Source organism: Cnephaeus nilssonii, assembly GCF_951640355.1.
Source record: "Cnephaeus nilssonii genome assembly, chromosome: 3".
Lineage (NCBI taxonomy): Eukaryota > Metazoa > Chordata > Mammalia > Chiroptera > Vespertilionidae > Cnephaeus > Cnephaeus nilssonii.
Window position 1 is genome coordinate 43,416,737 of NC_137074.1, and position 61,426 is coordinate 43,478,162.

Sequence of the window (61,426 nt, forward strand, 5' to 3'; positions counted from 1 at the left end):
CTATTGCACTTTATAAGATCACAGTATACTGTAAACATGACTTTTGTTATGCACTGGGAAAATAAAATTAATTCAACTGTGATGTTCTAGAAGTGGTCGGCAAACTGCGGCTCGCGAGCCACATGCAGCTCTCTGGCCCATTCAGTGTGGCTCTTCCACAAAATACTTGCGGGCGCACACGTACAGTGCAATTGAAACTTTGTGGCACACATGCGGAAGTCTGCTTTCGGCTCTCAAATTTCAATCGTCGTACTGTTGATATTTGGCTCTGTTGACCGAGTTTGCCGACCACTGTTCTAGAACCAAACCTCTGATATGCCTGTACTGTATAAAGATCAGCAGGCTGCCCAGCAGTGGTTGAGTGTTGACCCATAAACCAAAAGGTCAGGTCATTGGTTTAATTCCGGATCAGGGCACATGCCCAGGTTGTGGACTCATTCCCTGATTGGGGGTGTGCAGGAGGCAGCTGATCGATGTTTTCCCTCTCCATATCCATTTCCCTTCCCCTCTCTCAAATCAATTAAAAGAAAAGATCAGCAGGCCAACAAAAGAGCGTACCTATAGCAATTTCCACAGAATTGGCCACGATTTACATGTAATTCGGAAGAAACAATACTGAGAACATGCATTTCAGGCACCCTCGGGATAAGGGTGAAGACTAGTTATTTAATACAATGCCAACCCCCAAGTAGAGAGGATCATTCTGGTTAAGTACTCCTTAGGTTAAAGTAAAATCTTTGTAAACTGAACTGTACCAGCATTTTACTTTTCATTTGCATTTATTTAACACAGTTCTCAAAACATTTGAGTGAAATTGGGCCTCCTCTGGTATGCAAAGGACCTGAAATAATATTTAAAAAATGAACAGGCAGTCTTCAGTTCATCCACAACACATTAGTGTTTCTTTCACCAAATTCTGAAGCACACAGTTTCTTTCATGTAGTCTAAAAGCTAGAACAAGAGTACATTTGTGGTGGAATGTATTGTCACTTGCTGATAACCAGTTGAAATACCATCATTGAGAAATAACCTTTTAAAGCCATACACTGTGCCACTCTTTCCCTGCTATATAATACAGATTACATAAAGGCTGACAAATTCACATTAATATAAGCATTAAGCATTTGCTGTATTGAAAGATCATTAGTTCTAATACTAGCAGTACTGAGTTACAGAGCATAATTTTTAATATTTAGTTGCAGGTATATTAAGTATGGTAGGTTCCATGGACTAAAGGAAAATGAACATTTTTGTCTTCAAATTTACTGACAACCTAGTCTGAACAATTCTGCTAAGCACTGATGTTAGAAAGAAAAGTAAAAATCAAACTTTATTGTTGCTTTTTGCCATTTGGTAGCATTTTACACAGGCTTCGATCTTCAGAATACACCCTGGATTCAGTAGAAAAACCCTTTAAATGAAGTTTTGTACAATAAAAACTTCTCAGCAGTCAAAATTTAGACTGTAAAAAAATACATGCAAAACATACTTTTCTGAAAACACTTAACTTGGAACAAAGCACCGAACTACACAAATGCAGAATGAGAACAGCATTTCAACTCCACCAAAAGTAGTCATCATAAAAGGTGTAAAAGTCACCTAACTTCACTAGGCACTGTTCACTTTTTAAACAGGAGACAATAAAAAATATTGTCCACAAACAATATCCAAACTCTAAGGTAGATTTCAGAAAGCCTTCCATTTCATGCTTTAATAGCGACCTGGAATTGAAGAGAAAGAGAGAGAAAAAAAAGGGCATTAATACTGAGAACTGATTAGCAAGTATATTTTACTGAGAATTTTAGAATTATCTGTCATTCAGAAATTCCTATGTACCAGATTCTCTTCTGTGAAAATACAGGAAGACTTTCACACAAGAGTCACTGTAGAAATGAGAGAACCAATGTGAAACAATAGAAACAATTGGGAAGTAATTACCAACCTGAGCTAAGGTTAAGTCACAAAGATGTTCCCTAGCTGTGCAAAAATTACAAGCACTCGTGCTAAAAATGGTGACACTACCTACCTACCTACACACACACCGTTATTTAAGAGGAAGGGAAAGGGAGAAATAGGCACATCAATGATGAGTCATTGATTGGCTACCTCCTGCATGCCCCCTACTAGGGACTGAGACTGCAACCCGTGCATGTGCCCTTAACCGGAATTGAGCCCAGGACCCTTCAGCCCACAGGCCGATGCTCTATCCACCAAGGCAAACAAGCTAAAGCTATATTTACTCTTTTAATTAGAAACTAGGTTCCAAGGGTTGTTTTCATACCATCTGGAACCCTATACATAAAGTTTGCGGGACTATCTATACGAATAAAAGAGCAATATGCTAATTAGACCAGACATCTTGCAGCCAAGCCACAGTGGCAGGGGACGAGGTAGAGGCGGTTAGGGGTGACCAGGCCAGCAGGGGAGGGCAGTTAGAGGTGATCAGGCCGGCAGGCAAGTAGTTAGGAGCCAGCAGTCCCAGATTGCGAGAGGGATGTCTGACTGCCAGTTTAGGCCTGATCCCTCCCAGATTAAAGAGGGTGAAGGCCGGGATGAGGAACCCCTCCCCTCACCCCTTTGCATGATTTTTGTGCACTGGGGCTCTAGTCTATAATAAAAGTGTAATGTGCTAATTAGACTGGACGTCCTTCCAGACGAAGCCAGGGCTGCAAGTGAAGCCCGGGTCCTGGGTACCAGAGGAAAGCCAGTGCCAGAAGCCAGGGGAAGGAAGGCCTAGTCTTGCACAAATTTTTTGTTGGGCCTCTAGTATATAATAAAACTACTTGAACGACCCTAAACGGTTTGGCTCAGTGAATAGTGTTGGCCTGCGGATTGAAAGGTCACAGGTTCAATTCCAGTCAAGGGCATGTACTTTGGTTGCAGGCACATCCCCAGTAGGGAATGTGCAGGAGGCAGCTGAATCAATGTTTCTCTCTCATCGATATTTCTAAATCTTGATCCCTCTCCCTTCCTCTCTGTAAAAAAAGAAAAATCAATAAAAATATATTAAAAAAACACTACTTGAATGAACCCCTTTTCTGCAAAAAGAAAGTTACTCTGCTAAGGCACGCCATACTATTACAATATATAAACTAAATAATATCAAGTCAAAAACTTACGAGGTGAATATGATCGAGATCTGGAACGTGATCTATATCCTCCACGACTATAGTAAGGAGAAGGTGACCGCCTTCTGTAAACAAATGTCAAGACCATTTAAGATTCCAGAGATCACAATTAGATGAAAAGACATAATTATGCACAGTCCCTCTATCAGTTTCTAAAACTAGAAGGCTACCATCAACCTTCAAAAACTTTGAATTAGTCATGGGATTTCAAGGTCTGATCACCCACTACCACCAGAAGTCAAATACTCCTTGCTGTTTCATCCATTGATAATGTACTAACCCATTTTAAATTCTACTAAGTAAAATATGAGAAAAAAAGTCTTTCCCACTAATTCCAAGCACGCCCTCATGAACTACGCCCAAAATAAATTTCACTAGTGTATCCAAGTGATTTCAATTTGTTAAGACTGACTTAAACCTACCAGACCTGAGGCCCTGAACCTAACTGTCCCCTATACCTGGGCTCCTGAGCATTAAAGAGAAAAAATCAACATGATATAGAAAAATGTTAGTTACATGCAAACAAGTGGTTAGAATAAGATGGAACTTGGAGACATTGTAGAAAATAGGTCTAGGCAAAGTACCAAAAATTAGGTACAATGGTATAGCGGCAGATTCGGAAATTACCGAAAAATCGGTACAGTGGTCTGGTAGGGTTAAGTGTTCAATAGCCAACAAAGAAAATGTAGCACAAGAGAATAGCTATCAGGAATAGATACTAAAAATATTATGGGTCCTAATCAATGACCTTATACCATAATCTTATTCAAGTACAAAAATGATACCACTGAGTAAAAGCTTAACCAATTTCTGCAAACGCACAAAGCTATGGCCACATCACTTGGGGTCAGTTACAACATTTTATGAACTTCATGCAATCCAATCTTGTGCGATGCCACATAATTTACCAAAAGACTAGTAATGGAATCTTCATGTGAGCCGTTTCTACTCTTGTACAGATTTATAACCCTCTCCTGGCATACCTGTAAATCTGATCCCTGTCTTGAGCAGCTCTCCATCCTCCTCCACCTCCACCACCTCCTCTGTAAAGGCAGAAATTCATTAATTTTTATGAGTTTTTGAAAGAATTTTCAATTCATGAAGTAAAACATGTAAGATCTGAAAGTTAGATTCTTGTAAGTAAAATGATAAAGAGCTACTTTTGCCACTCTTTTTATAAAATGGCACAGAGTTCTGGTGGCTAAAACAAGTATCATTACAACAAAGAATGTAAGTAAATGCTCAAATTAATGAAAATAAAGATCAAATCTACCACTTTAATATCCTCATCCATAAAGCAATCCCTCAAGTGCCATTTAATGCAAAAATACTCTAAATAAAATGTTGTCCAAAATAAGATGCTGGACAATGTCAGAAGCACCCTATGGCCTCACTTCCATAGATATTTAGACACCAATAACTGTCAATTTCATAAAACATTACCAAATAGTTTTTACCAACACAACACCAAGATAAGGTATCACAGATTACTACTGTGACATTACACAATTTACATTCTGACAAGTAAGGCAGGGTTCTCTATTATTTCTGCTGCTAAAATAAAGGGAACTTTACTTTGATCTTTGGAAGTATTCTCGAAAAGATCTCTTGTTTCAAGTATGATAGGCATAACCCTACCAACCCCATAAAAATTTGAAGTTTGGTAATGAACAAATTAATACTATTTTTCTTATATACTTATATGGACTCTTTCAAGAATCAGCTTTACCTGCCTTTTAGTGCGTTGATACATTAGATGTACAAACCCCCGCCCCCCACAACCCTGCTTTATAAAGCGTTAACTTTCAAAGCACAGCTTATTTTGCTTTAAAACAATACTAAAACAAAAAACAGGAAAAACTGAAGTATAGTCTGTAATTGTTTCCGCCATGCTCAAAGTATACAGATTAATTTAAAGAGACAAAACCTAAAAGTCTGGTTTAAAAACTAGCTCTCGATATCTTGGCATAAAAAGTAATGCTTTTATTAAAGGCGACAAAAGACATAATACTGCTTTAAGTTACGTTGCAACTGAGGAGCACTCTCCCTTCTAGGGAACCTACACCCCCACCTTTCCTGTTCCCCCCGCCCCCCCGCATGTTACCTCTGCTTTTTTTCTCTCCTAAGCCCCAAGGGCCCTTCTACTACCTCTGTAACTTTTTACATAAACTTTCTCTTAAAATTAGGAGGGTTGCAACTGAGATTCAGAAGTTGTTGCTTCCTTCATGTCTTTGGCATCTTGAAACTCACATTATGGTTAACTTACCTGTATGATCTGCTATAGTAGTCCCGATCATCATAGCCTCGATCGTATCCTCTGTCATAGTAATCACGACGGCGTGAGCTGCCACTGTGAAGAGTATTAAATCTTTATAAAATATCAAGTAGCCTTCACTATCTTTCTAGACATGACTTTTTGCTGTTAAAAACTGTTTAGATATTTATTAACAGCAGCAGAGGAATGCCATGCTCATTTGGTTCTTAAGATTTACAACCTACACAGCCAAAGTATAGGACATGACTGGGAAATTGCTTCAAGTATAATCTCTATCCTCTTCTAGGCAAAAATTCATAGACCTGTTAATGAATTAACTGGGAAATGAGTATTACTCTCATTTAAATTCTCACGTAGTGGATAAACAATGCCCCCTTTTAACAACGTACATAAATATATATTTTAAAATATATTTTTTATTGATTTTAGAGAGAAAGGGAGAGGGAGATAGAAATATCAATGATGAGAGAACCATTGATGTTTCTATCTTTCCCTCTTCCTTCCTCTGAAATAAGTAATTGAAAAAAAGAAATGTGTTCTTAAAAAAAAGGGGGGGGCACATATATTCTAACATGCTTTCAACTTCAGCCAATTTGTCAATTCCACATTTTCACTCAAGAAAAAATAAAATCATATGGAGAACGCAGTTTTGAGACTGGGAGTTAAGCCTATTAGAATATGGCAATTATGGCACAATTCTCTGCCTTACATAAGAGCTTTGTATTTAAGTTTTTAATAAAATGACTCCAAATTAGAGCTTCGGTTAGTTAATACACACACAGATAAGAAAGATGACAAATGAGAACTATCTTATTAGTTCAGCCCATGTTTTCCACTCTGCTTAAGGAAACAAAAAAACTAAAGAAGGCACTTCAGTATGATTTACACAAACGATTTTAAGTATAATGGTTAAGTTTCCATTCTGGGGAAAATAATCCAAATCAGAAACATTTAATTACCCAAGCAAAGCCGAATATATGGCATTTCTTTATGATAAAGTGGGATGGGATCTATGTAATGGTGTCAGATTTTGTGTCACAATCAGAATGTTTCCACAGAATATATATTACCAAATACAGTTTTAGCTAGTTAAGAAACAAAGGGATTTATACCATGGCAAGATTAGATGAAATGCCAAAGATTTCCCTGTAGCACATGGAGGAAGTGAACAAATTAAATCAATAAAATTTCTATCTTGAAAATAAACTTACTAGGTAGGTCTCCCCATATAAATTCCTGGTGTTGGGGTATGTGGTCTTTTGGTTATAGAGAAATCAACTCTGATTCTACGTCCATCAAGTTCCATTCCATTGGCACGCTCTTTTGCCTAAAATAAATACATACATACATACATACATACATGAAGTTTTTATATACATCCTGGACAGTCACAAACTATCCAGTAGTTAAAAAATAAAGTCTGATGGGATGTTTCAGCTAGATGCATTAATTTATTTCAATGTTGGTAAACATCATGGCCCACAACTTTAGGTTATTTCTCCTATTGAATTTTTAAAAGGTAGTCATAAAACTCAAGAGAAAAGTTTATCAAAAAAAGCCACAAAGGTCAATTTAAATGAGGTAATTGAATTGTTCTATTTAACAACAAACTTAACAGTGCTTCTAGCTCTAAAGCAATACATATTCGACAAACCATTAGGTATGATTTGAAATGGCTGGGAATAAGATTTCGTAAGTGTATACGAAATTCCAATTTGAATGGCCACAAATGTTTTAAATCCCAGCCATTAATTTACAGAGTGTCTATTTGCTGCTTTTGCATTACAATGACAGCACTGAAAAGTTGTGACTGGTATTCCCCTAAATGGCTCACAAGGCCTCAAGTATTTAGTTGTTTTTAGCAGAAAAGTTGATGGATTCCTGCTATGGAAGCAAAAAGCTGAATGAAAACAGCTACATATAGCTCCTTCATCTAGAATATACAGCAATGAAACTTTAAAGCAAAAAATACAAAAAAACCCTAGTCCAAATACTTAGCTCTTTGTTCACCATTTAAAGAACACCCTTTCCATAAGTAGATTTTAATGTCCAATTCCAATTATGCTACTTTTTTGTTCGAAAGTTTAAGCCCTCAGAAGATAGTTTCGGGCACTACTGATTCAGATACAAAATATTAGTATGCTATTCTTCAGAAAGCTGTGGTACTGTAGTAGCAAATTAGGGAAATAAGGCCTATGCTACTAGTAACCATGGGAAAAACCCTATTTATATCTTTGGTCATGAATGACTAAAATGAAGCAGAATTGACATCTTAAGAAGTCCCTTTAAATATCTTAAATTGTAGTCTATCCTAATTACTTGCATTTAGGTTCCCATTCTTCCTTTAGCAGAATGGTTTTTCAAAAATAAATCTAGTTTTCATAAATAACTATATAATTTTACCTAGAGCTGAATTCCCAATCTCAATATTGACCTCAGATTGTTCATCACTGTTTCCCCAGCTTTTCTATACCTTATACCAATCCCTTGGAGATGACTCCAGCTATTATCCGTATCAAATAAAGTCCAAATTCTTAAAATATGGCCCATATTCACGATGTAAATGTTCACTTTTAGTCAACATAGTAATTTTTTTTACTTCCACCATTCTGCCTGAAAGTCAATTAACATTTAAATATGAAACCAGTTCCTTTTTCTTGAGTCACAGCTATCCATTTTAAATGTTCTTCATTGTAGAAAATGGCTCAATGTAAACACTGATGAAATATTCTAAGGAGTATTAACCTTCTTATATTTTAGATAACTATACTTAGTATATATATCATTATCTGGAACCAGTCATGTATGAAGTGCTGCTGGGTGACTGAGTTGGAGGTATAGCAGGCCAGAAGCTAAGTATACTGAAGTGGGGCATAATATAACCAATTGCCCTGTCAAATTTTTTATTATTCTGTATGTATTTGAATTTTTCCATAATAAAAAGTTGAAAAAGTTCAAAGTATTACTGACTTCAATCTATTCCCAGAAGATTGCATTTCCTGTAACTCAAGCTACATTTACACATCCTATTTACAATATTAAAACAAAAGTTGTCCTTCCTCAAATACTTGGGAGTTTACAATAGGGCTGCTAGTAAGTACAGGCAGGCTTTTACTTACTTCCTTGGCATCATCTACATTTTCAAAGTATACAAAGGCAAATCCTCTTGAACGTCTAGATTGTTGGTCATATACGATAGACACATCAGCAATGGGGCCATATTTAGAGAATACTTCTCTTAGATCTCTTTCTGTAGTGTACAAGCTCAATCCAAATACTCCAAGACAACAGTTGGGATCAGGATTTGCCTAAAAATAGAAAAGTAGATTTTAAACTTTTTAAAAACTTTGCCATAAATCAAATAAAAAGGGAACACCATACACAAATTAGCCAAAAGTGTCACTACGAATAAAAGTAGATAAACAGACTAAACAAACACTTTAAAAATGAATGTGTTACAGCAAGTGCTGCAAGCATGTTTAAGAATGGGCAGAAAGGCACTGGCCAGTTTGGCTCAGTGGTAAGAGCATCGACCCACAGACCGTTAAGATTCCGGTCAAGGGCACGTACCTCCGTTGCAGGCTTGATCACCGGCACCGGTCGAGGCGTGTGCGGGAGGCAACCAGTGGATGTGTCTCTCTCACATCGATGTTTTTCTCCCTCTGTCTCTCCCCCTCCCTTCCACCCTCTCTATAAAACAAAGAAACAAAACAAAAATCAATGGAAAAGATATCCCCAGATGAGGATTAGCTAAAACAAACAAACAAATGGTCAGAAAGGATTACAACAGAAGCAATTTTAATCTTAGAATTAAGTAGAGGGTCACATACTATTAAAAAAACAACAAACTAACTCTTTGGGGGGGGGGGATATTGGAGGGCAATTTTGAGTGATTCACTTTCTAGGAATTTATTTTAAGAAATGTTCACATAGCCTGGCTTGTGTGGCTCAGTGGTTGAGTGTCGACCCAGGAACCAAGAGGTCACCAGTCAGGGTACATGCCTAGGTTACAGGCTCAATCCCCAGTAGGGGGCATGCAGGAGGCAGCCAATCGATGCCCCCTCTCATCAATGTTTCTATCTCTATTCTTCTCCCTTCCTCTCTAAAAAGTAGTAAGTTCACACATTCATAATATGTACACACAATCAGAACAGCATTGTCTCTACCAGTCAGAGAAATAAATGATAAACTAAAAATGCCGAATTAAAATATATGGCATGCTAGTCTTGATCCTATTTTTAGAAACATATAAACTATTCACACACACACACACACACACAAATGAAGTCAAAGATGTGCACTAAACTGTTAACAGATATTATACAGCTTGCTTGCAACCATTATAATAAAGAAAAGTGAACCACATCTTAATGACATTCCAGTTGCCATAATGAATTTACCCAGTTTTCACTTATTTACTCTAAATTCCATTCCACTCTCAAAACAAACACACAAGAGGAGAAACCAAGATGGCGGCATAGGTAAACACCTCAACAGCTGTCTCGCACAACAATTTCAAAACTACAACTAAAAGACAAAACGCCTATCACCCAGAACCACAGGAAAGCTGGCTGAGTGGAAGTTCTACAACTACAAGCAAAGAGAAAAGAGCACTGAGACGTGTCTCCAGCACAGCAATTCTTCCATTATAGACACAGTGGGTCCTCACAGCCAATTGGCCTGGAGGTCAATTCCTCCCAGTGACACCAACAACAATCAAGACTTAACTACAACAAGGCTGTGCACACAGTCTACAAGGGGGTGCACCAAGAGTGTCCACCTCAGGTAACTGGGAGGCCGACCCATTGGACACCTAGCACACAAAGCCACCCTACCAACTCAGGGAAGCAGCGAAAATGAGGAGACAAGGAAACAGATCACAAACAAAAGAAATGGAGGAAAACAAACGACTGGATACAGAGTTCAAAACCATGGTTATAAGGTTTTTCAAGAATTTCCTAGAAAAGGCCGATAAATTTAACAAGACCCTCAAGGATATGAAAAAGGACCAACTAGAAATTAAACATACACTGACTGAAATAAAGAATATTACACAGAGACCCAACAGCAGACTAGAGGAACGCAAGAATCAAATCAAAGATTCGAAATACAAAGAAACAACAAACCCTCAGCCGGAAAAGAAAAAAGAATCCAAAAAGTTGAAGATGGTGTAAGAAGCTTCTGGGACAACTTCAAGTGTACCAACACCAGAATTATGGGGGGTGCCAGAAGAGAGAGAGCATGATACTGAAAACCTATTTGAAGAAATAATGACCAAAAACTTCCCCCACCTGGTGAAAGAAATAGACTTACAGGTTCAGGAAGCGCACAGAACTCCAAACAAAAGGAATCCAAAGAGAACCACACCAAGACACATAATTAAAATGCCAAGGGCAAAAGACAAAGAGAGAATCTTACAAGCAGCAAGAGAAAAACAGTTAGTTACCTACAAGGGAGCACCCATACGACTGTCAGCTGATTTCTCAACAGAAACTATGCAGGCCAGATGGGAAAGGCAAGAAATATTCAAAGTGATGAATAGCAAGAACCTACAACCAAGATTACTCTACCCAGCAAAGCTATTATTCAGAATTGAAGGACAGATAAAGAGCTTCACAGGTAAGACAAAGCTAAAGGAGTTCATCACCACCAAACCAGTATTATATGAAATGCTGAAAGGTATTCTTTAAGAAGAGGAAGAAGAAGAAAAAGGTAAAGATAAAAATTATGAACAACAAATACGTATCTATCAACAAGTGAATCTAAAAATCAAGTGAATTAAAAATCTGAGGAACAGAATAAACTGGTGAATATAATAGAATCAAGCGCATAGAATGGGAGGGGATTAATAATTCTCAGGGGGAAAGGGGTGTGGGGAGTAGAAACAATTGTAATAATCTGAACAATAAAGATTAAATTAAAAAAAAAAACCACACACACCAAAGAAACAAACACACACTCTACAAAACCATTTGGTTTATATAATGAAATCACACTATAAATACATTAAATGCCATCTCATTTGGAACCTCTCATGAAAGACAAGAAAAAGCCTTACTACCTGAAAGAAACTTGCTTACAATTCAATGGGAAAGCATTGTATAAAAGGTATTAATAACCAACCCAGAAAACTTAAGTAACATTAAGTATGGAACAGATACATAGATGCTATATGATCTAATGTACTAATATTATAACAGTAATGCACATGGAGATTTTATTTGATGGGCTGAATTACAAATGTGACAATGCTCTAACTTAAATATGAATGATAGTCCAAATGTAGACCTTACATGGGAGACACCTTTTATTTAATTTTTAAAAGGGGGCAGCAGAGGAGGAGGGGAACAGATTTGATCCACTTTATGTATGCACTCGTTAGTTGATTCTTATTATTTGTCCTGATTGGGGATTGAACTCACTACCTTGGCATATTGGTAAGACACTCAAACCCAACTAAATTACCAGGCTGGGAGATATCTTTTAAAAAGAGATTATGTCAAAACACTAGAAAGCCTCAAAAAGCAACTCTCTGCTAATGCTCCAATGTCAAAATCAGTTCTAATTTCAAAGAGATAGGACTATTAAATGGTTTTAGACAGTCTACTGCTTCAAAAACACAGAATATTTTTCATCATACCCGATTCCCGACATGACGTCTGCGAGTAGACATGGGAGAATGACTGTGGCTATGACGCCTCCGATAATCTCGACTGTAAGACCTGCTACGGGATCGTCTATGGGAGCGAGACCGAGATCGTGATCTTGTATAATGCCTTCGAGAACTTCTTCTGGATCTAGACCTGCAAAATAAAGGCTTAAAGGTCATGACTAAATAGCTGACAAAATATGGCTTTCATTTTTTTAATACTCTAGAGTTAAACTCCAGAAGACAGAACATCCAGACATATACATACTAGCATGATACCAAATGGGTGGGATTGATACTTTTTTTTCTGTACCAATAGTCAATGCAACTGTTAGAAAGAGTTCCAAAACCACTAGTTCTCTTCCAACCTTTCTTATTAAAAAAAAAATAAAAGTGAACACATTATCTTTTGAAAATCAGGAAACATGCATTCATACTAGCTTAATCTGTCTCCCTCTCAGAATACCACCCTATTTTTCTGCTTCACCCATTATGCCCACCATTCACTTAAGATAAAATCACCATCATAGTAGCTTCCTCTGCTGTGTTTTAAAAGCAACCAGTTGCTCTTAACTACATAGAGTGATGATATGAATAGTCATCTAAATCAGGATGGACACATTGTAAGAGAGAAAAGGTATGGGGTTAATGATGCTTCATAACAGGCATATAATGGGGCTGTCCTGGTCAAACCAGGATGTATGGCATACTTTTGACCAACATTAAAAGAAAAGTACATGTGGTATTACTTTTGCTTTATACATACATTCAATATACTACTACCCTACACCTATTAATCAAAAATTGCAGTTATTGAAAACCAATGTTCTGCAGTATATTTGCAGTAAGTAGTTTACTTAAACTCAATTCTGAAGAACTGGTACTATTACTAACTTGCCTTTATATAAGGAAGCTAAGGTGGAAAAAGGTTAATCTGCCCAAACCAGAAAAAAAATGAACAGGTAAGATTTGAGGCCTAACTCTAAAGCCCAGGCTTTTAAGGATTAAACAGTCTTCGGTATTCTAGAACTTATGATTAACTTAATTTCTACTAACTATTATACAAGCCAACAAATAATCTAATCCTATCAAAGTTCACACCAATTTCAAAGCTAAGAGCAACAGTCTTTCTTACCTAGATTCAGATCTGGACCTGGACTTTGATCTGGAACGTCTGGAATCTTCCTTGGAGCGAGACCTTGCAGGGGTATGCCTTGCAGATTTCCCAGATCCATGAGCACTTCCACTTCTGGAAGCAGAACGGGATTCCTACACGTAGATGTCAAAAGTTTAATTTGTATACTTTCTGGGCAACTTTAAAAACAAATAAGCTGTTGTGAAATAAATGGTGAGGGAAAGCAATCCCCTTCCAAGGTAAGAAAATATAAGTAAGGGCAGGAACTGAATATACCCAGTATAACAGTTGCATTGCTCCAATTGACATTAAGTTGATTAACTTGAACTTCCACCTTTTTGGAGCAGGGATAAGTTAACTGACCCACTTTCTTCAGAAAGGGAGGGTCAAAGCCAAGCAGCTGAGGGATTGTCCAAGGACTGTGTTTAGGGAATGTTACTCCATAAAGATTAGGGTGAGAAACAACCTTATTAATAATAACTATGACTTCTATCCATTATACCTATTTCAATCAAGTTACCATCAATAAAAACAAAACCCTATGAAATTCATAAAACTTACTTTTAAAATGCTTTTGATTTTTTATTAAGACCTTAACTTTTCAAATTGTTATTCAGTGGGAAAAGAGAGAAGGACAACCTTTTTCAAGTCCTAGAGAAATGTAGAAGCCTAGTGGAAAGCAAGGACCAGCTTGAAGGACACCGGACAGTTAAGACCCTGTTCCATCTAATCATGGTAGGCGGCCTTGGAGGACCCAGAAACAAAGAAACCCGATGGAGCTACAGCAGAAAGGTAGTGAATTGTGCAAAGGTAAGAGTAGAGAGGGTGCCAGAGAACTACTGCTTCCTCAGTTAAATGGAGATGAGCCAGGGCAAACGGAAAGTTAGGAAAGCTATCTAACGTACCTATTAAAACCAGATTAAATTAGGAGCTTCTAACCAAGGCTTAGAAAGGGAATCTAGGAATTATATGTAAAACCAAAGTCTACATACCCATAGCTTTCCCAATCAAAACTGGGACTAGCCAGTAGGTAAATGGCACAAAAAGGAAGATCTCTCTCAGAACAAAACTAACAATAGAATGAATAGGATAACCAGCAGTTTACCAATGGCCAACCAATCAGCAGAAAAGGCATACATACGTAAGTAATAATGGAACCAGAGAAACATTCTGCCCGATGAAGAAACAGAAAACTGGATAAAGAGAACATCCACTCTTACATTACTGATAGCTAAGGCATCATCAAACAAGACAACCTTTATTTCAGGTTACCAAATGTTAGGCAAATTAAAAGGCATTAAGTAAAGTTCAGTGAGTTTTTCCACCCAAGATAGAATAAAAATGGCCTGATTCAAAAGGAACCAACATTACTGTGGAGGGAAGAATGGATGTTGAAGCTGCTGGATAAAAGTTAGGGACCTCCCTGTGTGGTAGACCTTTAGAATAGCCTGGCTATTCTTGAAAAAAAATAAAATAAAAAAATAGAACAGGACTATTTTTAAATTACAGCCTCAAACATTTTAGACTATGTTCTAGATTTACAGCACAATAGAGAAAATTTGGAGGATCCTTCCTATGACACCCAGAGAAAAAAAATTTATATACAATGACGAGACAAATTAAAAATTGAAGATTAGAATAGGGAAGAAAAGAGTTAACTCAGCCTGTAAAATCAGTTCTGGTTTCTAGGCCATAACAACTTTAGAAACTTTCCCAACAACATTTCGAAGTCAACGTAAAACATGGTGTGATGTGACACGAAATGCGAAACTTTCCACTCCTTCCCTCCAGGAGTGATAATAGAGTCAAAGAAATAGATGGTACTTTTGGACAAAGTAATTTTCAAAAAATGGGGGTTTAGTTTCTACCACAGGCAAAATCTAATCTAGAAGAGAAGATAGCAATAAAGACTCAAAAGTTACTAAACGCATTTGTTTACTTCACTACCAGAAAGATTATATCATGGAACAATTATAACCTTTAATGGAAACCAAAGAAGAAAACTTGCTCTGGAAGGGATCAGAATATGGGTGCTTCACAGTAAGAGTTAAAAAAGATTACCAACGAAATTATGCAGTTAATTGAAACCAGTCAGCACAGGGACATGAGCAGAGAGGGTCAAGATTCCCCTTCTTTAAAAAAAGCCTCTTGCTTTATTAAATAGAACAGCCTTCTAAGCCATATTGAGACCTCCCCCATTAAATTCTAACAGATGAAGAATTTTAAGAATTCACGCAGCCTCTGAAACTACCTGGCATATATATTTTGTGGGCAATTATTTCTTTAACCAGGAAAGGGGGAAACACCAGAATGCAAAAATTTCCCTTTCTATACTGATAATTGGTTAAACATCTAAACAATGCCTGCACCAACTGTTCTCACCAGGAATATCCATCCTTAAAAAAGTTAAACCCCTTTATAGTTATGTTGGCCATGAGCTGGTTTTGGAAACACATGCATGGAAATTTAGCCTGTCTAGAAGAAATGAGATCTAAAATTAAATTATTAGCCAAATCTAAAAAGCATACAGTTAACTTTAAAACTTAATCCACAGGAAAATCTGTAAAACCAGCTGGGAAAACCCTCTACACAAGGAAAATTTCAAGTCTACTCTCAGCTGACAAACAACAGGTGTCAACATTAAATCCAACTAAAGAAGCACTACTCTGGACACCTGTACCTCAAGAAGAATCATGGACTAAGATGAACATAGTTAAAACAAAGACAAAAATTCCCTGAAAACATCTTGAAGAATTCAATCATGAATTGGATGTCACATAGTAACATACAACCTACAGGAAACAGACCAGGAAAAAAAGTCAGCCTTACAACAAAACACCTTATTCTCATCTTCCTATTCTGAGAAGGCAGTAGCTAAGAAAACCTTGGCAAGGTGACAGAAGTGGGAATAGCCATCCAATTGCTAGGTTTCTCCGGTATTATTTAAAAGACTGGATGCAGTAATTAGATTTAAAACTGGCTCTTGTAGACCTAGATGCATTTAAAAACACAAGTCCCCTATCTGGAGCTGATTTTAACTATTGTCTAGAGTTGGGTATCTTCATTTCCTAAAAGCACCATACATGTTTATGATGCTAGTTAAGTTTCACTGACTTAGCCAACCTCTGAAGTGTTATGCATCCTACCTTTTTTTTTTCTCCACAAAGGCATCTTCCTGGAACTTTGTGCTATCTCTGCTTCATCTGCACCCCTCCCTCACATTAATCAGCCTTACCTCACTGCCCAGGACAAGAGGCCTGCCCCTTCACCCCCAAGGGTAAGCGATATACCTTAATGGGTGAGAGGGTCTAACATCAATGTTTATTTTTGCCTTTTATCTACCTTGGGCCATTTAATCAAACCCTAAACTGCCCCCCCCCCTCAGGACTAATTTTTTTCTCTTTTGGACCTCAAGAACCTTTCAGTCTCCTAATAAAAGAATCCAGGGGCTTGAATGGAAATATCCATTCACATCACTTTCACCTCAACTCTCTATTTGTAAGTAATTCAGGATGCAAAGTTACATTTTGAATTTAATATAAGTTTGTAGGCAGAAATTTTTTTTTTTTTTACAAAGCAGTAATGGGGCAAGGCAAATGCTGGAAACTGTCTCCTATAAATGGAAATAATTTTCTTCTCCTTGCAAGATACAGAAATAGAAATACTATTTTAAAAAGGCCAATTTCACATTGATGATAGGCCCTAACACCTCAGAAAATGGGATCCCTTTAGAAATGCAACTTAAGCCACTTTTTCCATGAGCAGTAGATCCGACAACTCTGAAGAAAGTTTTTTTGAAGTTGTAATTCAATTTACTGGAGTAAGATTGGTTAATAGTTATATAGCTTTCAGGTGAGAGGAAAAGTTGTTTTTGGGTTTTTCAGGTCAGAAAGGAGAAGTTGATAACCTTGGCTTCTCCAATAGGGTAGAAATAGGAGACAGCTGTTGGCTGGCTATCACTTAATATTACTTTGATGAGTACTTGTTCCATCCAACTGAAGGCAACATCATTACAATCATCTGACTCTTCTATTCAGCTACAACAAAACATAAAGGAAAATGACAGAACTTTTAGATTTATTCTCCCATAAGTGGTGGGAGTGGAGAACCAGAAGAAAGCTACTTTATAAACCCATACCTCTTACATCATTATAATAGCTAAGTGTTAATAGCAGAAAATGAGAAAAAGAAATAAAGCTGATTTTGGAATGAAGCACCTGCTACTATTGCCATTTTGAGTTAGATACCCTGTTCACTTTTATGTTTGACCCACCTTATTCTCTAAGGGAAGCCACGGTATTTTTAGCAGTAACCCTCATTCAGCTGGAATAAGCATTAAACAGAAAAGAATTAAGAATCATCCTTGTGAATTTAGCACACATGCATCTTAAAGTTAGGACCTAAGTGGTCATAGCTTTCCACTATTGCCATCTGTAAACAAATTCGTTTTCATAAATGCCAAAAAGTATCCTGTTCAATGCTTTGCTTGGATTTTTGAGGGCTTGGTTCTATAACCACTCTCCTGACATTCTTTAGGAAAATTATGACAACATCCTATTATATGGGGGAAGGGGGAAGTAGGTTTACAGCTGTTCCTATGGAAAAAAAACAATACAAACTTTTGCGTACTCAAAACTGTAAACCTACTTTTGCCCCACCCTGTATATTTGCTTAGTACTTAAGATAGGGGTCAGTGCATAGTAAAAGTCCAGGGGGGTGGCAGAGACCACCAGTTCCAACTCTGGAGGTACTTATTCATGTCCCTAGGAGCAGCAGTTAGACGAAAAAAATCTAGAGGAAACAACATGAAGCCAACTGTTACCCATGCTGGACAGCTCAATCCTGCCTGGTATTTGACTACAAAGGGTTATTTTTTTTAAGTCGCATTTCAGTATAATTTGACTAAGAAGTTAAAATTAGAATTACCTAATTTAAACGTTCCCCCTGGAAGGCACTTCTTTACCCTGTATATATTTTCTTCTATTAAACAAATAATGCATGCATGTTTAGCAAAATATACAGGGACACATAAACAGACTAGTAATTACTTAGCGTAGTGCTTTCTGATTCCAGATTACTTCTTATCTTAACTTCATTTTTATTTCTTTTCTTCATTCTTCCGTTTCAAATTCTGACTTCTTTCATCTTCCCCACTTCACACAAATTGCTCAATATTCTACAAGTGGGACTTCTGGTCTGATAATTAGCATGCATTCTTTAATTTTTTCAAATTTCAGCTTCACTTATTCCTGAGCTTCAAATACTCATTTATAAAACTTGTCAAATGACGACTTCCGCATTTTCCTTCTTCAACATTAACCTTAATAGAAAAAGAACAGGATGAAGAATATTTTAAAACTCCAGGATAAAATCCAGTGCCAAAACTGAAACTAGAAAAAAAAAATCCCTTGTTTTGGATTAAAAAACTAATTAAAAACACCTAGAATATGCAGCTCAAAAACCTGAAACTATAGTCTCCTGCTGGTTCTAAAATATTTATGGTAATCAATCTCATTTGTCATGCTTAAATTGAATGTGAAGTGCGCTACTGAACATTTACTGTTCATCTAACATTTTAAGAACTATATTTCACACTTCTTATTTTATCCATCAATAGAAAATATGTTAAGTGTCAAAAGCACAACTCCAGTCAAAAAGTGACACGTAAATACAAAAGTGCAAGAAAGGAAAGCATGAACAATTCATTTATACAATGATGACAGGGCTCAGGGTAGGAGATTTACAAATTGTGACTTGTTTTATAAGGTCAAGAAATGTATTTAATGTCACACATTTTTGTACCGTAGGTCTAAAGAGCTCTATAGAAAGACAATGTCAGGGAATCTGAAAAATTTAGACTATATTTAAGTGTTCAACCTACCCCTAGAAAACTGCTCTAGAAAGTTTTTATATTCTGAATGGTCCAATTACTAAATTTAGAACTAAAACCAAGCCAGCCAACTACTACATTCAAGTAGCTATGAAGGAAAGCAGAACAAATTAAGAGTGCAACATTGGTATTTTCAAATACTGTTGTAGACTCCCCCCGCAAATGAACAAATATTAAAATCTTCTGCAGTCCAAAGGAGAAATTTTACTTTTTTAAAGGTGGCAATATGGGGAATAGTATAGCTCACCTCTTCAAGTTACTAAAAATATTTAACATCAATATACTAGTGCCTGTTCAACACCCTAAACAAAATACTGTCCTCATAAAACACCCTAGTTTTCCTGCATTTCATCTTATGTCTTCTGTTTCACTGTCAACAATTTCCTCTCCTAGTTTTATTTTCTTTCTGGGAAATATAAAGCTTAAAAAAAAAAAAAGTCTTTATATCTATCTGGGCATAAAGACCGCCATGGTTATTTGTGGAAGTGCTGTCTTTTCTAAGAAAGTAAGCGTAATTTCAATATCGTTTTAAAACGTCAATTATTGTTTACTTTACCCAGGAAAAATTGTAAATAGGTTTTTATTTAAGGGAGTCACAGTCATTAGTTTTATTTTAGTATCCATCACTAAAATGTAATGGGAACTGTTTGCTAGTAGCACAAATGTAATCGTGGAATCAGAATGCCCAAGCAGGTTTCCTCCTAGGGCTCCTCTAAAGAGTATGTACAGACACAGGACTTGGATGCAGAAGATACTGGAATGGAGGCCTAAGCTCTAGATATCACAACTTTTCAATGTGGACGCCTTCCTGCTGTTATTACTCCTTCCCAACCTTTCCTCTTCTTTTGTATTTGAACTACAAAATTCACTACTAAATAATGTAAATAAGAGGTTTATTTCAACTTAGCTACCAAGTGGACACTTTATAAAACCAGAAGACCAACTATTGAGCTAATTACTTGGTGAAGAGAGCCTACTTAGAAATAAGCAGAAACTTGTCCCATCCTGTCAACAATTTTTCTGTTAAAACGATTCTAGAGGTTACAAGTGGAATACATGTAACATTAAAAACGTGCAAACTCATTAGGCTGATTGCAAGGTTAATATTTTAAAAATTGGGAGGGAGCAAGTCAATCCTGCCATTATGGTCAATTCTAATATCACTATAAGGACTATTTAATCTTTTTTTTGCAGCCCCTCTACCAGAAGATTGGGTAGATAGAAAAATACTCAAACTGAGAATATACTCTGAAAAAAAAAACACAAAACAAAAAAAACCCAACAACAAAAAACAAAAAAAACAACCCACTATCTGACATACCTCCATCAGTTTTCAGCCCATGCTTTTGAGAGATCTCTTGCAAAAACAGTACTCTAAAATTTACATTCATAAAACATTCAGTACTTTCCAGCAAAAGCAAGTTTAAGTATGCCTTTTGACTTTCAGAAGACTACCTATTCTTCATCAAATACCTAAGCACAAAAATCAATGCAAAAGACGGACCTCATCTCATGCTATCATATTAGACCATCCATGTTGATAAGTTACAATCTGAAAATAACTCCCAAAACCCGATTCAAAGCAAAGATTTGGGGTAACTTCAAGACTAATTCGCTGTAGTGAAGAACTTTTCTGGCTTGCAGCTTAAAAACAAAACTGACAATACAATACCACGATGTGGCTCATACCACCCAAAACTAACCTTGGTAAAACACTTAAATTTCCTAAACCCCCATCACTATACACTGTGAGATAATACAACTTATGTATAAAAACGGATCAACAAATGACACAGTGCTAAGGTGCAAAAGATACAGACAATTGTAGTTCGGTACTCTTGGGCAAGTCAACTATAAAAATATTAATCACTTAGGTTTGGGGTTTATCAGCCATAAATGGAAATTGGATGTACAAGGGGAATTCCATGTAATGCATCTCTCACCACCTGAATTCCTCTCCATCCCCCCCCCCCCCCCGCAGTATTACTTACCTTACCACTTGGAATTTCAGTTTCACAATGTCACTTTCTAGTTTCAGACACTATCCACAATACTAAAATATTCTTAGCTAACCTGGTTTTTTCAAGAGACTCATACCTAATCACTATGAAACAAACTATTTCCTCCCACTCTATAAATTCAATCCTTCAATTAAAGGAAGTTGGTGAAATGCCTACAATCTTCTAGAAAAGAATTTGCTTGAGATATTTCAATTTTAAAAATTAGAATTTGGGGCTAAAAGCAAAGAATACACAAAGAATTATAGATTAAACAGAAAACCATGCAGCATCTGAAGGGCAGCTTGATGTGATGCTATCCAGAAACTATTCATGTCTAACGAAAGCTAAGATTAATGATGAAGTACCTATATTGCAAATATGTCTACAAAAATAGCCAATATTCTAACAAAAGTGACATAACTGAGTGCCTCTTATGGCAAAGATGTCAGCTCCTTTGCAGAAAAAAAAAAAAGTTTGCAGGCAAGTTTTGGAAATTCTGGAGGATACTTTAATTTGGAGACCATAAAAAAATCTTTTACTTTTGCATAGGTTTGGCCAGATCAGGGACCTCAACTCTAATTAGAGACACATTTCTTGTAATCAACTTTGACACAAAAATTCCAGGTAAAGGTAAAAGGTAGATTCTGCCATGAAAGTGCGACATGAACCACAAATATTCAAGAACACACCCAACATACACATTTAAAACAAGACAAGGGGAGGCAAACTAAATCAGTTTTAAGGGGATAATTTATTACTGCATACACACAACATTTCTATTTAGAAGAGGAACAACTTCCAATGTCTAAGGGATTGGGGCAAAAAATTTCTGGAGTTACTTTGGGGTTTGTGAGAGAGTGGATTAGATTTATATAAACGAAGGGTGAGATTACAGCGGAATTGAGATTTGTCTGAGGGATTTATTTACATGGTCAGTTTGGAATGTTTGAGAGCCTAGAGTGAAATGAAAAGTAATTTTTCAGGTTCCACAAAGAGGATACAGGCATGTCCCAGATTACTGCCCTGAAAGCAACTTTTTCACTGCTTTCAGGCACGTTCAAAAGCAAGTTTTTTGCTAATCAGACCTGACTGTTCTACCTCCCCGGCCCTTTTTATGGTAATTTAACTGTTCCAGTGACCTTTATGGTTTGCCAAGCATTCTTTGGGAGTCCAAACACATGTTTTAGGTCTATTTTAACAACTCCAGGTTCCAACCACCAATTGGAAAGCAAACATACAAAACACCAAACCAAATAAAATGGAAGTATCCCACAACTTCAAGTTTAGAAATGTCTTCCAGGGATAGTCATGACTCTTGAGTAAGACTCTTTCCATAATAATTTAGTGAATACCTATTCTATGTAATAGCATTATGGAAAACACTAGGATGTATTGAAGAAAATATGCCCGCTTCAAAAAAAATTCTAATTAATGACACCTCTTAAGCTGTCTCAAACCTGGACCTAACCACAACTGTTTCTCTTATGTAAAACATACTTATTTTCTTTTAGGCAAATTTTCATCTCCACAAGGCTCACGATCCGAGTAACTCTTACAGGAATATTGAACTAAGCTAGTCAGAAACCAGTCATTTTGTAGTCCCTAAACAGTGCAAAAGTACCCAGTAATTGTTTTATCACTGAGTACTAAAAATTATAATTTGCCTTCCAGTCCAAATACCAATGACTGGTTTCCAAAGTATATTCAACTAGTAGAAACTAGAAGTCACAATCTTCAAACTTTCTTACCCTACGTAACATTCACCTGAATATATAAGGGAGACCCGATTAGTTCAAACCAAATCAGATTTGGCTTCAATGTTACACAGTAAAGTTCACTAATGTGCCAGGAGCTAAGATATTTTTAAACCACCTCCAATCTGTTTTTACACACGTTTGCTAAGACACTTGAGTAGATTTACCTGACAATTAAAGACTTATTTTAAGGTGGCTCTACTAAAAAGGGGGAAAGAAATCTTAACAAGTAACAGACTGTAAAAACACCCACCTTATTTCTATCAAGTTAAAAAATCAAGTTCTATGGTGCTTTTTACGACTCTTCTAACAAATTCTCCTTAATCTCCAAACATGCAAGACTCTGGCAAGCCTTGCATTGTTGCATCGTCATTAGAGCTTACACCCCGCCACCAACCTTTATAACGTGCTGTTTAAACCCTGGGCACTGTTTTATTCCCGAAATCTAATCAACCCGCACCGAACTCCACCCGGGAGGTGGAGACTTAAAACAGGTACAAGTGGTCCACGGAATTAGAATGCCTCGAAACAAAGGAAGTAACGGCGCCATAAATCGTCGTTGCCCGCCAATTTGTCGTATACAATCCCATGGAAAAATATCTACTCCACAAAATAGGAAAACGTTAAGAGACCTCGTGGTCTCTTCTATTGGTATATTCTGATAACGAGTTTCGGTTTGAAAGCCCTTTCGGTATCAAATAAAAGCACTCCATTTAGGCCTAACACAAAGCCCGCGCGCAATCCCCTCAAATTAACGGGCCGAGAATGTAGTCTACCTCAGGTTAGTTCTCCCCATCCTAAAAGAAGCCCCAAGAACACACTAGGTTCCATCCTTTGGGGCGGGGGGGAGGGTGTGCTTCATAAGACGACCCTTTCTTAATCCAAACACCGGGTGAAGGTCCCCAAAGAACGTGCTTTTCTTTTTCTAACCCAAGTAGCCCTGTGAGGCGCGGGGCCGGCCCGCGTGGATCCGCGGCTCTGCCGCCATTTTGTGCCTCTGGCAGCGCGCCCAGCCCGCCAGCCCAAGATGGCGGCGGCAAGGCCTCGCAGGAGAGCAACGGCGAAATCGGAGACTGCACCCCTCCCCCAACACCGAGGGGACGCAGCGGCCATTTTAATCCCCCCTTGTAACAGAAAAAACCGCCGACTCGGGTCCGAGGCCACCTAAACCTGCCTCTCTGGCCTTCTTCACGAATAAAAACACTATTCACAAACGCTTTTTCAATCCGGCTCCTCTCCTCCCGGCCTGACTTCGGGGCCGAAATCGCCCACCTCCCTGCCCGAGGCCGGCGGGCCTGGAGAGAGATGCAAGAAGCTGGGACCACACAGCCGCCCCCCTGTAGCACCTCTACGTACCCGCTCGCCGTAGTTCTGCTCGCCGCTGTCGCTCATGACTCCCAGCTGCTGCTGCCTCCGCCGCTCGGCTCGATGTGCTTCAACCGAAGCTGCCAACCTCTTGCACCTTCTTCCCAGAGGTTCGGCCGCAGCCTGTCAGCGCCCACAAGTTTCCTCGCCGCTGAGAACCCAACCGCTCCGCACCGCTGCCACACGGGCTCTAAGTCTCGCGGATGTGACGCAGCGTCTTTAGTCCGGCTCCGCCCCCTCTCAAAACGCGCGCTTTGTTGGCCCCGCCCCTCGGCGCTCGAGTCCCTTCCCCGCAAAGGCGCGACTCGAACCGGATATGACGTAAGCGCCGCCTTTCGTGGGGCCCCACCCCCTTCCCTGTCTCAGCGAGGCGGGAAAGTAAGCCGGCCGGTTGGCCTCTGTGGTGTTCGCCACGACCAGCAGTGATGCCACCCGGTAACGCCTGACTCCTTTGTGGAACTTGACAGGGAAATCGTCTTAGGCAGAGGAAGGAGGGGGAGGGGGGAGATACCCACCGTTTCTCCAATCTTTCATTTCTTTTTTCTGCTTTATTCCTTTCTATTTTTGTGCCTTCTTTTGGGCAGATATCCATGTACTGGGTTCTTTATTTTGCATTTATTTAGCCTTAGTTGTAGATCTCTCTTTGTTAAGTAAACGTCCATTTAAGCACGTATTAAATGCCAAAGCACTTGACTGGATCGTGATGCGCTGACGTCAGACAATCTCCGAAGAAGTTAGTAAACTATGATCTTGAGTGCTAGAGGCACGTACAACTCTAGTAACGTCACAAGGAGGGAAGATTAAGTATTCCGTCACCCAACTTTCCACGGTTTCAGTTACCTGGGTCAACTGTGAACATGTTAAATGGAAAATTCCATAAATGAACAACTTAAAATTTTAATTGTGCACCGTTCTGAGTGGCATGATTAAATCTCATACCATCCTTCTCTGTCCAGCCTGGGATGTGAATCGTATCGTTATCCAGCCACTCCAGGCTGTATATCCTCCCAGCAGTGCAGTGCTTGTGTTCAAGTAACCTTTATTTTACTTAACAGTGGCCCCAAAATGCAAGAGTAGTGATGCTGCCAAAAAAAAAAAAAAAAAAAAAAGCCCTAAAGTGCTTCCTTTAAGTGAAAAGATGAGTACAGTACAATAAAATATTTTGAGAGACACCACTTTTACATAACTTTTATTACAGTATATTGTTTCAATTGTTCTCTAGTATTAGTTATTGGTGCTAATCTCTTACTTGGCCTAATTTATAAATGAAACTTTACCATAGTTATGTATATATGGGGAAAAGAAGTATACATAGCGTGTAGTATTATCTGTGGTTTCAGGCATCCACTAGAGGTCATGGGACACATACCCTGTGGATGGGGAGGAGGGGACTACTATAGTGGAAAGAGCCAGACTTGGAAGTTGATTCCTGTCTGTACCTGTTGTTTCCTCATCTTTTAAAGTAAATTATGGTACTGGACTGGTGAGGTACTTTGATACCAGTAAAAAAATAAAAATAAAAAAATTTAAACAACTATATTGAGATGTGATTCATATACCATGCAAAACTCCCATTTAAAGTGTACAATTCAAAATGGCTTTTATTATATAGACAGAATTGTGTGCAACCATTACCACAATCAATTTTAGAACAGTTTCATTGCCCCCAAAAGGACACCTGTACTCATTAATAGTCATTGCCAATCTCCCTCCTCACCTTCTCAACTCTAAGGAATCTCATATCTACTTTGTCTCTATAGTTTTGCCTATTCTGGACATCCTATATAATAAAGAGCTAATATGCAAATGGTTGTCATGCCCTTGCGCCTTCCCGCCCTGGAGCCCTCACACCCTCGAGCTGGGGCCGGGCGACCTGAGGCCACGCCCCACACCCCAGCGCTGGGCGGGGGGACCTGAGGCTGCGTCCCCCGCCCTGCGGGGCTTGACAGGGGTAGGGCTGGCCCAGTCTGGGTCTCCTGTGATTTCGAGGCATGTGCAGGGGGGCAGAGACTTGACTCTGGGTCCCGCTGTGCGCCCCAGACTTTGACAGGAGGGAGATTTTCATATACATTTTACTAATTTTTTTTCATCTCTGACACTTCTATTATAGAGAAAGGGCAAATAGCAATATTAAAATATTTCCTCTAATTAATTCCCTTTTAATGTGCATGAATTTTGTGCACTGGGCCATTAGTTTCATATAAATGGAATCATATTACATGAAGTCCTTTGTGACTGGTTCTTTTTAAAAATATATATATTTTATTGATTTTTTTACAGAGAGGAAAGGAGAGGGAAAGAGAGTTAGAAACATTGATAGCTGCCTCTTGCACACCTCCAACTGGGGATGTGCCCTCAACCAAGGTACATGCCCTTGACCGGAATTGAACCTGGGACCTTTCAGTTTGCAGGCCGACGCTCTATCCACTGAGCCAAACCTATTAGGGCTGTGACTGGTTCCTGAACTTAACATTTTTTAAAAACTATATTTTATTGATTTTTTACAGGGAGGAAGGGAGAGGGATAGAGAGCCAGAAACATCGATGAGAGAGAAACATTGATCAGCTGCCTCCTGCACACCTTCCACTGGGGATGTGCCCGCAACCAAGGTACATGCCCTTGACCAGAATCGAACCTGGGACCCTTCAGTCCACAGGCCAACGCTCTATCCACTGAGCCAAACCGGTTAGGGCCTTAACGTTTTTAAGGTTCATTCATGTTGTAGTATCTATCAGTATTTTATTCCTTTTCTTTTAAAATGTTTATTATTTTAAATTTATTTTTATTGTTGAAAGTATTGCAGATGTCCCCATTTCCCTCCCCGGGGTCCCCTTTCACCCTGCTCCGGCCCCTTCCCAGGCCTTCACTGCACTACTATCTGTGTCCATGGGTTATGCGTATATGCGTATACATTTTTTGTTAATCTCTCCCCCGACCCCCTTCCCTCTGAGTTCTGTCAGTGTTTTGCATGCTTCCATGTCTCTGGATCTATTTTGTTTGTCAGTTTATTTTGTTCATTAAATTACACATATAAGTGAGATCATGTGATACTTGGCTTTCTCTGACTGGCTTATTTCCCTTAGCATAATACCCTCCAGGTCCCTCCATGCTGTCTCAAATAGTTTACATTTGCCCTAGCCAGTTTGGCTCAGTGGATAGAGCATCAGTCTATGAACTGAAAGGTCCCAGGTTCGATTCTGGTCAAGGGCACATGCCCGGGTTGTGGGCTCGATACCTAGTGGGGGACTTGCAGGAGGCAGCCAATCCATGAGTCTCTCTCATCGTGGATGTTTCTTTCTTTTTTTTTTTAATATGTATTTTATTGATTTTTCACACAGAGGAAGGGAGAGGGATAGAGAGTTAGAAACATCGATGAGAAAGAATCATTGATCAGCTGCCTCCTGCACACTCCCTACTGGGGATGTACCTGCAACCAAGGTGCATGCCCTTGACCAGAATCGAACCTGAGATCATTGAGTCCGCAGGCCGACACTCTATCCACTGAGCCAAACCCATCAGGGGTCATCGTGGATGTTTCTATCTCTCTCTCACTCTTCCTTCCTCTCTGAAATCAATAAAAATATATTAAAAAAAAAACAGTTTACATTCAATATTATTTTGTACTAGAGGCCCAGTGCATGATTTAATCATGCACCTGGTGCACCAGCGGGCCGGCTGTCCGCCGGTGCACCAGGCCTTCCGAAAGCCTCCTGCGCGGCGGAGGCTTTCGAAAGGCCTTGTGCCGGAGCAGACAGCCGGCCAGCTCCCCCGCTTTGGCTTTTGATCGCGGGGGAGCTGGCTGGCTGTCCGCCGGTGCACCAGGCCTTCCGAAAGCCTCCGGCGCGGCGGAGGCTTTCGAAAGGCCTTGTGCCGGAGCAGACAGCCGGCCAGCTCCCCCGCTTTGGCTTTTGATCGCGGGGGAGCTGGCCGGCTGTCCGCCGGTGCACCAGGCCTTCCGAAAGCCTCCGGCGCAGCCATGGCACAGATCAGCTACCCCGGCCACCCTGAGTCCCGCCCCCTGCGCCTCCTGCTGGCCCAATCGTGGGCGTAGCGGAGTGATGGTAATTTACATATTACCATTTTATTATGTAGGATTAGTTTCAGTTATACAGCATAGTGATTAGACAATCATAAACGTTATAAAGTGTTCCCCTGATATTATCCAGTACTCACCTGGCACCATACATAGTTGTTACAATATTATTGACTCTGTTCCTTATGTTGTACTATACATCATGACTATTTTGTAACTACCAATTTTTACTTTTTAAAAAATTGTTTAAAGTATTACATATGTCTCCTTCCCCCCCCCCCCCCCCGCAATGACCCTCCCCAGCCACTCCCACCCCTGAGGACACGCCCCTACCGGCACAGTGTCTGTGTCCATTGGTTATGCTAATATGCATGCATACAAGTCCTTTGGTTGATCTCTAATCCCCCCCTCCACTCCCCTGCCATTTGTCTCTGGGTCTATTTTTGTTCATCTGTTTATGTTTATCTTTATATCCCACATATGAGTGAGATCATGTGATATTTATCTTTCTCCGACTGGTTTATTTCGCTTAGCATAATGCACTCCAGTTGCATCCATGCTGTTGCAAATGGTAAAAGTTCCTTCTTTTTTATAGCGGTGTAGTATTCCATTGTGTAGATGTACCACTGCTTTTTTTAATTTTTATTTATTTTTAAATATTTTTTTATTGTTTAAAGTATTACATATATTAGTACATATATCTCCCCCCCCCATTGACCTTCCCCCAGCCTCCCTAACCCCTGTCGCATGCCCTCATCCCACCCCCCACAGTGTCTTGTGTCCATTGGTGTGCTTATATGCATGCATACAAGTCCTTTGGTTGATCTATTTCCCTTCTTCCCAACACTCCCCAGCCTTCCTGCTGTAATTTGAGAGTGTTGGGTGCTTTACTGTCTCTGTATCTATCTTTTTACTCATCAGGTTATAATGTTTTTTATTTTCCATAAATGAGTGAGATCATGTGGCCTTTTTCTTTCATTTCCTGCCTTATTTCACTTAACATAATGCTCTCCAGGTCCATCCATGCTGCTGCAAATGGTAAGAATTCCTGCTTTTTTATAGCAGCTTAGTATTCCACTGTGTAGATGTACCATAGTTTTCTAATCCACTCATCTGCTGATGGGCATTTAGGCTGTTTCCAAATTTAGCTATGGTGAATTGTGCTGCTATGAACATTGGGGTGCATATATCCTTTCTGATTGGTGTTTCTAGTTTCTTCGGATATATTCCTAGAAGTGGGATTACTGGGTCAAATGGGAGCTCCATTTTTAGTTTTTTGAGGAAACTCCATACTGTTCTCCACAGTGGCTGCACCAGTCTGCATTCCCACCAGCAGTGCACAAGGGTTCCTTTTTCTCCGCATCCTCGCCAGCACTTGTTTTTTATTGATTTGTTGATGATTGCCATTCTGACAGGTGTGAGATGGTACCGCATTGTTGTTTTGATTTGCATCTCTCGGGATAATTAGTGACTAAGAGCATGTTTTCATATGTCTCTTGGCCTTCCTTCTGTCTTCTTTCAAAAAGATTCTATTTAGGTCCGTTGCCCATTTTTTTATTGGATCATTTATCTTCCTTTTATTAAGTTGTATAAGTTCCCTGTAGATGTTGGAGATTAAACCTTTATCAGAGATAACATTTGCAAATATGTTCTCCCATACAGTGAGCTTTCTTGTTGTTTTGTTGATGGTTTCTTTTGCTGTGAAAAAGCTTTTTATTTTGATGTAGTCCCATTTGTTTATTTTCTCTTTTGCTTCCATTGCCATAGGAGTGGTATTGGTGAAGAAATTGCTTCGGCATATGTCTGAGATTTCTCTGCCTGTGGATTCCTCTAGTATTTTTATGGTTTCCCGTCTTATGTTTTAGTCCTGTATCCATTTTGAGCTTATTTTTATGTATGGTGTAAGTTGGTGGTCTAGTTTCATTTTTTTGCATGTATCTGACCAATTTTCCCAACACCATTTATTGAAGAGACTGTCTTGACTCCATTGTATATATATGCCTCCATTGTCAAATATTAATTGAGCATAGTGGTTTGGGTCAATATCTGGATTCTCTATTCTATTCCATTGGTCTATAGGTCTGTTCTTGTGCCAGTACCAGGCTGTTTTGAGAACAGTGGCTTTGTAATACAGCTTGAAATCTGGTATTGAGATCCCACCTACTTTGTTCTTCTTTCTTAGGATTGCTGTGGCTATTCGGGGTCTTTTTTTCTTCCAGATGAATTTTTGGGGAGTTCTTTCTAGGTCTGTGAAATATGCCGTTGGTATTTTAATGGGGAGTGCATTGAATCTATAGATTGCTTTGGGTAGTATGGACATTTTAATGATATTGATTCTACCAATCCATGAACATGGTATGTTCTTCCATCTGTTTATGTCTTCCTCTATCTCTTTTTTCAGTGTCCTGTAGTTTTCCGCGTATAGGTCTTTTATCTCCTTAGTTAAGTTTGTTCCTAGGTATCTTAATTTTTTTGGTGCGATGGTAAATGGGATTGCTTTTTTAGTCTCTCTTTTTGTAAGATCACTATTAGTGTATCGAAATGCCATAGATTTCTTGGTGTTAATTTTGTATCCTGCTACATTGCCAAATTCATTTATTAAGTCTAATAGTTTTTTGATGGAGTCTTTCAGGTTTTTTATGTACAATATCATGTCATCTGCGAATAAGGACAGCTTTACTTCTTCTTTTCCAATTTGGATGCCTTTTATTTCTTCTTCTTGTCTAATTGCAATGGCTAATACTTCCAGTACTATGTCAAACAGGAGTGGTGAGAGTGGGCATCCCTGTCTTGTTCCTGTTCTTAGGAGAAATGGTTTTAGTTTTTGCCCATTGAGTATGATGTTGGCTGTGGGTTTGTCATATATGGCTTTTATTATGTTGAGGTATGATCCTTCTATTCCCACCTTGTTGAGAGTTTTTATCAAGAAAGGGTGTTGGATTTTAGCAAATGCTTTTTCTGCATCAATTGATATGACTATGAGATTTTTATCTCTCAATTTGTTTATGTGATGTATCACGTTTATTGATTTGCGGATATTGTACCATCCTTGCATTCTTGGGATAAATCCTACTTGGTCATGGGGTATGATCTTTCTGATGTACTGCTGGATCCGATTTGCTAGAATTTTGTTGAGGATTTTGGCGTCTATGTTCATGAGAGTTATTGGCCTGTAATTCTCTTTCATTGTGTTGTCTTTATCTGGTTTTGGTATTAGGCTGATGCTGGCTTCATAGAAGGAGCTTGGAAGTGTTCCTTCCTCTTGAATTTTTTGGAATAGTCTGAGGAGGATAGGTTTTAGTTCTTCCTTGAATGTTTGGTAAAACTCCCCTGTGAAGCCATCTGGCCCTGGGCTTTTGTTTTCTGGAAGCATTTTGATGACTGCTTCAATTTCTTCCATAGTTATTGGCCTATTGAGATGTTTAGATTCTTCCTGATTGAGTTTTGGAAGGTTATATTTTTCTAGGAATATGTCCATTTCCTCCAGGTTGTACAGTTTGTTGGAATAGAGTTGTTCATAGTATTTTTTAACAATCCTTTGTATTTCTGTGGGGTCTGTTGTTATTTCACCTCTTTCATTTCTGATTTTGTTTATTTGGGTCCTCTCTCTTTGCTTCTTGGTGAACCTGGCTAGAGGTTCATCAATCTTGTTTATCCTTTCAAAGAACCAACTCTTGGTTTTGTTGCTCTTTTGTATTGTTTCTTTGGTCTCTATGTCATTTATCTCTGCGCTGATCTTTATTATTTCCTTCCTTCTGTTTAAGCTGGCTTTTCTTGTTGCTCTCTTTCTAACTCTTTGAGTTGTAGGGTTAGATAATTTATTGCCATTTTTTCTTGTTTTTTGAGGTAGGCCTGTAAAGCTATGAACTTCCCTCTCAAGTCTGCTTTCCCTGTGTCTTATAGATTTTGTATTGTTGCATTTTCACTTGTCGTTTGTTGCCATGATGCTTTTTATTTCTTCTTTGATCTCTCTGGTAACACAGTCATTGTTTAATAGCATGTTATTTAGCCTCCAAGTGTTTGATTTTTTAAAATTGTTTTTATTGTAGTTGATTTCTAATTTTATGCCATTGTGATCTGAGACGATGCTTGATATGATTTCTATCTTCTTGAATTTGAAGAAACTTTGCCTGTGTCTCAATATGTGGTATATCTTTGAAAATGACCTGTGTGCACTTGAGAAGAATGTATATTCTGTGGCTTTGGGGTGAAATGTTCTGAAGATGTCAATTAATTCCATCTGGTCTAGTGTGTCATTTAGAATTGATGTTTCTTTGCTGATTTTTAATTTATAGGATTTATGCAGTGATGTCAATGGGGCATTAAAGTCCTCTACTATGAATGTATTGCTGTGGATATGTCCCTTGATATCTTCCAGAAGTTTTTTTTATGTATTTGGGTGTTCCTTTATTGGGTGCATATGTGTTTACCAGAGTATCTTATTGTTGAATTGCTCCCTTTGGTATAATGAAGTGGCTTGCCTTATCTCTTGTTATAGTCTTCACTTTGAGGTCTAATTTGTCAGATACAAGTATTGCTACCCCAGCTTTTTTTTTTTTTTTTCCATTTCCATTCGCCTGAAAAATTTTTTTTCCATCCCTTCACTATCAGTCTGTGTGAGTCCTTTGTTCTGAGGTGGGTGTCCTTTAGACAGCATATACATGGATTAGGTTTTCTTATCCATTCAGCTACGATATGTCTTTTGATTGGGGCATTTAATCCATTTACATTTAAAGTTATTTTTTGATATGTACTTGTTTGTCGCAATTTTTATTCTTTATGCTTGTGTTCCTTCTTCCCTTCCTATTTCTTCTTTTTACATCAGACCCTTTACCATTTCTTGCATTGCTGGCTTGGTGGTAAAAACTCCCTTAGCCCTTTTTTGTCTGTGAAGCTCCTGATTTCACCTTCAATTTTGAATGATAGCCTTGCTGGGTATAGTATTCTTGGATTCAGACCCTTGCTTTGCATGACTTTTTATATTTTATTCTATTCCCTTCTGGCCTGATGCATTTCTTTCTTTTTAAAAAAATATATTTTATTGATTTTTTACAGAGAGGAAGGGAGAGGGACAGAGAGCCAGAAACATCAATGAGAGAGAAACATTGATCAGCTGCCTCTTACACACCTCCCACTGGGAATGTGCCTGGAACCAAGGCACATGCCCTTGACCGGAATCAAACCTGGGACCTTTCAGTCTGCAGGCTGACTCTCTATCCACTGAGCCAAACCAGCCAGGGCCTGATGCATTTCTGTTGAGAAATCAGTTGATAGTCTGATGGGAGATCCCTTATAGGTAACTTTCTGTCTCTCTCTGGCAGCCTTTAACCCTTTGCACTCGCTTGCTTTTTTCTGGATTCCTTTATTCTACTTGGGATTTAATTTTTAAATACCCCAGATTTTACAAAGCGCGGCAGTAGAATAAAAAACTGGAGTTTCTTTTCATACAAACTTATTTATTTGGATTTTTTTATATTTCAGATCCTCGGCATGCAGCCGCGTGTCATCAGAAATGGCTACGTGTGTCAGTGCTGACACGCGTGTCATAGGTTCGCCATCACTGGTATAGATTATACTTTTAGTTGGTTACTGATAGTGTGAGAAATGCTATTGGTTTTGTATATTGATTTAATATGCAGAGAACTTATTGAACTTACTAGTTCTAATAGTTTGTATCTAGATTCTTTTTAAAAAATATATTTTTATTGATTTCAGAGAGGAAGGAAGAGGGCGAGAGAGATAGAAACATCAATGATGAGAGAGAATAATTGATTGGCTGCCTTCTGCATGCCCCCTACTGGGGATCGAGCCCACATCCCGGGACCTCTTGGTCCATGGGATGATGCTCCATCTACTGACCACCACAGTCAGGCTGTATCTAGATTCTATTGCTATTTTTAGATAGGTGACACATTCATTTGCAAATAATGGTAATTTTACCTCTTTCTTTCCAAATTTTATAACTCTTATTTCTTGTTATTACTTGATATAAGGTACAAGGAGGAATCTAAAGATTTAAAGAAATTGGAACATTATAGTGGATTTCTCTTTTGCAATCTGTTCATCTCCCCTCTAGCTATGTCCTGAAAGAACCCAGGAGATACTTCTCTCATTCAAGCACTGAGAAATACTTTCATGAAATGAACACCAACGTTAAAAAATAGACCTATGGAGCCCAGCTGGCGTGGCTCAGTGATTGAGCCAGGGAACAAGAGGTCATGCTTCAATTCCTGGTCAGGGCACATGCCCGGGTTATGTGCTCGATCCCCAGTGTGGGGCGTGCAGGAGGCAGCAAATCAAAGATTCTCTGTCATCATTGATGTTTCTATCTCTATTTTCCTCTCCTTTCCTCTCTGAAATCAATAAACATATATTTAAAAAAAATAGATCTATAGAGATTGTTCTTTATCAATATTTAGCTTCTGTGGGTAATATGAAGTAGAGGATGACCCCAATATTCGTAATTTGGACCAATTAAACCAATGCCAACTAGTCCTTATATTCCTGGAATTACTGTAGTTCTGGAAGTCCTGGCCATCCACAGGACTCGGAATCACCTCAATTAAATTTTAAATGAGATTAGATCATTTCCACCAGGTGGTGCCATGCCTCAACTGGAACAGATGTGCTTAGAAAGCACTAGATCTGAATCTATGGATCAGTCCTAGTTTGGCTCACCCGGAGCATTTTATTAGATCCTCAATAACATATTTCTGCATTTTTGGCAATTGATGTTTTGGATTTGACTTTTTTGGTGTGTTTTATTTTGCTATTCCCATAGAAATTTACCATATTTATTATTTGGCATAATCTCTGTATTGTCTTTCTGACCTATAGAGAATAGTTATTATGGTAGAAAAGCCAAGTGGAAGCCCCTGGAATTCTTCTTTCCTATCATTATAGCGAAATTTCACAGAACCACAGATATTAGGGCCAACATTGAAGAATTTTGAGACACAAAGATAGTGGTTCCTTTCTTAGACCCATTTAACTCACAAGTTTGACTGTGCAAAAGGCAAATGAGTGTTAGAGAATGACAGTGGATTACTTTAAAGTTAATTAGGTGGATAACCCCAATTGAATTTGTTATTCCATATGGTCTCCTTTTTTGGGGAAATAAACGTAAGACCTGGTAACTAATATCTAGCTGTTGATATAACAAATTATATTTATTCTTGATTCCAATAAAATGAGAACATCTTTTTCCTAGGAGGGACAGCAGTACAACTTCATTGTCTGCCATCAAACTTAGCTCAATTCTGACTCTGTGCTACGGGAGGATTTATTGTTTCATCAGTCCACAGGCTGTTATACACTAGCCCACTACATTGATGACATTAGGATGCAATGACCTACATGCCTTTGTAAAAAACAATTATGTCAGAGGGTGGGAGAAGAATCCCATAAAATTACAATGGTGTGTCATCTCACTGACATTTTTGGGGACCAGTTGGTTTCTCTCCAAATGGAAGGACGACTAATAGTTGCACCACTAAGAAAGAGGCATAATTTTGGATTGGTTGTTGACCAGTAATGGTAAATCTGGTGGTAAAAAATTATGAAAAGTATAGCCCTAGCTGGTGTGGCTCAGTTGGTTGGGCCTTGTCCAGTGCACCAAAAGGTTGCTGGTTTGATTCCTGGTCAGGGCACAATGCCCTGGTTGTGGGCTCGATCCCCAGTGGCGGGTGTGCAATCAATGTTATGCTTTCACATAGATGTTTCTCTCTCCTCTCCCTTCCTCTCTCTAAAAATCAATAAACTTATTTCTTTAAAAAGAAAAACTATCGTAACCTTACATAGGTAGATGTAATTCTAGGATGTAATTTAATTCTCTCAAGAATTCAAGTCTTAGAATAAAAGTGTAGTGAACCCCTTTCACATTCCGCGTGGTTCAGGGTTCAGGTTCAGGGTTCGGGCTCTGGAGGAGGCCGCACACAAATGAAAGAGACTAGAAAATATTATTTTGGAAATATTGGGGGCCAGGGGGGAGCCCAACTCAAGGGGAAGGACATCGCTTTGCTCAGGCCTAGCGATCCCTTTTATTAAGACTATGGGATACACCCCTAGCCTTTAGGCAGGCAATTCCAATAATAGCCAATCAGCAAGAATTTACATAAAATTTGAAGGTGGAAGTTGTTTCAGCTACCATTGTCTCAACTAAACAGTGGGTGGTTGGCTCTGACCCTTCAGAGCTTCAAGGTTGACCAGCCTTCCGGGTTCCTTATCCACACCTCTCTGCCAGTGATGACAATGGGCGGCTTCCAACATAAAAGTTTGATTAGCTGAGGTGCTGCTGGCTATCCACAAAGATAACAGTGGGTAGTTGAGAAGGCAAGCTGTAAATACCAGCTACGGCCTTGGATTCAGTTGCATTTTTATGTACATATCAATGTATTTGGGGCTGATTTTTCTCTTTGTTCTCCATCTCCCTCAATATTTGATATAGAAAAATATGCTTGTTAAGTTAAAGAATAGTGGGCAAATTTTCAAGATGGAATATAAGAGAATGAACAGATGAGCATCATCCTGAGATGATCCTGAGTACAATATTTGAGATTTTGGTTTAATCACATTTAAGAGAGGTTAAAGATATAAGAGGTAGTTGCATTATGCTAGATATTATTGTTTTAAAAGTAGTGTAAGTGTGGGAAGGAACGTATAGGTTGATTTTGGGGAGCCAAAAGGGTAGACTATGGTGAAATTTGCCTCTCTCATGGTCACTTAGCATCTGAATTCCTTTCCCATGTTTAGAGGAATCTCCACACAGAGCAGAGTCTGATTCTAGTGCAAAAGTCATGGATCCCAGATATTTGCTTTCCCCACAGCTAGGTACTATGAAGTATTTCTCTCTTTATTGCATCCAGCGCAGCTAGAGAGCAGACAGGAGTCCTGAGTAGGGGCGACAGGGGATTGAGAAAATGAAAGAGACAGATGCAGAAACAGTAGGGAAAACTGGGACCGAGTGGGACAGCTGTCCTCTGATGGAGAGGTAGTGACCCAGAGCTGGTGCAGCACGTTTATTATATACAGCATGATTCCAGGAAGTTTTACTAAAGTTTAAAACAAAGGAAATTTTAAGAAATCATGGTTAAAGATCAAGCTATAATTTTTCATTCTTGTGGCTTCTTTGTAATCGTCATTCCTGGCTAAGCCCAGATAATTGCGCCCGTTCCTTGTGCCTGGCTGAATTTAGATAATGAAACCTAGCCCCTGGCACCTGAGCTAAGGGTCAGGCTGACGATGTACCTGCCTCTGGCATGGTACGTCTCCAGGACGTGGCTCTGCCAATGCCACTGGACTCAGCTGACAATAATTAAAGAAATGCTCATGTGCCTTCCCAGGCGCTCTCTACAAGGTACCACCCCAGTCTTGGAATCAGAAGTTAGTGATGCAAAGGAACAATATTGTAGAGAATACATTCTGGAAATGGGTATAGGCGCCAGCAGCAGCTACATGCAGTTACCAGAGGCAGCAGGGTAGCGGTTCTAATTCTCCTGGTCCATATCCAGAGTCCACAGTGTTGGTGGTTATAAGCTGTGACTGATCAGTGGCAGCAGTCATGGTATTTTTGCCAGACCAGTTCTGTGAGATCATTTTGAGATCTGTCCTGGCTGCTCAGCCTCTCTGAGCTTTATTCTCAGCGTTTCTGAATTTTGAGATTGTCCCATATCATTTGAATAATTTCCATAATCAATGTCTGTTGTTTGCAAATAAGAATCCTGATTAATTAAATGTTTCTTTTTTTATTTAAAAAATTTTAAAAATTCTTTATTGTTTAAAGTAGTATATGTAATATTACATATGTCTCCTTTTTCCCCCATTGACCTCTCCCTGGCCACCCCCACTGCCCAGCACATGCCCTCACCCTGCTAGAGTCTGTGTCCATTGGTTATGCTTATATGCATGCATGCAAGTACTTTGGTTGATCCTATACATTTTGGAAATTAGGTCCTTATCGGATATATAATTGGCAAATATGTTCTCCCATCCTGTGGGCTTTCTTGTTTTGTTGATGGTTTCTTTTGCTGTGCAAAAGCTTTTTATTTTGATGTAGTCCCATTTGTTTATATTCTCCTTAGTTACCACTGCCCTAGGAGCTGTAACGGTAAAGATATTGCTATGACATATGTCTGATATTTTGATTCCTATGGATTCTACTAAGATTTTTATGGTTTCCCATCTTGTGTTTAAGTCCTTTATCCATTCTGAGTTTATTTTTGTGTATGGTGTAAGTTGGTGGTCTAGTTTCATATTTTTTTTTGCATGTATCTGTCCAATTTTTCCAACACCATTTATTGAAGAGACTGTTTTGACTCCATTGTATGCTCTTGCCTCCTTTGTCAAATATTAATTGAGCATAATGGCTTGGGTCGATTTCTGGGTTCTCTGTTCTGTTCCATTGGTCTATATGTCTGTTCTTGTGCCAGTACCAGGCAGTTTTGAGAACAGTGGCTTTGTAATATAACTTGATATCTGCTATTGTCATCCCTCTAACTTTGTTCTTCTTTCTCAAAATTGCTGTGGCTATTCAGGGTCTTTTTTTATTCCATATGAATTTTTGGAGAGTTTGTTCTAGGTCTGTGAAATATGCCGTTGGTATTTTAATGGGGATTGCATTAAATCTATATATTGCTTTGGGTAGTATGGACATTTTAATGATGTTGATTCTACCAATCCATGAGCATGGTATATTCTTCCATTTGTTTATGTCTTTCTCTTATCTCTCTCCTTTTTTTAAAATATATTTTATTGACTTTTACAGGGAGGAAGGGAGAGGGACAGAGAGCCAGAAACGTTGATGAGAGAGAAACATCAACCAGCCGCCTCCTGCACACCCCCCACCGGGGATGTGCCCGCAACCAAGGTACATGCCCTTGACCGGAACCGAACCCGGGACCCTCCAGTCCGCAGGCGGATGCTCTATCCACTGAGCCAAACCGATTTCGGCTCTTATCTCTTTTTTCAATATCCTGTAGTTTTCTGAGTGCAGGTCTTTTATCTCCTTAGTTCAATTTATTCATAGGTATCTTAATTTTTTTGGTGCAATGGTACATGGGATTTTAAAAATTATTTCTCTTTCTTTTGAGTTCATTATTGGTGTATAAAAAAAGCCATAAATTTCTGGGTGTTAATTTTGTATTCTGCTACATCACCTAATTCTGGGACCCCTCGGGGGATGTCAGGGAGCTGGTTTCAGCCCAATCCCCGCAGGCCAGGTCGAGGAACCCCACTGTTGCACAAATCCATTCACCGGGCCTCTAGTTTTATTATAATAACATTGAGAAATTATTGAATATTTGCCATGTTTCTACTTGTCATGGGAGGGATTAGCCTAGTTAAAAAAACGAAGTTTTTGGTTTCCATCCAGTGCAAATATTTACAGGTCGGTACCTGCCCATTTTAGCTTTTCCTGTTCAGTCACTTCTTGTTTTCCCTATAGGTTATTTTTAAAGTAAACTTTCTAATGAAATACAAACAGAGAAAACTACAGATTTTAACTATACAGCTTGTGAGGATATGTAAAAAAAGGAACCCTCGTGCACTGCTAGTGGGAATGCAGATTGGTGCAGCCACTGTGGAAAATAGTATGGAGTTTCCTCAAAAAAGTAAAAATGGAACTCCCATTTGACCCAGTAATCCCACTTCTAGGAATATATCCCAAGAAATCAGAAACACTAATAGGATCTTGGTGAGATAGCAGCGGAGCCTTGCTCTCCAAGTCTTGCAATGCTGCCCAAGGATGACAAGAAGATGCTGGAAAGTAGGCCAAGAAAGACAAACACCCCCATGAACAAGTTCGGGGGAGGCCAAAAAGAAGAAGTCGTCCAAAGGCTAAGTTTGGGACAAGCTCAATAACCTAGTCTTGTTTGACAAAGCAGGATATGACAAATTCTGTAAGGAAGTTCCCAACTATAAGCTTATAACCTCAGCTGTTGTCTCTGAGAGACTGAAGATTTGCAGCTCCTTGGCCAGGGCAGCCCTTCAGGAGCTCCTTAGTAAAGGACTTATTAAACCAGTTTCAAAGCACAGAGCTCAAGTAATTTACACCAGAAACACCAAAGGTGGGGGTGCCCCAGCTGTTGGAGAAATTTCTATAAGATTCAAAAGCAGGAAAAACTAATCTATGGTAATAGACATCAGAATAGTGGTTACTGTTGGGGATAGTGATTGGAAGGAGCTTAAGGGGGCTTCTGTAGGGGCTGCTGTAGGGCTGTAATGTTCTATTTATTTTTTATTTTTTTATTTAATAAAGTTTTATTTTTCAAAATGTACAGCCGGTTAGACCTGTTGTTCATGCATCTTCTTCAACAGCTGTGGCACCCCCACCTTTGGTGTTTCTGGTGTAAATTACTTGAGCTCTGTGCTTTGAAACTAGTTTAATAAGTTTATTAACTAGTTTAGTAAGTCCTTTACTAAGGAGCTCCTGAAGGGCTGCCCTGGCCAAGGAGCAGCGAATCTTCAGTCTCTGAGACAATAGCTGAGGCTATTGTGTTAAGGCTATTGTGTTGCTTATAGTTCATTATTAATAATTATGTATAACAGGATATGTAAAAATTAAATTACAAAATTTTTATTAAAACATTTCTTACATATCATTATATTGGCTGGGCCGCAAAAATATTCCTATTCAACAGCCTAGGCTGGATGCCTAGGCTGGATGCTTAGGCTGGATGCCTAGGTGGCAACTCTTTTTTTTTTTTTAAGTCAGCTTAAAAAATGTGCATGTCATAGTATTATGCTCTAATCAAAGTGTGAGAATAATAATATCACATCATGCCTAATCCTCTGACTCTACTACCAGCATATTGCATAATATGAACAACTCGTAGTCTATTTGTATGCATGTATGTGTGTATAATATTTTCTTTACAACCCGGAATCACACAATATATGCAGTTCTCTATTCTGTTGATGGTCTTTCCCTCATTGAATAACTCATGGGGTCTTCAGGCAACTGCAGCAGCATCTCTGAAAAACTTTCCCTAACATCTCCAGTCTGGGTTTTGTGTCTTTCCTCCATAACCTATGTCCCCTCTGCCATTTCTCTCTACTGTAGTTTTTTTTAAAAAATTGATTTTCAGAGAGAGAAGAGAGAGAGAGTTCGATTTGTTGTTCTGCTTATTTATGCATTCATTGGTTGATTCTTGTATGTGTCCTGATCGGAGGTTGAACTGCAGCCTTGGTGTATTGGGACGATGCTCTAACCAACTGAGCTACCTGGCCAGGGCTCTCTATTGTATTTTTATTTACTAGTTTATCTCCCTTAAAAGATCTGAATCAGCAGGCCCTCTAGTTCAATGCTTAATATACCAAAGGCACTCAATACACATTTGCTGAGCACACCAGTGAGTGAGTAAGCTAGCTGGGAACAACCCAAAAACTATACAAATGAGGAGCACAATAAGGGTGTGGTAATCAGACGTGGCTTATAGCTCTCATGCTTGAAGAGGAATTATTATAGCTGCTGTTGCTGCTCGAGGAAAGTTCAGCTACTTCACTAACTCCTTCTTTGTCCGGTAACATGACCAGCAAGAAGGTAATTGCAGTGTTTGGAGCAACAGGTAAAAAACTTACTTTTATTTTTTTTAATTTTTAATTTTTCTTGTTTTTTTTTCATGTTTTCTTTTTATTTTATTTTTTAATTACTTTATTGATTAAGGTATCACATATTTGTCATCACCCCCCCCCATTCCCATCCCAAACCCCCCCCCCCCACGCATGTCCCCATCCCCCTGTTTTCTGTGATCACTGGTTAGGCTCATATGCAAGCACACAAGTCCTTTGGTTGATCTATCTCCCTTGTCCCCACCCTCCCCTACCTTCCCTCTGAGGTCTGACAGTCTGATCAATGCTGTTCTTGTTCTTCAGTTTATGTTGTTCATCATTTCCCCTAGATGAGTGAGCTCATGTGATACTAGGAATATACTTATAGGAACCGAAAATGAGACAAGCAATAATGGTTATGCTGAGAGGCAAATGAATCAGTCTATAGTGAGTTTCTTTCTGGGCCAACAGTTCTTTTGAGTCCCGATTTCTATGTCCAACAGTTGTTTATGTGTGCATAACAGCAATGATATTTCAGTTCTGGATGGTGGACAAATGGTGGTAATGCAGGTCCGACCCTCTCTGGTTTGGTCCTGGGCAATCTGCAGTGACGCACATTTGCTGACTGCTAGTATGGCAAGGCATGGTCAGCGTCTTCCATCTCTGGACTGTTTCTCTTCTGTCTTCATGGCTGGAGCACTCCTGTCAATTCCTCTCTTGTCAATTCCATGTTGCAGGAATCCACATGGTCTCGGAGTTGTTTTCTGAAAATATACAAACATATTCTTGACGAAAAGTTAATAAAGGAATATTTTCTATAAATTTGACTTGCGATCCTTTTTCATTTTATTTTGCCCAAACGATTTTCCTTTGGCTTGTTTTGACACCATGCATGTTTTACCTGGGTGTCTTGTTGTTAGCAATACAAATGAAAGTTAATTTTCTAAAGTAAAAATTTTCTAGATGTAATTTATTTACAGGATATTTTTCCTTACATGATATTCTTTTACTATTCCCCCCTTTTTTGATTTAAATATTAGGAGGCTTTTGAAAATTTTATAATGTAGTCTTGATAGCTTTTAAATTTTACTTTTTTGCACTAAAATGTGACTGCTTTAGGTTCATTATATGTTACGCAATTTTACCATGAGATGAACTACCAATAAAAATTTTAGTTAACACTTTAGGAACAGCTTTTTTGTCCAGTACAATTGATTTTTCTAGAGTATTTGCTTATTTTGATTGGCCAATTTAAATTAGTCTGAAAACTTGACTACTATTTTACTGTCAAATTTAATACTCTAACAACCATCTTGTTTTACCCTGTAAATATTAGTGGAAAGGATTATTTGCCTTCTTGAGTAGGCCCTGAGCATTCCTGGTGCTAGGCTGGATTTAGATATCATAGACCCCAGTTCCCCAGATCATGGGTGCAAGACATCTCCATCAAGTCTTGTTGCAGTGAGAGGGCATCTGCTGTCGGCCAAGTCTCTGTTGAGCAGCCATGGGGGCAGGAGATCTCCCTCAGCAGGGGTAAAAAACTTACTTTTAAAGTGATGCTGACTGCTTACTTTCCTGTCTTCTTGTTTTTAAAGTCAGAGCCTGCCAGTGGGGGTGACTTTCCTGCCCTTTGGAGGAAATTAAGAAAAGTGTCCTATTGCTTAGATTTCTGATGTGGTAAAGGGGTGCTGATTTTATTTTTTTTGTCAGAAATGATCTCAGCAGGACAAGGACAACTGACATATTCTCTCTTTCTCAGTCGTGTGCTGACTTGGTATGTTTCATTTCAACATAAGCCATCCTCTGGAGACTGTTCTCCGTTCACTTCCTGACAAGTGAAAGAAGCAAGTGTGGGTCTGTAGGGCATATCTATGTGCCTAACCAATACCCCAGCCATTCTGAAAGGATGGAGGGGGTGGGGGTTAGGCAAGTGTGCTGAGTGACTTTTCTGGCTGAGTCAGCTGCCCCAGCCTTTTAACTGCCCTACCTGATTTCAATCTTATCTCTTTTACAATCTGTTCTTTACAGCCAGAGCCATCTTTGCAAAATGTTGATCAAATCAGGTCACACCCATTCAATCTGTTCTCATTTCAGCCTCCTGATGATCCATTTGAAACTATCAGATCATGACATGCCTCTGCTCAAAACCCTCCAACAACTGCCCCCCTCTCCCCCATCTCACTCTAAGTAAAATGCAAAGTCCAGCTAATGGGCCCCCATCTTTTACCCTCCTCTTTAATTGCTCAGGTGTTCCACAACATTAAGTCCTTTGCATTGGCCATCCCTCAGCCTCCAGCTACCTACACTGCTTCCTCCCTCATGTCACCCAAGCCTCTGCTCAGATGTCGCCTTTTTCATGAGCACTTTCCAGACCTCCATATTTAAAATTGCAACTCCACTCCCCCTTACTGTTATCTGGCTGCCCTTCCTGCTTGGTTTCCTTCCTTACTGCTTGTCTTTCCACAGGAGAAGATAAGCTCTATGAGTAAAGGAATTTTGTCTGAAAAGAGGAAAGGACTAAAGCAGGGAGAAGAGAGAAATAAATTTACAAAAACCAACAGCCAGTTATGACATTGACTTTAGAAGGAGTTCTTACCTTTTGAGACAGCATGGATGGACCTGGAGATTATTATACTAAGTGAAATAAACCAGTCAGAGAAAGACAAACATCATATGATCTCACTTATATTTGGAATCTAATGAATAAACTAAACTGACAAAATAAAAACAGAAGCATGGTTATATGGAACAACTAACAGTTGTAAGAGGGGAGGTAGGTGAGGGGACTGGATTAAAGAACGTGAAGGGATTAGTCCAAAAACATCCTATATAATAAAAGAGAAACATGTAAATTGACCACACCTCCGCTATGCTTACCAGCCAATCAGGAGTGAGCATGCAAATTAACCTAAAAAGATGGTGGGTTAATTTGCATACACAGGCACTGAGCAGCCTGGGTCCTGGGAACATCCTCGGGATCCAGGATGCTTCTAGCCTGTAGGCCCGCATGTAGGCCCTGAGCGGCCGGGTTCCAGAAGGCCCCCAGCCACTCTGGGCCTATGGGCGCTGGCGCCAAGCAGCGGCCTGGGTCCATGCCTCCAACCTGGCACCCACAATGCAGGGCTAGCTGCCGGCCTCGGGGTGTGCAGACCCGGTGGCTGCCGTGCGTCCTGGGGTCCGCATGCCCCCAAGCCCGGCTCCCACAACGTGGGGCTGGCTGCTGGCCTTGGGGGCATGCCCCCCCCCCCCCGAGGCTGCGGGGACATGCCCCTAGCCCAGTGGACACAACGCAAGGGGTCCTCTGAGCTTGAGCTGCAGAGGAAACACCTTTTCTTTTGTTTTCTTTTTTTTAAAAATATATTTTATTGATTTTTTACAGAGAAGAGGGGAGAGGGATAGATAGTTGGAAACATAGATGAGAGAGAAACATCGATCAGCTGCCTCTTGCACGCTCCCCACTGGGGATGTGCCCCCAACCAAGGTACATGCCCTTAACAAGTATCAAACCTGGGACCCTTCAGTCTGCAGGCCGACGCTTTGTCCACTGAGCCAAACCAGTTTGAGCGTAAACACCTTTTCTGACCGCTCATTGGCTAAGCTCCCTGTACGCCGCCACTTGCAGTGTTCTTGGTAACATGGGTTATAAGAATCCAAGAAGGTGATCTAGGATTTTTCCACCACACTACTGGAGGAAAAAACAAAGGTCTGCTGCTGGAGGGGCTAAGAAATGTCATATCCTGCCCTAGCTGGTTTGGCTCAGTGGATAGAGCCTCGGCCTGCCGACCACAGGGTCCAGTTCGATGCTGATCAAGGGCATGGACTTAGGTTACAGGCTCTTCCCTGGCTGGGGCCCTGGTCAGGGCTCATGCAGGAGGCAACCAATCAAAGTGTCCCTCTCACATTGATGTTTCTCTCTGTCTCTCCCTCTCTCTTCCACACTCTTTAAAAATCAATGGAAACATATCCTCAGGTGAGGATAAAAAAGAAAGAAAGAAAGAAAGAAAGAAAGAAAGAAAGAAAGAAAGAAAGAAAGAAAGAAAGAAAGGTCATATTCTATGAAAGACACATTTTGAAAATGCCTAAAGAAAGTTGTCATTTTTTCATGGTGAAGGGACCGGAGTCTGTGTTGATGAAAACACCTTGGCGGCTACTGTGGCTGGCACTGGCTGCAGCAGTGGGGTGATGGGACTGGCGCCTTCCCCTGATCAGCCCAGTCACCTCCTGCAGAGGGAGGCCAGACTGTGGCTTAGGCCCGCTCCCCATGGGGAGTCAGTAGGACATCCCTTGAGAGCTCCCAGTCTGTGAGAGGGGGCAGGCTGGGCTGAGGGACCCCTGTAGGAATCCCTTTCCACGTCCAGCGTGGTCCAGGGTTCCGGTTCAGGGTTTGAGTTCTGGAGAAGGGCCGCACACAAATGAATGGAGACTTGAAGAAATTCAATTTGGCGAAATGGGGGGCCAGGCGGTAGTCCACCTCTAGTGGGAGAACTGACAACTGCTCTGGCTCTGCCATCCCTTTTATTTGAGGCTTTGGGGAAAACATCTTAGTCAAGATAAACAGAAATATACATGTAGCCCTTAGGCAGGAAATAACAAAAACTTAATGGGACAAACCAAGGTGGAAGCTGCTTCAGCTAACAATATCTCAACTAAAGGGTGAGTGGTTAGAGCAATTAAGGTTGTTGACCAGCCTTCCTGGCTTCCTGTCAACATCTCTCTTTTAGTGAAACTGATTTGTTTCCAGCAGAACCCCCTCCCCCAGTGCACAAATTTCATGCACCAGGCCCCTAGTATATACATAACACATAGACACAGATAACAGTGAGAAAGGGGGGTGGAGTAGGTGGAGGTAGGCAAAGGGAGGTAATGGAAATAGAAAGAGACTTTACTTTGGGTGATGGGCACACTGTGCAGTGTGCAGATGTTTTGTTGAGTTGTATACTTGAAATTTTTATAGCATTGTAATAAGCTAGGAAAATTCCAGGACAAGCGGAATAGGAAAACTAAGATAGTTAAACCAAAGTTTGAGCCAAAGCAACCCAGCCTAGGCTCTCCTGTTGCTTCTTCTATGCCCTTCTTTGTTTCACCAGCCTAAGTATATTTTTCCTGTGGTCAATAAATTCTTGCTTGCTTTTCTACCCTGTGTCTCCTCATTGAAATCTTTCCTTCAAGAAGACAAGAACTGAGTGTTAGGTCTGTGCCAAGAGAAGAGAATTTAAGAAATAATTCAAATGTTGAAACTCTAATGTCTAGTATCTCTGAATATGACTATATTTGCAGATAGGGCCTTTGCTGAGGCAATTATATTAAAGTGAGGCCATGAAAGTGGTCCCTAATCCGGACTGATGTTCTTTTAAGAAGAGGGAATTTTGACACACAGAGAAGCAGGAGGGGCTAGAGTGCATAAAGGAAAGATCATAGGATGACACAGTGAGAAGGCTCTTCATCTGCAAACCTAAGGGAGAGATCTCAGGAGAAACCAACATAGCAACACCTTGATCTTGGGCTTCTAGCCTCAGAACTATGAGAACATATATTTCAGTTGTTTAAGCCACAATCTGTGGAATTTTTTTTTATGGCAGGCTTAGCAAACTAACATAGCCAACAAATATTTTTTATTGAATTTGTATAGATGTGTATATAATAGTTTTAAAAGACTAATAGTCCTACAAGCCTTATAAAGAAATCCAGCAGACCCTGCTCTACCCCTTTCCACATTTAACTCTTCTGTTTCTATTAGTATTTATCTCCATATTTCTAAATAATGAGATAATAAGCTATTTCTTGATTTTTCAATGTTAGATAATATTTATTATCTTTAGCTCTCCTATATCATCAGTCCCAAATGCATACTTACTTTTTGCTCATCTTCCCCGTATAGTTTAAAACAATTTGTATATGGATGATGGACTAATATGGACTCTTTTTTTTTTTTTAAATTTCTTTATTGATTAAGGTGTCACATATTTGTCCTCATCCCCCCATTCCCATCCCACACCCCTCCCCATGGATGCCCCAACCCCCTGTTGAACTTAACCATTGGTTAGGCTCTTATGCATGCACACAAGACCTTTGGTTGATCTCTCCCTTCTCCCCCCACCCTCCCCTATCCTCCCTCTGAGGCCCGATAGTCCGATCGGTGCCTCCTTGTTTCTGGTTCTGTTCTTGTTCATCAGTCCATGTTGTTCATCATTTCCCCTAGATGAGCGAAATCATGTGTCACTAGAGATGTACTTATAAGAATTGAATGTGCGACGGGCAATAATAGTTATGCTGACAGGCAAAAAATCAGTCTGTAGTGAGTTTCTTTCTGGACCAACAGTTCTTTTGAGACCCAATATCAATGTCCACCAGTTCCTTATGAGTACATGTCGGCACTGACCCCTCAGCTCTGGATGGTGGACAAATGGTGATAATGCAGGTCCGACTCCCTCTGGTTTGGTCTCGGCCGGACCCAGGGGCCCACGGCCTCGCCCGGACCCGGGGCCCAGGCTCACCCGGATCCAGGGGCCCGCGGCCTCGCCCGGACCCGGGGCCCAGGCTCACCCGGATCCAGGGGCCCGCGGCCTCGCCCGGACCCGGGGCCCAGGCTCACCCGGATCCAGGGGCCCGCGGCCTCGCCCGGACCCGGGGCCCAGGCTCACCCGGATCCAGGGGCCCGCGGCCTCGCCCGGACCCGGGGCCCAGGCTCACCCGGATCCAGGGGCCCGCGGCCTCGCCCGGACCCGGGGCCCAGGCTCACCCGGATCCAGGGGCCCGCGGCCTCGCCCGGACCCGGGGCCCAGGCTCACCCGGATCCAGGGGCCCGCGGCCTCGCCCGGACCCGGGGCCCAGGCTCACCCGGATCCAGGGGCCCGCGGCCTCGCCCGGACCCGGGGCCCAGGCTCACCCGGATCCAGGGGCCCGCGGCCTCGCCCGGACCCGGGGGCCAGGCTCACCCGGATCCAGGGGCCCGCGGCCTCGCCCGGACCCGGGGCCAGGCTCACCCGGATCCAGGGGCCCACGGCCTCGCCCGGACCCGGGGACCAGGCTCACCCGGATCCAGGGGTCCACGGCCTCGCCCGGACCCGGGACCCAGACTCACCCTGACCCAGTTCCCAGCCTCACCCGGACCCAGGGGCGCGCAGCTTCACCCGGATCCGGGACCCAGCGGGGTTTCGTCTTCTTGATCCCATTTCCTGTTGGTCAATTCCATCTCAGTAATTCCTTCGGCCATTTTCTCAGAGCTCCAGGGCAGCCGCCGCAGAACTCGTTGGGCGGCGGGCTCGGCGAAGCTCCGGTGTGCCCGGTGCGCGGCAGCGGGCTGGTCCGGGGTGGCTGCGTCGGCCCTTGGGTCTGCAGCGGTGGCCAGTCACCGAGCGTGCGCACCTGGCCGCTTCCGGGGCGTTGAGATTCTTGAAGGACTCGGAGGTCAGCAAGCGCGGAGTCTCCCACCCCATGTCTCCCAGGGGCTCGTCTGTCCGTGCTCGGCAGCGAGTGGGGCCTTCCCCTCAGCCGGAGACCGCCGGGGGAACTGCGCCGAGCACGTTCCAGGCCGCCACTGTGTCGTCTGAGCCGTAGTTCTTAAAGTGTGATCTTTGGGTCACCGGCATCAGCATCATCCCAAGTACCCCTCTCTTTTATTCTAGTTGTAGAGCATCTGCTCAGTCAGCCCTCCGGTGGTTCTGGATGGTGTCTGCTCCGCTCTCCCGTCGTAGACTCAAAATTGTTGTGGTAGGCAGCAATCAGGCTTCCGCCCTATGCCTCCATCTTGGTCTTCCTTTGTATAGTTAAGTCTTGATTGTTGTTGGTATCGCTGGGAGGAATTGTCCTCCAGGCCAATTGGCCGTGCAGATCCTCTGTGTCTATAAAGGAAGAGTTGCTGTGTAGGAGACAGATTTATGGGCCGGGTCTTGGTGCAGCAAGGCTTTGGCGCTCATTGATTCTGCCTCTGGAATGTGTCCTTTATGCGAGTGGTTGAAATCTGGTGTCATCTCACACCGACCACTAGATGCCCTCGTTTCTGGGTCTCCAATGGTGTGTAGGTCAGCTACTACCTGAGACCACTCAGCAGGACTTACGGCAAAAACTGCAGTTTCCTCCTCCTGTCTGAGCATCCCTAGAGCAGTCCGACTAGAACCGCAGTTTATCTGGTCAAGCTGCCATAGGGCAGGCCACCCACATGCAAAAGCCGTTGCTTGGAGCCCAGGTGTGCCTGCAAGACGTGCGGGGCGGACCTGCAAAACGAGCGGGGCGGGTCCCAGGGCGGGTCGGGTCTCAGGGCGGGGCGGGGCCTCAGGGCGCCACCAGGCCATGGCGAGGCGAACCGCACTGGCTGCAAGTCTGCTTTTTCTGCTTTCCACGTTTCCAAGCCCCCTCATTCCACACTCCAGCGCAGCAAACACTGATTGCTGGGCGCACCTCCACAAGGAAGTCACTCCCACTCTCCGACAGGAAGGCCGAGAGTCCAGCCTCTTCCCGCAGGCGTCTGGGGAGCTAATCTCCCCTAGGGTTGGAACAAAAGCCACAAGTCCCTTCCCCCGACCCACGCGCCTCCGCACCTCAGCTTCTCCAGAGTTCGCTCTTTCCTCTTCTCTCTTAGCTGTAAATCCACCATTCAGCCAGCTCTCCTGTGGTTCTGGGTGGCAGACGCTCTGTGCGCGGCGAAGTTCCTTTGTTTAACTTTGAAATTGCTGTGCGCGAAGTTCCTTTGTTTGACTTTGCTGCCTTCTTGGTCCTCCTCTCTCAAAATGGCTAGAGGACTTGAGTGTAAGACAGGAAGTCTTAAGAATCCTCTAAGTCGGTGTTGGCGGTCTCCGGGGCCCCCGAGGATCTCAGTGGGGAGCTGGGCCAGGTCGGTGACGCGGGTGGGCCCGTCTCGCAGAAAGATGGTCTCTTCCTTCACCGAGAGCCGCTGCGCCGAGTCCGCGGCTGCCGCCACTGAAGCTGCCGCGGCGCCCACGAGCTCATGGCCCCGGCTGCGGTGCTGGCTGAGAGGAGCCGCCGCCCGGTCTGGGGAGACGCGAGCAGGGGTCGCCGCGCTCACCAGTCCATCTTTTAGTTGTTTTTCCGAAACTGCCATGCGAGGCAGCAGATCAGCCGTTCACCTCCGCCGCCATCTTGGCTTCTCCACCTCCCAACAATAGGTTTAAATGCTAGACTGTGAGCTACTCAAGGACAAAAATCTTATCTCATTCATCTTTGAATCCCCTGTACTTCACACATAGCATAAGCAAGATATTCCTTGAATGGATGGATGGATGAGTCTAATATGGACTCTTATAGTGACTATGTCATTATTGTTCATACTTGACCCATGTAGTGTGCACTTTCTGTTCTCACATAATTTCTTGTTTTCCCTGAAATTAGTAATTGTCTTAATTTTTTTATTTGTTTAGTTTTCTTTCTACCTATCAGTCACCTTTTTCTCTAATCTCTCCAGTAAAGCTGGATGATTTATCTCAAAATGAGGAAACACATCAATTAATCTCTTAGTTCTGTTTTTTTCTCTCCATGGAGACCTCCCTCCTGGAATGCTACCTTTCTTTTTTTCTTTCAAGCTTCCTAAGATTTCCTTCCCCATTATTCTAATAATTCTCTTTGTCTTTTTCCTGGGTTTGGTTTCTATTTCCTGGGTTCTTTTTGCTTGCTTTACTTTGTCATTTTGCTGGAGCACACCCTCCAGTGGCTTACAGAAAACGTGTACATAAGCGTTACATTTTTGAGACCTTGAGTGTCTGGAAATGTCTTTATGTAGAATGTTTAGAATCAATTGATCATTTGTTTAGGTGTAAAATTCTGGTAAGAAGTTAATTTCTCTTCTAAATGACATTATTCCATTGCTTCCAATGTTGTAAGGAAATCTGGTGCTATTTTTATCCCCACCTTTGAATTGACTACCCTTCTGCCAAAGTTTGCAAAATATTTTCCCCCCCCAGTGTTCTGAAATTTCACAATTATGTAAATAATGTAAGACTTAATTTATTCATTGTGCTGGGCACTCAGTGGCCCCTTGATCTGGTAGCTCATTCGATATCCTTGAACTCTGGGAAATTATCTTCTTTGGTAATTCCATATGTCCATTTTCTCTAGTCTCTCATTCTGGAATTCCCCTGGCTTGATCTTCTATTTTCTCCTTCCTGTTTTCCATTTCTTTTTAATTTTGAGAGATTTCTCCAACCTTTTCGATGGAAAACTTATTTCTGCTATAGTATTTTAAATTTCTAAGAGCTTCATCTTCTCTTCTGAATGCTCTCTCTCCTGCCTCCCTCTCCCTTTTTATTGGTGCAGTATGCAGATGTAGTGTTCTGAATGCAAAATCTTCTCCAATCTCTGAAGACATTAATGCTTTAAAATTTTCTTCTGTACACCGCTTTGCTTCTGCTTACCTTTATCTATTTGTTTAAAACATATCAATTTGTTTATTTTGGTTTTGCTGGAGGCTTTCTTCAAACATCTGGTGACCTTTGGCTGTGTGTTCATATTTACTACTAGAGCACTGAACTTCAACCAAAGTTCCTTGTGCAAAAGCAGAGCCCATTGACAGCAGACCATATAGGGTTATTGGTGGTGCATCAGTTGGGGTTTCACACGAAATAAGTGCCACACTCTTTCAGAGAAGCCAAGGAAAAAATAAAGGTTGAAAGGGAAGAGACCGAGGAACCAAGATGGCGGCAAAGTTAAACAACTGAACTGCTGCCTCGCACAACAATTTCAAAAATACAACTAAAAGACAAAACGTCTACCACCCAGAACCATGGGAAAGCTGGATGAGTGGCAGATTTACAACTAAGGTGAGAAAGGAGCACAAACGCTGGAGAGCTGAGGTACAGAGGCGCGAGAAGCGGGTTGTTGGCAGGCGACTGGGTGCGCGGCTTTTCTTCAACCTGCAGGGAGACAAGCTCCCGATCACTCTGAAATACAGTTTCTGGGGACACGCGGGGGACCCAGACGCCTACGGGGAGAAGCTGGACTCTTCTCGGCCATCGGGTCAGAAAGTGAGAGTGACGTTTTTGCAGAGGTGCGCCGAGCAATCAGTGTTTACTGCGCTAGAGCGCGGGACGCAGGGACTTGGAAACGCAGAAAGGCAGAGAGGGCTCACTGAAGCCATTGCCGTTGGCCATGCCCCAGCCTAGTGATGCCCTGAGACCCCGCCCCGCCCTGAGACCCCGTCCCGCACATTCTACAAACCCGCCCAGGCTCCACACAGCGGCTTTTGCATATAAATGGCCTGTTCTGTGGCAGCTTAACCAAATTAACTGCAGCTCCAGTCAGACTGCTCCGAAACCGCCTAAGCAAAGGAGGAGAAAACTAGTTCTTGCTGTAGCTCCTGCTGGGGGACACACAGTACACAAGGGTACACCAAGAGTGTCCACCTGAGGTAACTGGGAGGCTGACCCGTTGAACCAATAGGACACCTAGTACACAAAGATACCCTACCAACACAGGGAAGCAGTGAAAATGAGGAGGCAAGGAAACAGATCCCAAACGAAAGAAATGGAGGAGAACAAACGAATGGACATAGAGTTCAAAACCACAGTTATAAGGTTTTTCAAGAATTTTCAAGAAAAGGCTGACAAAGTTAATGAGACCCTCGAGGATATGAAAAAGGACCAACTAGAAATTAAACATACACTGACTGAAATAAAAAATATTATACAGAGACCCAACAGCAGACTAGAGGATCGCAAGAATCAACTCAAAGATTTGGAATACAAAGAGGCAAAGGACACTCCTCCAGAGGAGCAAGAAGAGAAGAGAATTCAGAAAGTTGAAGATAGTGTAAGAAGCCTCTGGGACAACTTCAAGCGTACCAACATCAGAATTATGGGGGTACCAGAAGAAGAGAGAGAGCAAGATGCTGAAAACCTATTTGAAGAAATAATGAACAAAAACTTCCCCCACCTGATGAAAGAAATAGACTTACAAGTCCAGGAAGCACACAGAACCCCAAACAAAAGGAATCCAAAGAGGACCACACCAAGACACATCATAATTAAAATGCCAAGGGCAAAAGACAAAGAGAGAATTTTACAAGCAGCAAGAGAAAAACAGTTACCTACAAGGGAGCACCCATACGACTGTCAGCTGATTTCTCATCAGAAACTATGCAGGCCAGATGGGAGTGGCAAGAAATACTCAAAGTGATGAACAGCAAGAACCTACAACCAAGATTACTCTACCTAGCAAAGCTATCATTCAGAATTGAAGGACAGATAAAGAGCTTCACAGGTAAGAGAAAGCTAAAGGAGTTCATCACCATCAAACCAGTATTATATGAAATGCTGAAAGGTATTCTTTAAGAAGAGGAAGAAGAAGAAAAAGGTAAAGATAAAAATTATGAACAACAAATACATATCTATCAACAAGTGAATCTAAAAATCAAGTGAATTAAAAATCTGATGAACAGAATAAACTGGTGAATATAATAGGATTAGGGGCATAGAAAGGGAGTGCACTGACAACTGTGGGGGGTGCGGGAAGAGACTGGACAAATATCGTACACCTATGGATGAGGACAGTGGCGGGGGTAAGGGAGAGGGTGGGGTGGGAACCAGGTGGAGGGGAGCTATGGGGGAAAAAAGAGGAACAATTGTAATAATCTGAACAATAAAGATTTATAAAAAAAAATGAAGTGTAAATAAAAATTAGAGTTCTGAGGCTAGATCATATCTATTTTGAGTTCAAACCTCAGGATTCTAGGATTCTGGGGACCTATGAGAGGCTGTGTCACACTGTCGGAAGGGCACAGGCTTTGGAGTGACACATGAGGGTTTGAGCCCACTTCTGCTGCTTGCTAGCTGAGTAACTTCTGGTAGTACCTGATTTTCCTATGTTTCAAGATTGTTTTGAAGATTAAACCAACCAATATATCGGGCTCATTCATTCTTTCATCCATTCATTAAATATTTGAGGGCTTATTACTATGTTCTAGTCTCTTACTGGGGAATCAGTAATAAACAGTTGAAAACAAAGTCTGACCTCATGGAGCTCTTATTTGGGTGGAGGAGATAGATAATAAACATAATAGATAAGTAAAGTATATTGTACTAGTATGTTACGAGGTAAGTACTATATAAAAATAGGGCAGGGTAAGTTATATGTGGAGTGCCAGCAGTAAGGAGGTGGCATGTGAAACTTAAACAAGAGGATCAGTGGGCCTCTTTGAGAAGGTGATGTCTGAACACCTTCTGATGGAGCTAGGTGGTGGTGGTCTTTGTGAATATTCAGGAAAGAACATTTTGGGAAGAGGGAACAGCTAGTGTGGTTGGAACAGAGCAAGTAAGGGAGAATAGTAGAAGGTGAGGCCAGAGTTAACAGAGGTCTGATCCTATAAAACATTGACTTGTCTTTTGAGGGACAGAGAGCCATTGAGGGTATGGGCAGACATGATCTGAGTTGATGTTAGTTTTTCAGGTTGACAAAGAGACCATGGAAAGGCAAGAGTGGAAACAAGTAGACTAGCTTTGCAATAATCTAAGTCAAAGATGATGGTCCAAGGTGGCTTTGACCATGGTGGTAGCAGTGAAGTTGGTAAGAAGTGGTCAGATTCTAGACATGCTATGACTAGGGTTAAAAAAAAAAGAAAGAAAAGGATGTGGGGTTTGAGAGAAGTGTCAAGCTGACTCTTAGATTTTTGAATTGAGAAACTGGAATGATAGACTTGAAATGGGGTAGGAGGAGCAATATAGGAATTGCGGGGGGCGGGGGGCGCTATAGGAATTCATTTTGAAGCATATTGACATGTTTATTAAACAATCAAGTAAGGATGTTGAGTAGGAAGTTGGGCAATAGAGCCTGGAATTCAGCAGAGAAATCTGGATTATAGATATAACTAATTATACTTTGCACAAAGCAGATGCTTAGTAAATGGTGACTTTAAAAAAATCAATATCCAGGCATTATGATATTTTCTCAAACTAAACCTTGTAACGAATTGTGCATAGATTGTGACCACTAGGTGTTACTTTGCTTTCTTACCTTTTGTTTAGTGGTTGATTAATTCAAGTTGGTAAGACTTACCAAGGATGTGTTATAATTACTTATTTCTCTCTCTCTCTCTCTCTTTTACTAGCACTGCCTATGGGGGACATTCCCTTGGATGGCATCTCTGTTGCTGATATTGGAGCAGTCGTCTCTAGAATTTTTGATTCTCCAGAAGAGTTCTTAGGCAAGGCTGTGGGCCTCAGTGCAGAAGCGCTAACAGTACAGCAATATGCTGATGTTTTGTCCAAGATTTTGGGGAAAGATATCCGAGATGCAAAGGTGAGTTCTTAGAAGATATAAATGTGAGCATAAGAGTCCACCTTAGGTCACACCCCACTGACTTAGACATTCTGGTAGACGCTCAATGAATTTAGGCAAGGGTTCAGCTTAGGCTGTCAGAAGAAATTGAAGAGGATTTCAGTTCCACAAATCTATCTTGTATTTGTGCATCTGAATCTCACCCTTATGGCTTTATTTCTTTAGCTTAAGGTTAATCAGCTTGTTAGAGTAAATTTACTTTTGTGTGGCAAGAACTTGGAATCTGAAGACTGAGGTACAACTTTTTCATATACACTACCCAACTCTTCTCTCATAAGCACTCTTTGCTGATCATTCCAGTCTGCCAGAGCTCTCGGGTGTGGGCAAGGCACTTACCTCTCTGAGCCTCAGCTTCTTCATCTGTGAAGTGGGATAGTAGCATCTACCTCAGGGTGATCTTGTGGACATTAGAGAGAATATATTTAAGGGGCTTAGCACAGTATTTGGTACATATATACCTATTGGCATATATAAAGTACCTATTATGTACCCGGTGCTATCGTTGAGGAGTTTACATCAGAGTGAAAATGTTAATGCACATGAAGTCACAGGGATCAGTACAGCTATAACACTATAGGTGCTTAATTGTGTTGTCCACACTCTCTGTGACCAAAGAAGGGTAGGAGAAGGCTTCATGGAAAAAGTGGCTTTGAGGTGGTCCTTGAGGGTGGGCAAGACTATGTCTAGGTGGAGGGAATGATGGGGCTGTCCTGGCTAAATTCTAGAATCCTAAACCTAGCCTGGCTAAATCCACATGGATGAACCAGAGGCAGTATGAACCAGAGGCAGTATGAGACCAAATCCTGGGTCTGCCCTTACCTATCTGTGGAATCTTGGCAAGTTACTTAACCTCTTTAGTCTCAGTTTCTTCATTTGGTAAAAGAAGTTATTATCTCTTTATATATATATAAACAGTTGAGAGGGACCAGGCCTGCAAGGGAGGGCAGTTGGAGGTGATCAACCCTGCAGGAGAGGGCAGTTAGGGATAACCAGGCCGGCAGAGGAGGGAAGTTGGGGGCAAACAGGCTGGCAGCGGAGTGGTTAGGGGGTGATCAGGCTGGCAGGCAGAAGTGGTTAGGGGCAATCAGGAAGGCAGGCAGGCAAGCAGTTGGGAGCCAGCATTCCTGGATTGTGAGAGGGATGTCCGACTTCCCGTTTAGGCCTAATCCCAGGGATCGGGCCTAAACGGGCAGTCGGACATCCCTTGAGGGGTCCCAGATTGGAGAGGGTACAGGCTGGGCTGAGGGACAACGCTCCTCCGTGCACGAATTTTGTGCACCGGGCCTCTAGTATATATATAAAAGCCTAATAGCCAAAGTGTCCCCTTGGGAGTTTGATCGACTGGGAGTTCGATCACTTGCTATGATGCATGCTGACCACCACGGGGCAGCACGGAATGAAGGGAGGCCCTGGCCAGCAGCCAGCAGCCACTAGGAACCCTACCCATGCACGAATTTCGTGCACTGGGCCTCTAGTACCTGATAAGGTTGATTAGAGGATGACATGATATATAAATGGCAGGCACCTGGCACTGGGTTGGCAATTAGTAAGCCCTCGATAATTGATCAGGGTATAAATCAGGTGGGAATGGCATAGACTAGAGCGTGGATAGGACAGACCTTTTACAGAAAAGTGAGAGGAACTGATGATACCACATTACCAGCCATTTCTCCAAAGCAAGTGTTGATAAGAGGAAGGAGAACAGGGCTTCTGAGAAGGAAGTATGTGTGCCTTGCAGAGACACCCTCAGAGCTGAAAGGAGGCTCCATACCTTCTTTCAAGCTGGCATTCCACCACCTGTAAAATGAGTATTTTCTGGATGATTTCTAAGGTCATACCCAGCACATTCTCTCTACAGGAGGGGTCCACAATTAGGACCCACCACCTGCTTTTTTAAAAATAAAGATTTATTGGAACACAGCCACACCATTGTTTATATATTGTCTCTGGCTATTTTCATGATACATTGATAGAATTAAGTAGTTGTGACTTAGCCCATATGACCCACAAAGCCTTAAATATTTATATCTAGCCCTTTGGGAAACACTTTGTTGACTCCCCCTCTAGCATGTTTCCTAGAGTTAGGCCCAGAAAGTTGATTTTTCTTTTCATCTGCAACTCTTGCTTCAAGTAAGTCTTGAATCATGAGGGGTTATCTAGATTTCCAATTCAGAGTCAGGAACAGGAGCTACAAGGAGGCTAAAAAATTATTATAGGTGTCTTTAATGAAGAAAATAAGTTACCTCCAAACCCAAGATGACAGCCAATCACTCAAAAGATGGACTCATGAGAGGATCTGCAAAGTCACTTGTACCTGGTGTAAATATACTTCCCAGGGACTGACCCCTCTCCAAGGGCATTTGCATTTGGGCCTTATATTTCTTTTGTTTCATGGGGTTTGAAGTCTGTACGGAGGAAGGAGAGAAAGGTGAAGGGGTGTGGGCATGTGGAGAGTGTTCATTCTCAGAGGGCCAGGTAGACGTGCTCAGGACCTTCCAAGCATCACTCAATCACATACTTGGTCCCCAACTCCTCTTGGTACATCAAGTTATTTCACAATTCAGCAGAACTTCTCTAGCACCAAAAGTTCTAGGGCATTAGAAGCTGGAAGTTCTACAGAATGGTTAATGCAGTGCTTAGTAACTAGTCTGACTTGAAGATGCTGCCCAGGGTTCTAGAGTGGTGGGGGAAATGCTTAGGCATCATGCTGCTCTGGGGAAGGATGCATGTGGCCACAAGGTGGCGCTCCAGCACTGGCAGTCTGACTCCCCCCGCCAGTCTGGTCAGGAGGCATAACTGCTTCAGTGAGTGCATGCCCTGGAACAGACTCCCATCAGGAACTCGGGTCTGGCTGAAACTGTCTGTCCAACCCCAAAAGAAACATGGTCCTCTCAGAAAGTGAGACGCAACAAAAATCTCTTTCCTTCAAAAATCTGCAGAAAAGAATCCCTTATTTCACTAAGGAATATTAGTTGTCAAAGTTATAGGATGAGGGAGTGACTCAAGGAGAGAGACATTTTCAAAGTCATCTTCCATGCTTCTCATGTAGTCTTCTTACTAAAAATTTAAATTGTTTTCTTATTTCAAATATATCAAATGCTTATTTCAGAAAATACAGAAAATTATAAAAAAACAAACAAAAATCACGTATTCAGAGATAGCAACTAATAAGATCTGACACATTATATTCTAGTCTTTTTAAAAAAAATTTCTTTATTGATTATGGTATCACATAATTGTCCTCATCCCCCCATTCCCATCCCAAACTCATCCCCACGTATGTCTCCCCCCTCTCCCCCACATTGTCCGTGACCACTGGTTATGCTTATATGCATGCATACAAGTTCTTTGGTTGATCTCTTCCCCTTCCCCCCACCCTCCCCTACCTTCCCTCTGAGGTTTGACAGTCTGATCGATGCTTCCCTGTGTCCGGGTCTGTTTTTGTTCATCAGTTTATGTTGTTCATTATTTCCCCTAGATACATGAGTCTAGTCTTTTTCCAATATCTATATGTTTGTATCTAGCTTTTTCATTTAATGTTATATTATGAGCATTTGTTAAAGTTCTTTAAAACATTAATTTTAATAACTATACAATATTCTTAAAAAATATATATATACTAAAATTTATTCTGCCATTTTTTGTTTTTGCATGGGCACATTTTTCTTAATTTTCCATATTATAAATGGCATATGACAATCATTTTAAAAAAATATATTTTCATTGATTTCAGAGAGGAAGAGAGATGGAGAGAGAGATAGAAACATCAATGATTAGAGAGAGTCATTGATTGGCTGCCTCCTGTACACCTCGTATTGGGGATAGAGCCCACAACCCAGGCATGTGCCCTTGACTGGAATTGTACCATGGACCCTTCAGTCCCCAGGCTGATGCTCTATCCACTGAGCCAAACCAGCCAGGGTGACAATGAGTTGTTTGTGTGTCACAATTTCCAAAGGCCAAGTGGAATAACACGGTTAGAGTTTATCTTTGAGGGCTAAAGACAGATTACACTGGATCCAATAGCTAGAAATGGTCTTAGCTAATTCAGGAGGGGGAACTATTGCTGTAGTTAGTGTCAGAGGGACTCAAGGGGTGGGTTTTGTGGAAGGTGACAGAAGGTAGCCAGTAAGTGTGTGGTGAGCAGCATTTGTTTGAACCTGGGCCTGGCAGAGTCTGGGATGGTTGAAGTCAAGATGCTCATTTCTAATCGAGGATTGGAATGATGATGAAGGGACATCAGCCAGGAGGAAAGGATAGAGAGCCTAGTGCCAGAGTACTGCATGGAGGCGGAGGGCCAGGTGGGTAGACTGTCTGAGAGGGCTGCTGAGGGAATGTATATGAAAGAAGGTCAGATGAGGGGGGAGGACAGATCTATAGTTTCTTATCCAAAATGCTTGGGACCAGAAACAATTTGGCTTTCAGAAGCTGCAGCTTTTAGATAGATTGTGTTCTACATGTATTATGTAACATCACCATCAGGGGCAGGACAGGAACCTGTAATATCTCTTCAGAAAAATATATGACTATTTCCACTAAATGGTAGCATTAAAAAGCTTCAAAGTTCAGATCAGAATCAGTTCAGAAAAGTCAGTTTGCTGTCAAATTGCTTATGAAAAAACTCAAGAGCTTCTTAGGTTTTGGAGTTAGGCTGAAGAACGGTGGACCTATATCATCATTAAGGTGAATAATTTATTCTCAGACTATTTTCAATGAGAGCTGAAACATTTCCTTTTTTTAAAAATTTACTATTTTTTTTTAAAAAAAACTTGTTCTTAAAAGATCTCCCTAGAAGCTTACGAGAAGCTGGGGTTTCCTGGAGCGGAGGAAATGGCCAACATGTTTCGTTTCTATCAGATGAAGCCAGACCGTGATGTCAAGCTCACCCACCGACTAAACCCCGAAGTCAAAAGCTTCAGCCGGTTTGTCTCAGAGAACAAGGAAGCCTTGATGGGCATTTAACTGTTCACACAGGCCCCTGACAACTTTCTTTTTCCCTGATTCTGGCCCTCTGTACAGCACATCTCCATTTACAGAACAGATATGTTAGAATGCAATTGTTTGCAACTCCAAAGCCGTTCCTGAAATACTCTCTTAAGTAGGAAACATGGAAATTTGATTCACATATAACTTTCCAGATAGTGATAAGGATGGTACACCTGTTTGGTTAAGTAAGAAGCCCCAAACTGGCACCTTCCTGTAGCTCTGACCCCCCAACAGCCAAGACGCCTCACCAGACTCTGGCCTGAGGAACTTGGATCTTCTTCCCTAACATGAATGGGGGGTGGCCACTCAGCTTTCTCCTGCCTAACTGATCCAGAGCCCTGGCTCTGAACCTCTCCTTGGAGTTCCAGTTCCCGCCCCCCCCCCCC

The 61,426-nt window shown here is 41.1% G+C and overlaps 1 protein-coding gene across 2 annotated transcripts; it reads right to left on the reverse strand.

The window, feature by feature from the left end:
* Positions 1–1,313: 1,313 nt before the first annotated feature.
* TRA2B (transformer 2 beta homolog) lies at positions 1,314–24,398 on the reverse strand. Of its 2 annotated transcripts, XM_079767411.1 has the most exons (10): positions 24,188–24,398; positions 13,188–13,321; positions 12,044–12,206; positions 8,974–9,093; positions 8,523–8,711; positions 6,615–6,730; positions 5,395–5,478; positions 4,112–4,171; positions 3,120–3,193; positions 1,314–1,721 (listed from the first exon to the last, which is right to left on the reverse strand). In XM_079767411.1, the coding sequence occupies exons 1-10, from the start codon at positions 24,221–24,223 to the stop codon at positions 1,711–1,713; spliced, it is 987 nt and encodes a 328-aa protein (XP_079623537.1). In that variant the 5' UTR covers positions 24,224–24,398; the 3' UTR covers positions 1,314–1,710. The 2 variants fall into 2 exon arrangements, with proteins under 2 accessions (XP_079623537.1, XP_079623538.1); XM_079767412.1 differs by lacking the exon at positions 8,974–9,093 and having other exon boundaries at positions 24,188–24,397.
* Positions 24,399–61,426: the final 37,028 nt, after the last annotated feature.

Coding starts and splice junctions, on each gene's coding strand:
- TRA2B (XM_079767411.1), bottom strand. CDS start 24,223: ATGAGCGACAGCGGCGAGCAGAACTACGGCGAGCGG. Junction 13,322..24,187: donor AGCAGAACTACGGCGAGCGG/GTACGTAGAGGT, acceptor ATCTACGTGTAG/GAATCCCGTTCTGCTTCCAG. Junction 4,172..5,394: donor TACTATAGCAGATCATACAG/GTAAGTTAACCA, acceptor CTGCCTTTACAG/AGGAGGTGGTGGAGGTGGAG.